This window comes from Astatotilapia calliptera, chromosome 1, assembly GCF_964374335.1.
Source record: "Astatotilapia calliptera chromosome 1, fAstCal68.1, whole genome shotgun sequence".
Classification (NCBI taxonomy): domain Eukaryota; kingdom Metazoa; phylum Chordata; class Actinopteri; order Cichliformes; family Cichlidae; genus Astatotilapia; species Astatotilapia calliptera.
In genome coordinates, this window is record NC_137422.1 from 29,632,279 (window position 1) to 29,704,367 (window position 72,089).

The 72,089-nt window shown below is 40.4% G+C and overlaps 1 protein-coding gene and 1 non-coding gene across 3 annotated transcripts; one reads left to right on the plus strand and one right to left on the minus strand.

The window, feature by feature from the left end:
• The first annotated feature begins 428 nt into the window (after positions 1 to 428).
• Positions 429 to 57,690, plus strand: sema4bb (sema domain, immunoglobulin domain (Ig), transmembrane domain (TM) and short cytoplasmic domain, (semaphorin) 4Bb). 2 transcript variants are annotated; one of them, XM_026172307.2, is made up of 15 exons: positions 429 to 679; positions 14,023 to 14,462; positions 33,801 to 33,961; positions 34,837 to 34,899; positions 35,378 to 35,476; positions 38,650 to 38,761; positions 39,158 to 39,274; positions 39,776 to 39,933; positions 44,484 to 44,665; positions 45,182 to 45,332; positions 45,882 to 46,092; positions 46,209 to 46,324; positions 48,742 to 48,899; positions 49,241 to 49,332; positions 51,031 to 57,690. In XM_026172307.2, the coding sequence occupies exons 2-15, from the start codon at positions 14,342 to 14,344 to the stop codon at positions 51,801 to 51,803; spliced, it is 2,514 nt and encodes an 837-aa protein (XP_026028092.2). In that variant the 5' UTR covers positions 429 to 679; positions 14,023 to 14,341; the 3' UTR covers positions 51,804 to 57,690. The 2 variants fall into 2 exon arrangements, with proteins under 2 accessions (XP_026028092.2, XP_026028101.2); XM_026172316.2 differs by lacking the exon at positions 429 to 679 and having other exon boundaries at positions 12,640 to 14,462.
• Positions 57,691 to 70,892: 13,202 nt separating this feature from the next.
• serf2b (small EDRK-rich factor 2b) lies at positions 70,893 to 71,751 on the minus strand. The gene is made up of 2 exons (XR_013909923.1): positions 71,722 to 71,751; positions 70,893 to 70,959 (listed from the first exon to the last, which is right to left on the minus strand). It is a non-coding gene; the product is annotated as a small EDRK-rich factor 2b (transcript).
• Between the last annotated feature and the right edge of the window lie 338 nt (positions 71,752 to 72,089).

Consider the following 72,089-nt stretch of genomic DNA (forward strand, 5'->3'; position numbering starts at 1 on the left):
AAGTGGTCCACCCCCCATTCAGTTCATACACTACCTTGGTTTTTGTTTTGTTTTTGCTGGGAATTTTGTAATTATTCCTTTTTTAACTCCACGGATGTTTTGATGGTTTGGACTTGCCTTTAAGTCCTTATGTCATGTCTCACTCCAAAAATATCGTAATACCGGTACTTACAATATGTGTATATACAATATACATTAAACTGTCGATAGAACATTTTCCGCGTTTGGCAACGAATAATCCAGCTCTTTATAGTAAGATTTTGTTGCATTACACGTAAATATTAATTTTTTCCCGTAGTAATTGTAAACTACATGATCGCGGGGGCGGCTGTAACGCCTCTGACATCTTTCTCCCTTTGTTTCACCGGAGGTGATCGCACATGTGTGCTGCAGACTCCTGCTGAGCACTCAATGGTTGCAGGCAGTGTGCGTGTGCTGTGGGAGGAGCTAAAGTTTGGATGCATGAAAGCGACCAGCCTTTAGTTTGTAGTAGAGGAGGCTCGTCTTCACACGCACTGAGGATGGACTTCGCCTCACGGACGAGTTAATGGACTCAATAACCTACGCGTTAAAGCGCACTTTACTGCGGATTTAGAAGATACATCGATTTCGACAGTTGTTCCGGTGACCGTGAAGATTTCAGCTGTAACCGAGGTCTTTACACTGCAGCTCGTGGATGGTAAGGTCTTTTTGTGCCTTCCTCGTACTTTTTGTTGCCTGTCTCCACTTTAAACACCTTTAAGGAAAAGAAATGAGAGGCAGGGGGTAACAGTTTTTTAATGTTTTATTAGAGGAAAAAAATCTTTGCGGACATTTGTGGTCCGGGACACAAGTGTGAATTTTAATTGTTTAGTTTAAGTAGTTTATTGTAAGATGGGGTCCTTAAAGGCAACTGGGATTTTTAATGTAATGGTGTAGGTTACTGTTGCATTTTAATTATTATTGTTATTATTATTTCTGTCGCTTTAAAAATTAGTTTGCATGTTTTTCTACTTGGAGTTTACATTTTTTGTTGCTCATCACGGTGCTGATTCATGCCCTGCACATTTTCCCTGTTCATTCCTAAAGAGAATGCTCCAAATATTAATTACTTTTGATTTAAAAAAAAAAAAGAATTCTTTGCATTGCAGCTTTAGAAAGGGGTTTTTCGGATTGTTGTAAAAGAAGTATGTTGTATGTAGGTGTGGAGAGAGCCGCTGGACTTGGCCTCTTGTGTTTTCTGTCGCACATGTGGGTAAACAGCTGCTATTTCCATTTAACCCAATAAAACAACGAACCAGAAACCGTTCTGATGACCTGATTCTGCTTTGTTTTCACCAAACATCGGGCGAAAAGTGTTGCTTCTAAGTCTCGATCAGTCACTCATTTCTGTAAATACCACGTGGAGTCGTTTTGGAGTAGATTCTGTCCGGTTTTACACTTGCTTAATGACACCTTTCCTGTTATTCTCTTCCAAATAGCCACCTCCTCTTATCTCCTTTGGCATGTTGGAGACTGTGTTGACATACCTCCTGTATCACTTTGCATTTCTATGAACCAGACACCGTTTGACCGCAGATAAAGCATCCCATTTCCTCTGTTTTTGGTAGGGATTTCTTAGAAAAGGCGTTTTTTTTTTTTTTTTTAATTTATCCTGAACTGCTGGATCAGATCTGGTGGTTATGATGCATGTGAGAGCAAACGACTTTCAGAGTTTAGATATTACTGATATGATTTACCAGAGTAAGACTGTAAATGACCAGTGGAGCAGTTTTCCCTTCAGGGCTGTGCTGTTCTTCGTCTCTGTGTGATATTGTATCAAGAGCTAACACTGATGGGCTCTAGCGTTTATACTGTAAACAAACTGAAGAAACGTTCCCTCTAGGAGCACATGCAGCAGCATCATAATGTGTGCTTCCCATCTTATCCTCTGTGTCTTACTCTGAAACGCATAGACACTCATGCATAAGCAGACCCCCACCCACACGTTTAAACAATCAAAACACACACACACACTCTCCACCCAGCACTCCACCCACTATAACAACTTCAGAGGAATGGTCAGCATGTGGAGAGGTTGTGGTAAACGAGTGGGAGGGCAAGTGGAGACCCAGGAGAGGAGACACTCTGTTGCTTTTAACCCTCAGAAGGTTAGTGATGTTCCATATCATGACTAGAGGGATTCGATTTGTTCAGGGCAAACTGATGGGAACTTGCGTGTTGAGAGGCCCCAGATGTGGGAACACAGTCATTTTGCTGGGCCGAAGCCAGATCGCACCCAGCGACAGGGCAGACGTTAAGCCAGCCATTGCTGCCTTTTCATCAGCCCAGTTAAGTTTGTGCAGAAGACAGAAAAGAGTTTCTCTGTCCTAAACATAAATTTGTTTAATGTGCATGGTTTGCTTTGCTGATGTTTTGCCACGTAAACATTTGGCAGTAACAGCACCTCCCTTTGAGGAATTTGTGAGAATTCTTTCAGTGTTAATGCTACACAAACTGTGAAAAGTCACACTGTGCTTTTGCACATTGGTGATAAGTTCACATTTCTTTTTAATGGTTCACATTTGCATTCACTAAAACTTGGCTCTAGACCTTTTTGCTGACTTTATCGCTGTGTCCTTGCATAGCTTCGCCTGCCATTTGCAAGGCCATTCATATTCAGTGTGACCTGCAGGTCGTGTAGAAAGGCTGGCCAGGCCCTGCAGGGGTATTCAATGTTGGGTCAAAAGAAGACTATGAATGCAGGTGACACTTCTGAGGCTTTTTCTGATGAGCCAGAAATTCTTCAGCAAATTGGATTTTCTTCATTTATTGCTGCTTTATACTCTGGCATTGCTTTCATAAACAAATCTGGTTTTGATGGTAAAAACATGTGTTCTATCTGCATTTCACTAATTCAAGTCAGACTGCTGTCATGCCTGTTCATCTATCACATGGAGCTGGAGAATTAAAGAGATTTGTACCACTACTGACAAATGCTTCAGGTACTTGCTTAAGTCTCATGGCATTTATTATATTTGGTGTTTTTCCACTGTTTATCTTGAAGATCAAACATAGCAGACAGTGCGAATGAAGCCTCTTGAGGTCGATATAGTCCTGTAACATTTCCGTAGCAAGTCTTTGATAATTCTGTAGATGTAATCCAAGTTTGTGCTCACGCTTCTGTTATAAAACTGAGCAGTTGCAGACCCCTGTTGAACTCTGTTTGGGGGCAGAATTGCAAAAACATGTTGGATAATACATGTCGAGCTACTCAGGTTTATTTTGAAGGACGGTTTATACCACTTGGCTGCATCTGTCTGACAAGTTCATCAGAAGTGCTCTCTGACTTCCACGAGGGTTTAACTAAGGTAGCTGTCTTTGAATGGAAACATGTTATGTAACGTGGAGCTCTCCTCCAGAGACAAATGAACGTCTTCTGCATTTTTCTTCTCTTATTTTGAAAGAAGTGTGGAGAAAAATATAAACAGTGACTTTGTAATGGAAAACAGACTTACGATGTGCCTGGAATGCTGAGATCCAGTATTTATTTATATAGTAAATTACCAGAGACCCATATTATTAGGTTATTTAAACCTCGCCTTTTCCTAAATAATGAAAAAGTGCTGTGCACTCAATAAGGAAGAAAACTCCTTTATGTGAGGACCTTTATGACCGGTATTGGTAGGTGTAAAGTGGCACAATAGGAGGAGGGGAATTGTACCATTTTGTTTTGTTTTTCTTTGTATAAGCTGTTTTTGTTTTATTTCCCGTGTTTGGATTCTTGCTTCTTTTTTTTCCCCCTCACAGGAAACTGGCACGGTTTGCCATGGTTTTCAGGGTTTTCCATGAGGTCATAGCACCTGATACCAAATACTTTTTTTCAGTACCTGCTCCCCCGGTGTTCCAAGTGATCCAAACAGGTACTAAAATGTGGCGTCTTCGGTCTGCATGCCACCGATTGACTGGTCAGTAGCATCATTCCATGAGTCATGAGAGCGTCTTGTTCACAAAAGTTAAAACTGCCATTTTTGAAACCCAGCAACGACACATGCTTACTGCTTGCTATATCGATATACTCCAGTAGGAAATGGACCCCCTTCGTGGAACAGAAAGCCAAGGTTAACCATGAAGTTATCAGGATAACAGAAGATCCTTCTGTTGTGTACAGGCCTCTTGTTTCAACAGGTGGTGGTTACACACAAACACATACAGCAGTGCAGCAAAGGCAGTAAACATGGAGGAGCATAAAGAAACATCAACTAATGTAAACAGTGCTGGATTTAAAATATGTGCAGTATTTCTCAGATTAATGTTTCCAAACAGAAAGAAAATCTGACATGCTTTTTGTACCATAATGGGCAGAATTTGGCAGATGGTGCTCAATAAATTCACTTTAAGTGAAAAGTTAAACAAATTGGCCTACTAGTTCTTTTATGATTATAAACGTTATCTTAATGTGCTGTACAGGGCTTTGCTGTTGTTAAATTAAGATATTCAGGAGTTTTAATTTTGTTTTGAGTGGTATTAAATGGCGTTATAATGATCATTATTATTCTAGTAGTAGCCTTGTGAAAGGCAGAGGGAGGTTGTTGCAGTAAGTCCAATGACTAAATTGAGGCTAAAGAAAATATTAATGATGTCAGGATTTTATTTATTTTTTTCCCAGGCCTTCACTCCCCAGCCAAGCAATTTTTGTACACTCTTTAATTAAGAATTGATTTTGCCATTTTGTTAGCAGTCTTTTAGATCGTTTCCAATTATTTCCCTATAAATGATTATTGAACTCCAAATGCATTATGATATCATTCCCTTATTTGTTCCAAGTCTCCACTATTATCAGTAGGACCGTTGCCCAGAGGGACAGAACTGTTGACCTTTTACTTCCTTTATTGGCTACAACTGCTGGCAAAGACAAAGACAGAGCTCACGCCTGACGGTAAACAAAGCAGTACTGCTTCGGTTGTTCTTTTTGAAGTCCAGATGTTTGCTGAGAGTCAACAGCCAACTGCCTTGAAGCGGCCAACCTGACAAATGACTCGGACAAACTGTGTCATGTTTCCACTTGGAATGAGTAATGAGAACAGTTTTGTGGTCAAGCCTTTTGGTCACGGTCATCGAAGTTCTTACCTGAGCACGCTGAAGTGAGTTTGGGTCTGACGAGGTGAAGTGGAGCCTGAAACAGAATATAGTCATCTGATATGCTTTTAAATCCTATTGCTCTGCTTGTCAAATCATGTAAGGAAATGAGTCCTCACATCGGTTTAACTACGGGGATTAATCGTGCACCGCACTCCCCCACCACCACTTTGACGTGTAAGTCATGAGATGAATAGCCCAGTATGGATAGCCAATCCTTTGGATTTGATGGTGTAATTAGCAGATGAACTGTGATGCTAATACAGCATGGTCCAGACCTCAGAAAGGCCTCTGTTGTGCAATTGCATGACTCTAAACTTTCAACTCTCCTTTGTGACACCACAGAGTTTGTTCACAGTCTTGCCTGACATCGTCATCGACCCAGCAGATGAATAAGATGCTGTGGTCCGTCGTGGCCATGGGCAACTTTCACAGCACCAGTGTGCCTCACATATCTGGGCTGCAAAATCAGAGGGAGGCCACAGGCACTGGAAAACAATTGAAAGGATTTTTCCCCTCACTGCTAATGTTTTCGGACAATCATTAAACTTGGTTCTGTCAACTAAGCAGTCAAGAGCCCCAAGCAAGTAGGAACGTAAAATTCTTTCTCTGTTTTTGTGGTTCAGTCTTCCAGGCCACACTGTTAGTCTGTAATCGTGAGGATTTCCTGATTAATCAGCACACCATATTAGTCTAAATGGGTCATTAGGGTAAAGTGTGGTGAGCTTTTCAACACAGAAGCACACAATAAACACTTTGTAGTTTAGTGGACTGAAGGGGGAAAATTGCTATTCAATTTTTATCATCATAAGAGCTCCATGTCTCCAAATTTTTCTGTAGTTTCTGTATTGGGACTGTGTCAAGAGAGAGAAATTATGCCTCCTATCACACTGCGCTCTGACTGACGCACGGCTCATTATTGACGCTTTGCAAGTTTTTCAAGAACTGATCTCCCACCGTTCCCCGTCAAGCTTGAATAATTTCAGGGAAGGGCAAGTCTGTATCAGAGGGAATAAGGTGACCCTTACTCTCCTTTAAGCACTTATCTCCTCTGCCAGTTCTGCTTCACTCACTCGTTTGAAATGATAATTGCCACTTCCTGCATGGCAAAGCTGAGCAGTATGTACACTAATGTAAAAAGGGTGTTTGAATATTCCTCAGAGCCAATTCTAGCTTTGGATCAGACTTGAAGCGTTGTCACATCATGGTGTAATTTCAACACTTTGTGGCTGTAGCATGTTGGAATAAATGTCACAGAAAGACAATTCCAGTAAGTAGCCTCATAGATGCCACTCAGGGATGTAAAATCACTGGGTTCCTGCATTTCAATGAATGCCTTTGACTTTGACGCACAGACGTGATGGGATCATGGAAACGGAGCACGTACTGTAGTTAAACAATTAGCACACATCTCGCTGGTAGCTTAAGGTCATGCAAAGCCAATTAAGGCACATTCAGTACTCAGCCTGGTACCTGATTAACATATGAGAAGGAGGTGTGGCACATAGAACTGGATGAACTGCTGAGTGCATGTATAAGATTCAAACGAACACCAACCAATCATGTTACACTGGAACACTGCTTCAGTTCTCTGGTAGCTGTTACTACTTTAAAACAACCTGTTTAGGGACATTTTACTGTGGGGAATACATCAGGCATGGTTGCGTCGCTTGACTTCTGGAGTTCTTTACATACACTAAAGACAAAGCTTGCAGTTTCACCAGATGCATCCAAAAAAGCAGGTTTCTGCTCTGCATCGCTTTAAAAAAAAGTTTTGTTTTGTGTTTGCTATTGGTAGACCAGGTGCTTCACATCTGAAATGCTCTTAGGTAGGTTGAAGCTGTGCAGAGCGTGGAGCAAAACTAAAGATGAAAAACACACCAAAAGATCTTTTAAGTGCCTGGATGCTGACCTGGAGCCTCTTGCAGGTTTTCTGTGGTTTCTTATGCCATGAGATTGGTAGTCGGGGGAGACCTTCATGGACAACACTTATGTTGAGCCATCCTGCTGAAACTAGATCAGATTGGTATCTAGCAAGGAAGCCAGGTAAATGCCTCCAAGCATTTCCTTTGTATGCGGGGTGGAGCACAGTGGGGGAGGCGGATACGATCGGGGACTGTTGCAACAATGTTTAAATGGTTAACATGACATGAATATCAAGACTCGATGGTTTTAAAGTTGTTCCTGGTTAGATTCTTTTACAAATAACCGGCGATCTATACATGCCTTCTTGGTCATAAACTGTCAGATACATTGGTACTACTCTTTACCTCGAACAAGAGATGTCTGTCATAAATGCTTACTAGTCTTATTAATGCTGTCATTTATAATTTATTATGGGTAGGATTTTGCTGAACTCATTGCCTCTGTGTGTTAATTGTCAAAGCAGATTAAAAAATTGTGGACATTTGGATTTATCGGAGAAGTAGTATATTGCGCTTTCAGTAAGTCCGCTTTGTGTCTGCTACGCTGAAAAGGAGCTTTGATCTAAATTCATTTCTATGCAGTGGCAGTTTGAACCATGAGTGAGTGAGTATTTGGGGGTTTATTGAAAGTGACTGGGTTATGAACTGAAGACCAGGACTTGCTGTTTGGTCACAGGCAAATTTTCTTCACAGCGAATGCCTAATTTGCTTAGTTTTTCCAGTAATTTTATCATTTGAAAGTCATTAAAAATCCTTTTGTATCTGAATCCAGAAGGGAGATACCACAGCAGGATGCATTACAGCCAGTCATCAACACAAAGATGATTCTGTGAATAATTAATAACTCATGCAGGGAAAAGTCATCTTCCTTGTATCAGTCTGGGATCACACATATGAATAAGTAATTGAGTACTTAATTGAGTTTCAGTTCTCAGAGAGTTCCACATTAGTGTCTGATGATTCCCAGTACAGGGCACAGGTAGTGGATTACAGCTCACAAGTCAGTATTGCTTCTTAGATTTCCCTCTTCTTTGCTTTTTCAAACTTTGTGTTTGTATCAAACTGCTTGGTCTGAAATCTGTGAAGCAATTTTTCGAGATGGATGTCGACCATTTGTGGATATTTGCATAAAGAAAATGGAAAAAGTTATAGTAAATGAACAGGTCCTGATAAGCAGTCATATCTGATTTTTGAACCGTTTGTACAAATTTGGCTCTTTCAGAGGAAGTTTGCCTTTAGGCACCAGGATTCCCAGTTCACAGCTGCTCCATATTAAAGACCAAAACGTTGGAGCATGCATAAAGGTTTTCATTTCATTCCAGGTTAAAATCTCTTCTGTGTGCAGACACCGAGGTCTCCATTTGGTTTCAGAGCCAAGAAAAAAATTCACATTACCTGCAGGGTAGAAATGATATTGGAGAGGCAGTAGAACATTTTGTGTTCATGTTTTTCTTTTTCTCTTTTATCTTCTGTTGAATAAATAAGTGAAAGCAGAGAGGAAGCCTGCTTATTGATGGCCTTCATTGATGCACTTTTGTATTTATATTTTATTACTTTATGCTTTTGAGAATATTTACTTTCAGTCCACTTTCAATTCCCTGATCTAGAGGAAGTTCCTTTCAAGAAGCAAAGACAAAAATATTTTGATGGAAAAATGTTTTTTTTCTTTTTTTTTTTTTGTTTTGTTTTTTTCAAAGCCTGCATTGTTGAGTTATGAGGAGGTTGTCCATATATAAACCACTCAAAGGCTTCTGAGAGAGGATATCCTGAAGATTTCTCTGATAGAAGTAGCTAGGAAAGAAAGAAGCCAATTTAGCACTACTGTAGAGGCACTCAAGATTTTAGCCAAATTTGAGTGTGGACTTCCTGTTTTTAAAAGTCCACCTCGTTTGAGTATGTTATCAGCATGGTGATGATCAGAACCCTTTTTGAGATGGGTTGAATTTGCGTAGGATAATACGCTTGTCTCTCTTTTTTCTTTTTGTTTTTAATAAAAAGTAATTGTAGCTTAAGAGTGATATCTACATGCGAGTTTGCAATTAATGACATCATCGCAGTTGTCTACACATCTCTGTTGTCTGACATCTTTATCCCTGAGCTCCCTCATCCAGACATGCTGACTCATGCTTAACCGTCATGTAAACTCACAGAGTCACTGTGATGATGAATTCACTAGTGCTCTGCCAGCTTAGCAAACAATTGGTGCTGTCTCAACTGCTGCACGGGGTGCTTATGGTTTATTTTTAACCCAGTCGTGATTTATTTAGCGCACTCCCTTCTTGGTGTGGGAGAAGTCTGCTCACCTGAAAGTTTTCCTTCTACTACCCACAGTCCCATTCCCTGGTGGACAGAGTAAGCGTTAACGTTTCACCTAATGTTCCTGCAAAGTACAGCATGCAATGTTTTACCTCACGGATATTTGAAAAGTAGTTCACCTTTTACCCCTGATTCATTAAGATTCAGAAAGGTTAAAGTTAGTTTAACCTATTAACTATTTATCTGATGACGTGTTCTTTAAAAACAAAGTAAATATTGCCGGTATGTCTAGCAAGGTGGGTTGAAAAAAATGATTTGGAGTCCATGCCATTGATTTGGGTGGGGAAAAAAATGTACCTCCCTCAGCGATCTTGATTTTTGCAATAATTATGCATTGCGCACCCAAGAAAGCAGGCTGCTAGTCTGAGTTATGATGACAGACATAGTAAGGAGTCTCTGCCTTGTCAGTCGCCTACTGAGGCCTTCTTTGCCGAAGATGATAGCTCCACAAATCTTTTGTAAATAGTAATTTAAACCCAAGAGGCCACATTAAACATTAACGTTAACATTTATTTGATTTAAACATTGCTGTCCTTTTTTGTTACTGGAAGAAGTCATTACATCATTTTGGATACAGTTCCCCAAAGTCACCCTTAAATCTGGCCTGACGGACACAGATAAGATTTGATGGCAACTTGTGCAATTAAAAATGCTTTTCTAGTTCCCTTTCACTTAGATGTGCTCATGATACTGTTAATGGATTGGACCGCAGCCTAATCTACCCTCATGTCAAACTCAGTCATACTGCTCTCATCACAAGGTCCTGCCTGGCTGCTGATTATCTCCATAAGTGCCTCATTTTGTGCCAAAGACCAAATGTGAGACAAGTCACTTTGCAGAGAAGAGTTATTGAGAATTCGTAGCCTAGCACAAAGCCCAGTCTTTTAATCAAAAGCTAGCCAAATGGTTAGCATTCATGCTGCTACCTTTCCAATGAACTCGACATGACCTGACGGAGTGTATCGCCCAATGTGTCTTTCACATCCTTTTGCCATATGAACAGATGCAGGAATTAATAGGGAGCCTCGAGGGAGGTTCAGAAGGTTAATGAATCTGTAGCTTTAAGCAATATGGCACCAGATTCACCCTTCACAGATACAAGGAGCAGCAGACCCTCGCCTGCATGAGCAGATGGGTCCAGTGGCATTGAGTATAGTTGCTCACTTTTACTGTAGCAGCTCTGGTTGAATAGAATTCTAATTCTATAAATCCTATAATTGTTACCTCTAATTAGATCACTTTCTTTGGTCGAGCACTTGCTGTCAAATATGATTTAATGCTTATTAATATTTAGTACTTTTTTCCTTCAGACCCTTGTTGCATTGCTTTTGAGATTGGATTAGGACACTGCATGAGTACTTTGACTAAAATGCATTTACGTATGATGGGGTCTTTTTAAAATCTGAAAGAAAAGAGGATGAATGCAGTATTACATCAGTTTACTTGGCCTTCGTGCCCTTGTTAAGGCTGAACAGATCTGCCTGAGGCCTGCAAAGTGTCCATCTAGTGCTCCTCAGGCACCGGGCCCAGTTATATGAACATTTATGAGTCATCATGTGTCTTGGATTCCCCAGATACCTTGTTTCCTATTCAGGTGCATGGGCCTCTTGCTATTGGCATAGTTTTGTCAAAAAAGACAAAACAAACTTTTTTCTCTTTTTTTTTTGAGGCCAATATTTCTGTAAGGAGGCAGATGAGTAAACTGTAAGTAAATGTGTTTTTGTTTTAGTTTTTTGGCTTAATTCTTTGGTAGAAGTCACGACTAGGTGTGCATGTGATAGGTCTGAATGTTTTTGCTGTAATTAAGCAAACACGATTGTGTAAAATGTTTTCTGAACCAATTAAATTGGAACCAAATTACTCATGACTGAAATTTTGGTGAAATTTTTGGTGGGCATCAGCTACATTTTTGAGGTGGTAAAAGGTCAATTTAAGTGTGTTGAGATATTTCTTCATGCATTACTGCCCTAAAGAGTTTGATGAATTAGGAAGCTTTTAAGCCGAGTGGCAGGAAACACTTCTAACAGCACGCCTCTCTTTTCATTAAAATTTAAAACACTTGCAGTTACATAAGGATGTGCCCTGGGAACATGGAGGCTTGAGGTGTGCAAGAGATGCTGGGCAGCCAAGCTTGTTGTCCCAGCAGGCATGAGAGGGACCACCGGAGGCAAAAGGAAATGTTAGAGTACCGTGGGTGGATGTTTCAGCCCACAGTGACTCAGCTAGCTTCAGTGGAGCAGCAAGAACCACAGCAGGCCTGGCAGTGAAGTGAAGAGTGACACAGACCTATTAGTTGGATGCTGCAGACCCCGGGGAGGGGAGACCAGGGTGTGACACTGAGATACAGATGTATTCAAGTCAGCTCCCCACTCTTCAGACTGGGCAGGTAGCAGAGTATGTTAAAAAGTATTATTCAGGCTGCTCAAAAGTTTAAAATGGTACTTTCCAGCTGGGCCCTACCTCCGCAGATGCCCAGGAGCTACTTATTGTCCCACGCTCATCTTGGTCTGCTGTATTTATTGGCTGTCATAAATATTTGCATGAGGTCTTCAGGGAGTTCCTTCAATGATGCGAGAGACGCCATGTGCTCTGCAGTGTTTACTTTCTAAACCTAACCACCTCTGTGGGTTCTTCAGGGAGGCATCTAGCACTGCCGGGCAATAAGGAGTAGGGAGTTATATCAAACACGAGGGCTTTACTGAGCTCACTGAACGGAGGCATCTGTACTCCGGTCAGGATATTGGTGAATTCATAAGAATCAAGTAATAGTTTGCACTCTGGTTTAGGTCTGAAAACTCTGGCAAATATATGATCTACAGCTGTTTTGGGTGCACAACAGGCATGTGGTATTGCTGTAAGGAGTCAGTAAGGCCATCACTTGGACCAAGATTGAAATATATTGCAAGCGTGCATACCCCACCTCAGACAGGGTTGTAATAACTTTGGTGATCCCCTGGACTTTCAACTCGCATCATCACTGGGTCAAAATTTTTAGAAAAGATCATTTGTTTCGGCCATAGCGCTTCTATTTTTGTGTTAATTTGAAATTGCAGTATACTGCGTACAAAACTGGTTATTTTGATTTAACAAGTTAAACCAAACAGGAGTCACTGAATGTGCTTTATAATTTAATACCTCTTTAATACTTCTCCAGGCTTACAAAAACAGTCTAGGCTCTTAGTTTTGTTTTTTGTTTTTTTCACAGCTCTTTTTGATTCAGTATCTGTTCTCTCATGACATTGCTTTTGGTGAAAGAAATGCTTTGTTATCAGTGAAAAAACTCATAAAAAGGTGCCACCTGTGTTCAGTTTCAAATGGTAAACAAGCAAAGTGTCAACTAGATAGTAAACTGAGAGAGAGCTTAAAAGCCATCTTCCTCAGGTTTTGTTGGAGACCAACATGAAGGTGCTAATCACAAATATCCTTTCTTCTACGCAGGTTGGCGTCCACATTCTGGACAGGTGGCTTCGGATGGTTAAGTGTTAGTTTTGTCTGACGCAGCTATTGTAAAGCTGCTCATTTCCTGCTTTAAAGTATTGCACTGGTCATTTACTTAATTTCTACCTTGCTCATATACTATTTTATTTCACAGGAAAAGAGGGGCTTTTTTTCTCGTGGCTACAGCTCCGGTTCATCATAACCTCTTTGAACCAGCAGGCAGTAATTAATAAAAATAGACCATGACTGTAATAGACCACTGTTTCTGTCACTGGCTAGCAAAGGCAGAAATGTGTCAACACCTAGTTGCAATAAACGTGACCTCAAAGAAAACATAATGCATCTTCATATTTGAAGGTTTGGGCTCGTGTCAACAATTTGTGTTTTCCTCAAACAAGCAAAAATAAATTATGACAGGTTTGATAGCTGTTGATGTTGTTTCAAAAAACTCAGAGGGTTGAAACAAATGGGCTGGTGCTTACTTTAAGTGCTTTTCAATAAAACTGACAGCCCACTAAACACAAAAATACCAGTATAGATTTACATAACATGCTTCTGATCTGTATACTCACACAAAGCAAATAAAAGCTGTTCATTGCACCTTCTTGTGACAAATTACCGGGTTGTCTTGGGAGTCACTGTTCTTTTATTTCCCCACATAGCCACAAAATTGGAGCCAGACTCCCGTATTATCTTCTAGGGGGATCTCTCACCGATTTGTTGACAGCATAATTAAATACAGAGATTAAAAAAAATGTAGTAGGCGTTTCGTCTTTCAAACAGCAAATTGGATATTCACTTAGGCTTAAGTTTGTGAAACCCTTCAAGCTACCAGATGATGAGTATTTTCATTTTAGCTGGTTAGAGCGCTGAATGATCTGTTTTGCTGAGTTTTCTTTGTGGTGGGAAAATAACTAAAACAAAAGGTTGTTTGTTCACTATTGAAAGCTGAGGGGCAGATGGATGTGGAAGGTCATTTTTGGGTGATGCCGTTGTTGCTGGCAAAACTAATGAACACTCCTCTCAAATAACAGCTGTTTGAATTAAAATACACAGCATCCTCTAGAATGAGCCGCTGCTTGAATGTATTAGTCCTTTTGCGTTTGTAGTTTATGGTTATAGCGTCAGAAGCTGGATAAGGATCTGTTATTCCAGCTTGTGTTTCATCTTTTTTTTTCTTTTTTTTTTTTTAAAACTGTTGTTGGAACGCACATAAAGAAAAAACTTCTCTCTCTCCTTTCCACAGATCCAAGATGACTTTAACTAAGTGGAGTCTGGTTGGAGCTTAGCACTGATCAACCGCAGAGCACTATGAGAAGATGAAATCCAGCAGCCTTTAATCCAGAAAGGATTCCCCTTCTCTAGACTAAGAGGCTACAAACTGTATGTAAAGACCACTGGGAATACAAGACTCGAATCAAGGACACAATCCACCCCCCTCTGACTTGCAGGAAGATGGGAGTGAGAAAATAACCCTCTGTGGCATCAATAGGAGTTTAATGTGTTCCAAGGAATCTTAAAACAAACCTTGTACATCCGTGTTCATCTTAGACAAGCAGGCAACCATGTGGACATTAACTGGGACTGTCCACTGTCTTCCTGCTGCTGCACTGCTATTGGCTAGCTTTCTCCAGTCAGTGATCGCCACTGAGGAAGATGTCATACCTCGAATCAGTTTCCCATACAGTAAGTGTAATTTGTTTTCACTGATGACCAGTTGTGGCTTAACATTGTGGCTGTGAGTGAGTTTTGGCATTATTTCTCCAAAATCTACAGGTCTGTGCATATCACCGTAATGGTTTCCTTTTTTTACATCCTTTCATAAAGAAAACTACAACAACCAAATGTAAAGAGAAATTTTTAATATTACATGCAAATGACCCTGTCTTAAAAGCCTTTTTCTTAGAATGCTTAAAGTGGAAAAATGAAATGCAAATGCCACAACAATAAAGTATAAATATAATATTGCTTGTCTCTGTTTGCAGATCAAGCAAATAAAACATGAACAGAATTAAATAGAGGACTCGTTTCAGCACTGTGAACTCAGAGCAGTGCTTCTTTTTTTTTTCTTTTTTACTTGCTCCTACTTCATTACTGAGGTTTTATTATCCTCATTTTCAGCTCTATATTTTTATGCTTGTACTTCAGTAGGGTAGCTATGCATGATTCAGTTCAAATTAACCCTGATTTATCTTATTCTGGGGGCTTGGTACAGCTTCTCAATTTTAGTTTACTTCAGCTTTTTTCTAATTGCACCTCTGAAAGAACAGGTGAGTGTTGCTTCTGTGTGCGTGTGCATGTGCGTGTGTGAGATATTGTTTATTATTTGTATTTGTTAATATGTTTGTCTGAAACAGTCTCTCTTGTAAATAGGATATTGAGTAATTTTATGACAGGGTGTCTTAGCTGCTTTCAACAGGATATCAGAAGATGAGACACTGTTGTTGCAAAGGGATTGATGTCAGAATCAGAATCAGAATACTTTATTGATCCCTGGGGGAAATTATTTTTTGTTACAGTGCTCCATTTTAAACCACTATGGACAGCAACAATGTTTTAAACAATCATCATTTGTTACTAAGGGGCCCAAAGTGTGCCAGGATAAAGTCCTCCACACTATTACACAACTACCAACAACCTGAACCACTGATACGAGTTGGGACAGATTCATGCTTGTTTTTGTTTTTTTTAATACCAATTTTTGACCCTACCATCCGAATGTTGCAACAGAAATCGAGACTCATCGGATGAGGTGATGTTTTTCTGATGTTGGTGAGCGCATGTGAATTATAGCCTTAGTTTCCTGTTCTTAGCTGACAGAAGTGGCACCCTGTGTTGGCTTCTGCTGCTTCAAGGTTCAATGTATTCAACGATGCTCTACTGCATGTTTTGGTTGTAAAAAGCCATTGCTTGAGTTACTGTGGCCTTCCTGTCAGCTGGAATCAGGCCTTTCTTCTTTGACCTATGGCATCAACAAGCCATTTTCACACAGAGCTGGCACTCATTGGGAACCAGCCAGTGAGTGCCAGAAATCTGCCCCATTAGTTGTAATTTCAGCAAATGATAAGCCACCACCTAGAAATGAGAAACCTCCTTTCATCTTTCTTCTGAACTTAAGGAGACAAAAATAGTGAATATTAAGTTGAGAATGCACAGCTGTTTCTACTGAAAACATTATGTGTTGAATATGTAACCAACATAGCGGTAGTAAATAAAGGGGGCAGGGCCAGTTTTTCACAGTGTAACATAATAAATATCAGTGATGAGCAAAAACAACATACACAGCTGCAACAAGTCTGCAGGGAAAGAGGCTGTGGAGCAGTGTGTGCATAGATACATGTACGAAACCACAAGTGACTACAGGCCCAGCCCAGAAACACATATGCCAACTTAAGGACAACCGCACTACAAACATCTCTGCATAGATACATGAAATTACAAGTTTTGTTCCCTGAGGGGGGTTTTTCATATTAGATGTCACTTCACACAAAATTTACTGTCTCTCTTGTGTTTTGTTTTCTTTTTTTTCCCCTCTTGGGCCTTGACAGAAAGACTGGGGGAAAATATGCATAACACGTGACTCTGCAGAGTGCAGAGCAAATGAAGTGCAACAATTTGGGGCCCAGTAGCTGCTCTGTAGCACATACAGTCTGGCATCATACCTTCAAAGGCACTTGGTTGCTCTGTGCTTTTTGCTTCTAATTGACCTTTTGCTAATGTGCGACTGAGTGAAACAATTTATGATACAAATATAAACTTAATGTGTCTCCTGGCAAAATCCACTGATTGAATGGGAGACCTTTTTGCACCCGACTTCATCATCGTATGTAATTACTCTGCACACACTGCCACACGTCCTATTATAACAACTGTGGATTAAGCTTCCATAATTTAAACACATGCCGCTGTTTTCCTGTATTTGCTCTGCCGACAGCTTTTTGGGAATTGATTGATGCATTATGGAAGCTTGTGACAAATGAGGTAGCTGTTTGGATGTGGCTCACAGGGGAAATTGACAGATTTTTTTTTTTTCTTCTCCCCCCTCCTCTCAGGAAAGTCCCACTAAACACATTTCAACATCCTGAATTAGAGCTGTTGAAATGTGCGGGTTTACATGACCAACAAGATGCTCCTTAAAATAAGCTTCTCGCTTCATTCGTTCATCGGTCTGTTCTCATCCAGGCAAATAGTTTAGTCAAACATTAACCACAGCATAAGTTCATAAAGGTTTAGAGGTATATTGGCTCCTTTAAGCACACCTGCCTGTATTTGAAGCCCCTCCCCCCAGAAGGTTTGTTTCCCTCCTCTTTAGCCACTTTAGTGAGCTGTCATCCTGTGATTCACATGCACCACCTCAAATTAGCATCTCTCATACCCAAGAACAACCTTTCACATCCTTGAGCCATTTAGCTTATTTCTCTAAGAGCTGAATAGACTAAATTGGCCCAAGGCTGGTTCCCAGCAAGTGAGTGTTTTGCAAACCACTGATGTTTCTTTCTACCCCCCTACTTTGCCTCACTCCACGCGGCATTCATCATCTTAAATTCATGTATTTTGACATGAACGATGAGTGATTGAGGTTGTCAGCTGGAGAGCATAAGTAGTAGTGTGAGAAAACTGTTTTTCAACTGACAATTTCGTGTAGAAAGTCTTATTTAAAAGTCACTGGCACTGATTATAAGCTCTTTAATGAGACAACAGCTTTGCACAAACACTAGCATGCTTCATATATAAACTAACCTTTGTTTGACCTCCACCACTGCTGCAAAACATGTAAAGCAGGTCACCTCTTTAAATAGCCGTTTCTGATTGGCATTGTCTGTAAGAAAAGGGGACCCGGCCTGTTTTCTGGAGAGAGCACCCTTGCCCTCTTCCTTGAAAAGCATCCCTCTTCCTTTTTGTCCTCCTTCCCTCTCTCCTCATCCTTCCTTCTCTCCTAATGAGCAAGCTAATCTCTCATGTGTAGTGAGTAGGGGTTTTTGTGGTTGCTGCAAAGGGAGAGCTTGTCTGTTTTTCATTATGGTTCTTGAGCAGAGGCAGAGCAGCACAAAAGATCATGGGACTTGGAGCTGTAAGCAATGGTTAGGCATACAGCATGTATCCCTGTTAGTTATCAGAAGCTTCTCAGACAGTACTTTCTGAAGAGGTGCACTGAAGAGATGGATTCTTTTTGTTCTTTAATTTTCTTTTCTTTTCACTTTAATCAAGGAGACATTCGAGTTCAGACTTGAGTACGTTAACTACAGTGTTTGTCACACACTTACTTGGGCGAGCCACCCAACTAAATTCTATTTTGCAATCTTTGTCTTTTTTTTTTTTCTTTTGTTCCCCCACAATCCACTGACACAGTCTCTTCAGTACTGGACAAACTCCTCACTTTTATTTTTGGAAAGTTATCACTAACCAGCTAGGCCCACTGTCCAACATACTCTCAAGTTGACCATTATAGATTGCAGATGAGAAGGGTAGCATATCCAAAACCTTCAGCAGATGGAGAACTGCTTCAACTGACAGTAGGGCTGCCACGATTTGTCGACTAGTCACGATTACGTCGACTATCAAAATCGTCGACGACTGATTTAATAGTCGACGCGTCGTTTGAAGCTTTGTAAGATCACAAAAGACGCAGGAATAAGTGGCAGGATTTAAGAGTGTAATAACGGACTGAAACAGAAGATGGCAGCATTGCATGTACAAGGATGTCAGCTACCGTTAAACCCCGAAGAAGAAGAAGAAGAAGCAGCTGTGTCCCAGAATTCATAGCGCGGCCCAGCGCAGTTTCCAACAATGGCGGTAGCTAGTTAGTTTTAATATTACTCTTATTATTCTTTCTGGGTCACAAAATAAACGTTTAACATATTTTCAGGCGAGAATGTAGCTGTGTAAACCTCAAATATCTGCTCAGTTTATCAGGACACCACATATTTTCAAAAGCGCTCCGACGTTTTCGGAGACATCTGTTACCCACTAGCTCGTTAGCGAGCTGGGGGCTAGGCTCACTAGCGCCGTGAGAACACCGGACTCCCCGCAAATCGTTTTCAAACCCACCGCCGTCTTTCGCTACTCAGGTTAAATATATATGAGTCACTTAGATAACTTAAAATGTTATTGTTTGGCTTTTTTTTTTTTTTAGTATTTTATTTGTTCCTGAGTAAATCAGTTTGTCTGAGATTAAAGTTATAGTTTTTACACAGCTGAATAAACGTCAAGCAGACAACTGATTATCAGAAGTGTGAGATGCTCCAGAATATACTCCAGTGTCCTGTTATATTTTAGATAGCAAGGAGTTTATTAAACTTCACCGAAACAATCTGCAAATTTCATTAAAATTTAATAAACTATCATCTTGTCTTTATTTTTAGTTAGCACAGACCTTAAACACTTAAAGCTGTAAGCTAATGATAGTTATATAAGAGCAGATGCTGCTGGTGCAATAAGCTGTAGTTTTACGTCCAATGGATGATGATCTGATTAGTCGACTAATCGCAAAAATAATCGGTGACTAGTCGACTATCAAAATAATCGTTTGTGGCAGCCCTAACTGACAGTAGCCCCTTTTCCATTAGTACCCATTCGGATCGACTCGACTCGCCAAGGTTTTCAAGGTTTTCCAATAGGTGATAGTAGCCGGTACAAGGTGCTACAATAGTACCTACTCAACTGGACAGGTATTAAAATGTGATGTCGTAAGACTGCATGCCACCATTTGACTGGTCAGTGGAGTCACTCAATGAGTCATGAGAGCATCTTGTTCACAAAAATCAAATCTGCCATTTTTAAGACCCGGCAACGAGGGAAATGGTTAGGGAAAAAAAACAGTGCTGTGGTTCCCGAGTCTGACGAAAAGCGACAGACCAAGCAGCAGGTATATCATTGCCTCGACGTCCACCTTTGTTGTAGCATTTGTGTTGCATACTAATTGCGTCACGGGACGCTCAGCTGTGTTGCTGTGACAACAACGGCAAACATTAGGTGGGACACGATTGTAATGGAAAACTAGTCAATCCGAGTAGAGTTGTGACAAGTAGGACAGAGTAGGTACTAATGGAAAAGGGGCTTAAGTTGAGCTCACTAAGACTGCAGCAGAAGGGCTTTTGCCGCTGTGGAGACCGTAAAGTTTCCGTCCACAGGATGAGGAACTTGCTGGAGAGTAGTATCCACCTCTACATCCATTTTCTGCCACTTCTCTGCTTAGACCGCCACCCCTGAAAGCAGAGTTGCCTGGACCTCCCTCTCCCTGGCCACCTCTAGCTCTTCCAAGGGACATAGAGGCTTTCCTAGACCACAAAGTAATCCCCCCAGGGTGTTCTGGGCTTGTCGCCAGTAGGACACGCCCAAACCACATCAGCTGGCTTCTTTCAATGTAGAGGGGTAGCAGATCTACTCTGAGCCCCTCCCGAATGACCAAACGCTTCACCCTTTCTCTAATAGACCTTTTCCACTAGTACCTACTCAACTTAAAAGTACGGGGTTTCAGTTGTTTCTCATTACAATTGAGTACTAATGTGTGTAGACTTGTTATAGCAAATGACATCATTTGTATGCGACACAAACTGCACAACAGTGGAAGTTGAGATATGGTATTCTGCTGCTCGGTGCGTGGCTTTTTGTTAGACAAGGACCACGTTGGTTTTTTTTGTTTTTTATTTAGTCATTTACCTCATTGCCATGTTTCAAAATTGGTGGATTTTTGTGAGGAGCCACCCTCATGAGTCATCAAAATTTGTCACTGTCTGGCCACCGGTGGCATACAGTCCAACGCTTCATTTTTGGATCATTTCAGATTAAGTGGAAACCGTCTAAGTAGATACAACAAAAAGCACCCGGTACCAGGTCCTACAACCTAATTGAAAAAGCTTAAAATCCAAGTTGAGTTAAACTGAGCTGTGAAGGTACTAGGAGAGCTCCCATAAAGCTCCTTTTCCACAACACCCTACAAAGGAAGGTCGTTTCAGCCGCTTGCAACCACTGCTCATGGTTATAGATTAAAGTTGTAACGTAGATTGACTGGTAAATCAGCAGCGTTGCTGTCACACTCAGCTCTCTTTACCATAACAGACTGATATAGAATCCACATCACTACCAATCCATGCCAATGTTTGCATTTACTGCTTTACTCTACTCTGTTGTAAAGAAGTCCCCAGGATACTTGAACTGCTACCATTGGAGTAGCAATCTGCCTTGACCCGGAGTGGGCACATCACCTTCTTCTGGCACCAGACTTGGAGATGCTAATTCACATTCCTGTTATTTCACACTCGGATGCAGTTTGCTCCAATGCATGCTGAGGTCAGCTACTGATGAATCCAGAAGAAATCATCCGCAAAAGGCAGAGGTAATCCTGAGGTCACCAAACTGGTAACCATCTGCTGCTTGGCTGTGCCTAGAAAGTCTGTCCATAAAGGTTATGAACCAAGTCGGTAACAAAAGTATATGGTATCTTAAGATTGTGTGGTTGTGCTTGCTTTTGTGTCCATGTGTGCCCAAACACACCCTGTACCCCTACCGCCACCACAGTTTAATTATTTGGGGAACTAAATTGAATATCATCGTTTTAGTGCTGTTAATCATCTTCCTCTTGAATCAATAATTTAACCTTAAAGAAATATGCTTAGAGATGCTTGAAATGATTGCCTCATAGCAGTGTCTGTCTGTTAGGGATAATGCGACTGCAGAGAAAACATTGTAGCCTTACTCACACTGAAGGAAAAACGTGCTTTTACATTTGAGTGGATTTTTGTACAGATTGAACAAGCTCTCTAAATGCCAGATAATTGTGTTCTACATTAAGCACAGTACTTCAGTGGTGCGTTTTAATGTGATTAGGTGGTGATCGCCTCCCTCCACCCATTTCTTTGTTCCCTTTTTATTGCTGCTTTTTAGTTTCTAGTTGGTTTAAGGCACAAGACACAACACAGATGAGTTCAAATCAATTCTTGCTGCTATATTTAAATCTAATGTGTAAGTTTCCTACGATTCCTGAATGTTTTTTTACCTACAACGGGAAGATCTGCTTTTACTGTGATAATGTTAAGAGGGAATCTGGAAGAAAGGTTCTAAAACAAAAGATACATAATCAAGCTCTGAACACAAGTAGCATCTAGAGAGTCTGTCAGTTACTGCTTTCTGTCATTAGTGTTTTCATGTGCAGCAGTATAGACTGTGTAAAACGAAGGGCACAGATCAGATCAGCTTTAACACTTTTAGAGGAGCAAATGAAAATGCCCATTTAAGCCAAGCTACAGAGCATGCTGTGTATGCTCTGTGTACACAGTGTCCTTTCTTGTGTACGTTTGGTTTATGTTAGGCGAATATTGTCCGCTTTCTCTCATGCATGCTAATCCACTGACCTTGGCAGTGTGTGGATCGTGGTTCAAAAACAGAGGAGGGGCAGCAAGAAGGGGTGGGGCTGGGGGGCTGGGGGTGGTTGTTCAGAGCAAAGGCTGGTGAGGTTTTAGACATGCTCCAATGGCCACCTAAAACCCAGCAAGGACACGCCCACTGATCCTGAAAGAAAAGCGGTCTGTGGCTTCCAGCAGAGGTGGCACTCACAAGTGCCTGCATACAAAAACCATAACGGCCACAACAATGGAAGGTAATTGCAGCACATCAACCCTGTCTCTTTCAGATGTTTTAATGGACTCATCACTCGCACGGTCCAGAGAATGTACAGAAAAGTTTAAACTTTCAAATTTCGATTAGGAACATTTGATTTAAGGGAAATAGCAAGCAGCGCGAAATGATGGTCGTAGCGAATAATTTAGATGGACAGCAAGGAATGTGAGGTTAAAGAGTGTCATTAGGCAATTTTGGATTGCTGTGCTGGAGTGTACATTTGGTTAGCCTAATCACTATTAAAAAGTTAACAGCAGAGGTTCTGAGTTTTTCCATTGCTGTAACACAAAAAGGCTTTTTCTTGTTCGACTGTAACATGAAAAAGCTTTAATTTGGTTTCTGTGGCGCTGAATCTGCATTGTAGTGGACTTGTCTGAGAACAAATGGCTTTTGCACACACTTCTGTCAAAAAGGCATTCTTTCAAGAATTTATTTATTTATTTAAAACGAGAATGACAAAACAAACAAAAAGGAAAACCACTGGGGGAAATAAGACGCCCAACAACAATTTACTGCTCATTGTCCATGCATGACAATTTGCAGTAAAAACAACTCATTCCATAGGAAAAAATGGACAGACACAGCAAACGGTCCTGAAAATAAAACACAAAGACTAAATAGCTTGAAACAAACGGGATGTCATTTGTCTTTATACACGTTCTGCTTATTAATGAAAGGTTTTACATCTTTTGTAAACACTTGAGTTTTTCATGAGTTTTTCTTCCTAAACAACCGTTCCAGCTATTTGGCATTTGAGAAATGAAATGAAATAATGCCGTTCATTGTTTTCAAAATGTTTCTTTCAGGATTGCTACCTAGTAGAATGTAGACCCACCTTAAGGTAGGGCTGCACAATTAATTACATTTTAATCTTCATCACAATTTTATCACATGATATTGCATGTGATATTGGACCTCACAAATCACCATCTAATGCCAATCATGCACCGCATGGCTTGCAGTGTCTTACGAGTAACACTACGTTAAGACAAGTATTCACCAAAAATCAAAGGTCTTGCACAGCATAATGCAGAGAGCTCGTCCTCTGAAGCAGATCATCTGTTCGGAAATGCTTTGGATTTAGGGCAAGTGATGTTAACCAAGAACAAATCCTACGCAACAAGTAGAGTTGTGTCTGCACGGAAAGCAACACAACTGACTTATTAAAACGCACCACAAACTGCAGTGTGACGAATGCCTGAAGGCCATGAAATGTTTGGTTTACAAGAAATGACTTCAAATCGCAACTCCTTTAAACCTGCTGCATCACGAGGAGATTTACTTCTCTGCTGGCTCTATTGTTTACACTTGTGTCTGTAATGGTCTAACTGTACATAATGGCTAGCTCAGAGCAGGTTTGCCCTTCTCTAGCAGAGACCATGACTGTTTGACTTCCTATGGATTCTGCTGACGATGACTTGAAATTTGTGGAACTTCTGACATCTTTTCTTTTTTCTTTTTTTTTTCTTTTTTTTGTGCTTAAAGCCACTTGAATAGCAACACTTTTTTCCTCACTATTGAATTGCACATGTGTTCTGGTTGTTGGGTTTTTTTCCCTCTGGAAAAAAGTACTTTGAATAAATTGCATTAAAACCTGGTGTCCATATGGTGATATGATTATATGCCAGAACTGATTCATATAACAGCACCAACATTTCAGAATGCAGTGCACTTTATTAAAAAAAAAAAAAAAAAAGGTGTCTACTCTTGCACTTTTCAGGAAACTCTTTGGATTTTACCTTTCAGTTTAGGCTGTACTGAAATGGTTAAAAGCAGCCGTCTCATGTATCTTTCATTAGAAGTCTGAACTTTCCTGACTTGCTTCCAGTATTTAATGCACTCCATATGCATTTTACTCCTGCTATAGTGGATGTGTGTGGAAAAGAGACTCACGTGTGTCCTCCAGTGCAGTGTCTCACTGCATATCTTCTGTGTTTTCTGTGATAAAGTCACTTTTTTCTTTTTCTTTTTTTTCTCCTTTCTTTTAATAGTTTGCTTTTTTTAAAAAAAAAAAAAAAATCAGCCACTTTATCAGTCTTTAGGTTGTGATGCTTTTGAACCATGGCAGGTCAATGTAACCCTTATGCTCAAGTGTGGAGACTAGTGCAGCTGATCCTGAACTCACCAGGCTTCTGATATCAGCAGGGCTATTAGAAACAAACATGACGGTAGAAGAGCAAGAGGAAAAGCATGCAGCCCTTCATCCAAGGTGTGTCTGAGTGTGTGGGTGAAAAGCCATTAGTGTAAACCAGTGTGCTTGACCACTTCTCATCCTTGGTCACTATGTGGTGGATGAGTGGAGAGCATGAGACTCTGTGCGACTCCAGCCTGCTCTTCTCATCAAGAGCCTCTCCAGAGACATGCATGCACACATGTACACACTCACCAGGTTGTGTTTATGCTGTCGTAGCACTCTAAAAGACTTTCAGCACATGCCAGTCCTAAGTGTGTGTACTTTGTAAACTGAGAGCAGTTCCACTGGTGCCCATCAACATGTACTTTGATGGGATTCTAACTCCAGCAGAAACTAAGCTGTAAGTGTTGCAAGCCAGCTAGATTTGGACATTTGTGCTATGGACTTGCATGACTCTTTGTTCCCCCCCTATTCAAATCCAATTGGGTGGGTCATAGTTATCAAGCAATTCAGTTAGCACTCCCGTCTATAGAAGGGAGTGTAAGTGAACCTCTTTAGCACAAGCAAAAATGACAGTGGTTGGATTGATTACCATTACCTGTTTTTTGTTTTGTTTTTGTTTTTTTGTTTTCTTATTTCATTAAATATTTTAACAGCAATTACTTCGCCACAAATTTTTGTGTAGCTAATTAGCTCCTCCAAATATTAATGCAGTTCCCTAATTTTTCTCAGGACTTTTCATCAAGCATCAGTTCAGGATGTTAACTCTTCAGTGCCCTCCTGAAACACCTGGCAAATTGGCCTTCCCATTAGCCTCTTTTGTGCTTTAATGCTGGGCAATATGAAACATTTATACCTGCTTCACATCATATGAATCACATCAGCCTGTTACAGCTTTAAAATCTGTAGAATAGAGGTGGGCTTAATTCCCTCAATCACTGATACTACTGCGAGAAAGTCTCAGTATTGAATTCAGTGAATTCTTAAACAGATTCATCACACATTTTAGTTCTTGGCACATAAATACAGGGGTATGTGCATTTGTGCTACTGTTACATCTTGGCGTCACTTGTCTGCAATAGCAACTCTTAGCACTTGCGGAGATTTCACACCTATTGGAGTCTAAAACTAGTTTTCCCATCTGTTTCTTCAAATTATAGGAGCACTTGTTTTTGTTGAAACATTACATCGCTATGATAAGTATTACTTTTTCCTGTTGACACAGAGTAGCTAATGGCCCACCACCCACTTGTGCCATACAGAACTTGAACCAAATGTGCCCTTGGAGCTAAAGCAAGCAGGCAAACTGTAAACACTGCAGGAGTTTATTGTTAATATCTTAAATGTGGTGGTATTGCCCACCCCCACTAAAGAGGATGGAGGAGGAGTGTTTGAAAAGGCACCACACACGACAAGCACAGGCACGTCTGCTTTGAATTGAGTGAGGAAAATGATGCCAAATGTTTGTCTCCTCCTCTCTCCCTCTCTGAGTTTCAAGGTCTGTGTTTGAATAACTCACTCAGATACCTCATCATCAGGATTTTGTAAGCTTTCAGCTGTGATGGAACACTGCGCCACATCGCCTTGCTGGTCTGAGTGTTGGGCGGGCGCATGCCAGTTCTGAGTGCATCAGGATGACACCTAAGAGCCTTTAATTACAGGGCATGCTGTCTCTGTCAGCTCCTCTGCTTTTAGAGCCATGCTGTGCTTCATGCACTGACCTCATCCTTGTTACATATGTGTTGGACAGATGTTTTCTTCTTCAGCTGGTGAAGGAAGCTTTTTCAAGAATTGCATGGCTTGTAGGCTACACACATTTCAAACAAACATTCTGCCGTTGCACGGTTTTCTGTTGCTGCTCCGATGTATTTATGCACCTGTAACCATATGGCATTATTAACACTTTTTTTTTCTCCATTAAAAAAAAAAAAAAAAAAGCATAATCCTCACATGCAAACAAACACTGGACTTGCACACTGTCAGGCTCTGGTTATTATCTGCAAGGCCCAGCTGTCTCTCAGTATGACATGCACACACTCACACACACATTAAGACATGAGCAGACCAGACAGCATATTCACTCACACATCTACAAGTGCAGCAAAGCCGTTATTACAAACACCACAGTACAAGTAAGCCTCATGGCCTGGCTTTGTGGATACTGTAGAGTTCAGTACTGTCAGCTTTATTTCCCATCCAGTAAAGTCAATTTTTCTTTTTTCTTGACTTTTCATTTTAAAAGGAATATCTTTTAGACACTACTTGGATAAAGATGCTGTTTGCAAACCTGCCACATACACGTGACATTGAAGAAGTGCAGAACTGCAATATCTCCCAGAATTGGCGTCATGTTTCTTTAACGGAAACAGAATCTACTCGGATAGCCCTAGTCATTTTTATTTTCCTGTGGTGTTTCCCAGTTAGTACCCCCTGCTCCTCTAACACACTTTGTCTCCTCATCAGAGGTCCGACTGTGCAGACAAACTGTTTCTGTGCTGACTTGGCAGGTAAACTACAGCAGTAGAGATCAGATCGGAGCCGCTCTGCTTTTGGTTGCCAGTAGTCACCGGCGATGAAATAACATCACTTCGCCTAAGCATCGGGAGCAGCAGAGCTGAGATGACCTTGAAGCGACTTCTGTCGGCTTCTGTCAGCTCCAGCACTGCTATCAAACCCTTTGTCAAATCATGTCAAACAGAGAGCCTTGAAGCTGTGCACTCTTGTGTAGCTTTATTTAGCTGAGGGCAGAGATAGTGTTTGTTTTGCTTTGCTTTTTTTCTTTAAATATATAAATTGGTGCCTTGCATGCAAGATAAGCCAAGCTCTGTCTGAGATTGATATCAGCTTTGTTACCCTCTCCTCCTTTTGGTTTTCTCATCCTAGCTGCAAGCGAGCCCCTTTGTCCCCATTGCCCCCTTGTGCCTTGTGACTTGGCTCATGCTGCTATAGTAAATCTGGGGCATGTTTACACTCAGTGTTCTGGCAGGCGTATACCTACCAAGCAGCCAATCAGTCACCCCACCCTAAAATCTCCCATTAAACCTTTTGAAAAAAATTTATCCTGTGCCATTTTTCTCCCCCCCCCCCCCCCCCCCCCCCCTTAAATGTGATTCCTGCCAAAGTGCTACCATGAATAGTATTTCTCAGTAACACTACATCTGCAAGCTGGCGCCCTGAGGATATCTTAGTTACCTCGATGGTGAGTAAGCACCCACTGAACTTGCGCAGCTGTGATGTGAATAAAGGGATTCAGAGGAAAGTAAATCCTACTGTATTCCTTTTGTTTTTCTCAAGGTCTGGGTTCCTGTTAAAAGAACAGATGAACCTTTTTTAGAACTGTACTTCTGAAAGTTTATTTCTGAAAGTTGCATGAGCAGATTGATTTTTCTCATGTGTGCATTATAAATATGACCTTCAGCCAGCTGCAGCACCACTTGGCTTACCACATAAAGGCTGTAAACAAGGAAATAAAAGGTAATGGGCTGTATACAAAAAACGGACATATGTTGTGACCTCCACCAACTGGTGTGTGCTCTGCTGAAGCTTTGAGTTTATGTTACCATGCTTTTTTTTTTTCCTTTAAGCCAGAAGTCACGTTTAAGTTAGAGGTAATCATGAAGTTATGAGCGAACACTGGCTAGCTTAGTTAGAAAAGTGCATCCACAGACGTATGCATTAGTGCTAAGTAACTTAATTACATTTAACTACACAGTAAACGATGATTTTTGTCTGATGCTTACACTGAAAAAGCGCAAAGTCACACACATCAAAAAAGGTCACCTCCTAGTTTCTCCTAGCGCTAGAAACCCATCAAAGTAACAGACAGCTAACAACTAGCACCAGCCGTGGTGGTGGGTCAAAGCAGGCCAGCATATTTAAATCCTGGCAGACCAATGGGCTTTTGAAGCCAACTCAGAAGTACCTGAAATCCATTAGCCAATGAGGAACACGGTCAAACGCACCCCTCCTTGTGACATCCACTTCCTTGCAACCACAATGATGACATTAGAAACAGCATCTCAAGGGTTTAAAATTGGACTATAGAAATCAGAGGTGATGTCTCAATAGCTATGTATATAATATAGGTATTTTTTTGGGGGGGGGGCTATGCTCCAGTACTACTTGCCTTTTCAGCTTTTCCTCCAAGCAGACAAGCACTTATTGGAACCAGTAAACACTGCTCACATTGCAACATTCACATACACACATCGCATTTTAGGCTCTGTTGTGCACACTGGAATTCATATCTATAGGCTTATATACATATTAGAATATTTTAAATCCCCTCCATAAACATATTTAATATATGAAAAATAGGAGGATATGCATTTGCATTGGCTGGCTTACAAATCTCTTCTTAAATTCATGACGTATGTAGCCACTCATTGTGTGCGCACAGAATTAGTTTGATTCCCTGACTCTCAAGCAAACAGTTCCGTAATCACAAAGCATCTGTTTGCTGAAATCCTCTGTGATCTGATTTCTTCCTGCCATCTCTAACTCCAGCGAAATGAAGAAAATCACAGTGAATAAATACATTTAATACGCTTGCAAAATTGAATTCCACACAATTAATAACTGGGAGGTGATTAAGTCTCAGTGGAGACGAGATATCGGGCTCTTGGATGCTGTGTTAGTGCTGCATGCAGACCTTGTTCTGCACTCTCCATAACCATGGAGAATTCAGGCAAATCACCTTATTTGACTTCCATGTTGGAATTCAGAGAACCTGCTAACTAATTCAGCATGTTAACACCAGGAATAAAACAGTTATATTGCTGGTAGGTGTGATGTGATGACCATTGGCAGAGGTTGATGGCCTCACTTGGTGACAGCCAGCTGATTAAACAAGCGGGTGATGAATGGAACTGGAGCCTGGCTGTGAAATGACCTGCAGTTGCTGCTGCTGTCTGTGGATGCCCGGTGTTCTGCTGCAATCATGTCAAAACACACAAGCGATCTACTGCATCATAAACTTCAGAAATCTCCCTCAAAAACCAGCCTCTGGTTTTTCTTTCTGAAATCCCTGCAGCTTGACACAACTCTGACATTTGTTACTATTTGACCTTCTGCTCTTATCAGAAATCCATCTCAAAGTGCTTTGAAAATAAGCTCTCTTTCCTCCGTCTGCATGTTTCTTCATAGTTCAACATCTCAATCCAGTCTTCCTGGTTACAACTCCCACTCAGTACCCCAACCTCAAACCCAACCTCCTGCTAAGTTGCCTCATTCTGCTTCCAGAGTAAAAGTTTCATGACTTTGCCCTCCCCCTTGCTCATTATTCCATTGTCTGTCTAAGAGATTGTCACTGTGATTTATGTCAGGGAGTTTTAATATGCGGTGGAAAGGCTGTTTTTTGGTTCTAGTGAATGTCCAAAACCCAGGGGAATCCTGACAATCGCAATCTATGATATGTCCCCCTGTTGAGAGGAGACATTGCACTCCTTTGTCTGCAGGGTCTGCTGGGACTGAGTGTACCTCACTTTCAACCTATTAACAGCAAAGACCTGGAGGACATCTTAGGTAAACTGAACTCCTCCTCCTGCTGTTTAGATGTCCTGCCAACAAGTTTTTTCAAAAAGGTCTCAAAGACTTTGGAGTCAGACCTGTTACAGATCGTCAACTTTTCTTTATTATCAGGTGTGTTTCCAGAATCACTAAAAACTGCTGTAATCAAACCTATACTGAAAAAGGACAATCTTGACAAGACACAAATGAACAACTACAGGCCGATCTCAAATCTCCCGTTTTTAAGTAAGATCATTGAAAAAGCAGTTTCTCAACAGCTCAGTTACTTCTTAAAACAGAATAATTGCTACGATGCCTTCCAGTCAGGTTTTAGACAGAACCACAGCACTGAAACCGCTCTGACCAAAGTGTTTAATGACATATGTCTGAATACAGACAGTGGAAAAATGTCAGTCCTAGTTTTACTGGATCTCAGTGCAGCATTTGATACAGTTGACCACAACATATTACTCAAACGACTGGAGAACTGGACAGGTCTTTCAGGAACTGTACTAAACTGGTTCAAAACATACGTAGAAAACAGGAAATACTTTGTATCAATAGGTAACTTCACATCTGAGCAGACAAGTATCACATGTGGAGTTCCCCAAGGTTCCATCTTGGGACCCCTTCTGTTTAACATCTACATGCTCCCACTGGCACAGATTATAAACAACAACAAAATAAACTATCACAGCTATGCAGATGACACACAAATATATATCACAATGTCACCAGGAGACCGAGGCCCTGTACAGGCTCTTGGTAAATGCATTGAGGAAATCAATGACTGGTTGTGCCACAATTTTCTCCAGCTAAACAAAAACAAAACTGAGGTAATAGTCTTTGGCGCCAAAGAAAAACGGTTACAGGTCACCAGAGAACTTCAATCTATACATCTAAAAACCACAAACCAGGCGAGAAATTTGGGTGTAGTGATGGATGCAGACCTAAACTTGGAAAAACACATTAAGACAATAACAAAGTCAGCTTACTATCACCTCAAGAATATATCAAGGATAAAAGATCTGATGTCTCAACAGGACCTGGAAAAACTAGTCCATGCATTCATCTTTAATAGGCTTGATTACTGTAACAGCATCTTTACAGGTCTACCTAAAAAATCAGTCAGACAACTACAGCTCATTCAGAACTCTGCTGCTCGAGTCCTCACTAAGACCAAAAAAGTGGACCACATCAGTCCAACTCTGAGGTCCTTACACTGGCTGCCTGTCCGTCAGAGGATAGACTTTAAAGTTCTGATGCTGGCCTATAAAGCTCTGAATGGTTTAGGACCAAAATACATCAATGACCTCCTGACCCAGTATGAACCATCCAGATCCCTCAGGTCATCTGGATCCGGTCTTTTATCAGTTCCCAGAGTCAGAACCAGACACGGAGAAGCTGCATTCAGCTTTTATGCTCCTTATATCTGGAACAAACTCCCAGAAAGCCTCAGATCAGCTGAAACACTCAGTTTATTTAAATCCAGGTTGAAGACTCACCTGTTCTCAGCTGCATTTGAATAAAGCACCAAATCCACACTTTAAGCTTAAATTTCAAAACTTACATTTAACTGATTTTATCTACTGTTCTGATTTTATCTGTTTTGATTTTATATACTGTTTTGTTTGTTTGTTTGTTTGTTTGTTTGTTAATTAGTTAGTTAGTTTATTTGCTTGTTTTAATCAATTTTAAATCATGCTTTTTATTTGTTCTTGTTTCTAATGTCTCTGTAAAGCACTTTGAATCACCTTGTTGTTGAATTGTGCTATACAAATAAACTTGCCTTGCCTTGCCTTGCCTTTATGAGCATTTAAGGATATTTTAGCACATTTAATTTACCCTGAAATAAAACCAGTTTTTCGTTCTCTTTACAGGAAAAATTCAATTTCTTCCTGTCCAGAAGGACACCTGCATGACTATAGGAAATATGCTTTATTATTATAATTATTTTGTATCCCCTCCCCATAATTTTAATGATGGGACCCTGGTCTCCATTGACTCCAGATGTCACAATGTTTTCAACAGAACGAGCACTGTAACAGCAGAAAGAGCCTAAACATTGATTGTGGACAAGATGTGGCTTGTGCAGCTGGCTTTCACTCCCACAAGGGGAAGACCATCATCTGCCAAAGTGCCTTGAGTGTTAGATGAACCATTTGTTTGTGAGCATATTGAAAAGTTTAAGTCATGGGTTGTAGGGTTGTAAACATTTATTGCAGCTTTATCAGCTCCATTTGCATTATGGGCCAATGCACCACCTGGTAGTGTTGAGGGAAAACTTCTTGCTGGTGTCTTTTTTTTTTTTTTTTTTTTTCTCTTTCTGTCAGAAGTGTCTAAATTTGAATCCAGCTTACTGGTTATACATGTGGAAAAGGCTGTAAATGGTTTAACAGCAGCAAATATTAGTGTTTACGACCTCAGATTCGAGCCAGTAATCTTATTTGGACAAGCAAATGGAGTCCGTGACCTCCAGTGTTTTGGCTCGCAAAGGACACAGAGTGTGTTTTAATATGTTTGGAACGGGAGGCAAGAGATAAACATTTACAAAGATGGTCAAAAGCTGCAAAGAGTGGGATGCGTGTAGGCAGAGAATGCACTGATCTTATATTACACGCACTTGGTCAGCTTTTCTGAGCTGAGAAAACGAATGTCAAATATGACGCAATAACATTCATCTACAAAAAGATGGGCCCCACTTGATTGTGATTTGTCCAAACCCTGAAAGTCTTGAATAAAACGCTTTATTGGGTTTTGTTTTGCTTTTATATTTGGTCTGTTTGAAGTGTATTATACGGTTAGTCCAAGCGAAAAGTGACCAATTGTCAGACCTCCCGCTGCCTATAAAAGCTGTCTCCAAAAATGAATCCAATCCTCTTCACAGTAGAAAGCAGTAAAAAGCTTCTGATGCCACTATTGAGAACACTGAGTCCTCTGTGATGCTAAGGGAAATGCTATAAAAGGAGCAATGTGTACATAAAGTCTGTATTTAATCAGAAGAATCATTTGAAGCTGCAGGAAATCGAGCAATGTGGGGAAAAAGTAGCTCATTTGACTTCTGGCCCACTGCTTAAGAGATCTTTTTGAAGAAGCTGCAGAATCAGGGAGATTTAGATTAGTGTTGAGCAAAGGAAGCTTTTACCCTGCTGCCAGTAATGATTCGAACGAAAAGGGGGTCGGCCAGCACAGAGAAGCGTAGACGTGGCTCAGTGGTGTGTGTCTTCTCATGGAGAAGCTGGTGGCTGCGACTAAAGAAGCGAAGAAGACTGCCGCCTCCAAGAGTGAGGCTCAAGGAAGACGGGTTTGATAAGAGTTCACGTTGTGTGTCATAAAATTTATTTGACTGAATCTCGCAAGCAAGTGTTGGCTGTAGTTTTGGTTTGTGGTTCTTTATGTAACCTTGAGATTCTCAGTTTTTTGGAGTGCTAAAACAGAAGTTCCTGTCAGCTTAAGGAACAGTTGTCTTCTGCTCATCTCAGGTTGGAATTTGAATGTCAGAGGCCTGCAGAAAAGCGGGAGACATGTCATGGTGTTCTGCAGGGGTTGACTGACAGTTCTGGGTTAAACAGGTGTCCATGATTAAGTGCTACTGAGTGCATGGACTTAAAAGCCCCCCTCCTTAAAATAAAATCAGATCAGTCATCTTTTTTTCTGTGCTTTGAGCATCAGGACATGTTCTGTACTAATCTGTTCCTTTCTGTTCTGCTGTGTGTGTGTGTGTGTGTGTGTGTGTGTGTGTGTGTGTGTGTGTCGTCTTTTTCCAGATGCAAAGGAAAGATCAGCTAAGAGGTTCTCGGCAAACGGCGTCTTTAATTACACCTCTCTGCTGCTCAGCCAGGAAGACGACATGCTGTATGTGGGAGCTAGGGAGGCACTGTTCGCCCTCAGCCTCTCAGACATCAGCAAAATCAAGCTGCAGAAGAACGTGAGTGTAACAAAATGCCAAATGCCTCATCCGAGTCCAAATTGCATGTTTAAAACACGAATTACTGGTTCACCAGGCTCGCACATGTGACAAACTTTGCTGGTAGATAGTTCAGGGAGAATATCTAAAGCTCTGAATTACCACTTTATGGACTTGTCATTAATTTGAGCTGTAGGCCGATGGTGTTAAATAAATAAATCCTGGCAATTTTCACCATATTTTTTTAATATAGTCAAGAGAGTAGATAAAGTTAAATTAAAGTTTTAAAAAAAAGTGTGGAAACACCTGCTCAGTCTCTTTACTATTTGGACTTCTGTTGCCATGAATCGGTGACTTTTCTCAGAGCAGCGACGCTCACAGTTTAGACGACTGCAGCGAGTCATAAAAACTTTGAGCACAAACATAAACAGTTATGGTGATGTGCAGACGTCACAGTTTGTGCGAGCAGTGGCCGATGCGTCAGACACAAGCACAGCTTTATGTACACATTTGAGTTTCTGTTTTGTTTGATCTGCCACAGTTATTGTTTGACAGGGGGTGCCATTAAGGGAGTACGTCTTGTCGTTAGTCCTTAACCAGTCAGCGTACAATAACAGAACTCTTTTATAGACAAAGTCGACCTCTCTCTAAGAGTAGATGAAATGATGTCACTAGTGTTTTCATTTGGATTTCAGCATAAAATCAAACTCTTCTCTAAAATCAGGTAAAAATAATATTTTAGCAACCAATCGAGGACGATCTTAAAAGCACTCCATGCATATCGAAGCCCATTTTAGTACAGTGGAAGTGGATATGCTCTCTATAGATTGGCTCTGAATCTGTGGGTTTCCACTATCTATCACATGACTTATTCAGGGTTTCTTTCTCTGCTTCAGCTGACATGGGGCACTCCTGCTGGAAAAAGAGACGAGTGTAGCTTCAAAGGGAAGAACCTGGAGGTGAGAGACGTTTTCTTCTGTTTGTTTGAGCAGTGTTGTAAGGGGGGGAGAAATTACGGTGGAGCTGTGTGTTGACAAACCTTTCCATCAGTTACAAATGGATTCATCAAGTGTGCAGGCTCACTGGGGAATTGCTCTTTCTTCTTCTTCTGTCTGTCTCTTACCTTGTTGTCATGCCAGCTGTTGTATCTCTGGGCGACAAGCCTCAGTAATCTGTGTAAATCTCTGGTTTGTGTAATACAAAAAACTCACCAGGCAAAGTGCTGTGTGTGAGGTTTTCCCAGCAGTATTTGAGGAGAGGAGGAATATTTTTCTGTTTCTGTCGAATAATATTTACATTTCCTGCTCTGAAAGATTTGCTTATGATTAGGAGTATTATAGGCAGATTTTTAAGGGGCTCTCGAGAAGATCACATTCAATTCTCAGAATTTCTTGTGATTTTTATGGACCTGACACACTCTCCATTTGTTCTCTCCAGACTGATTGCTTCAATTACGTCAAAATTCTTCTGCGGCTGAATAGCACTCATCTCTATGTGTGTGGCACCTATGCCTTCAGTCCTGTCTGCGCCTACATAGTAAGTAATGACCTCTCAATCTACCCATTGTTCACCTGCAAGACTTGATTTTCTCCCATCATTAAAGCGAGTCTTAATTTATTCCATTCCTCTCCTCTCACAAGAACAGGATTGAATTTTATAAATATTTTTTTGGGGTACTCTTTAGGAATCAAGCCCCCTTTATCCACCATGTCAGTATTGGATCTGTTGTTATCCAAGCGTTACCAAATCCTGTTGAGGCACTTGAGCCAGACAAGTCAACAGGGGGTACACGAGCTGTGTGGTTTCCAGATAGAGGGGAAGCAGTAGGTCTGTTTATCTAGCAGAGGAGTACATTTTGGAGTGATGGCAACCGGCAGTAGAGTTTGGCAACAGCGCAGCTTCTCAAAACAGGGCATTAAACTCTGCCCTTTGACGTCAGAGTCTCAGACTGAGGATCGCTTGGCAGGACGTTAGGCCCTGATCTGGGATTCCAAGCAAGTCTGAGTTGGTCTGGGTGAACACTCGTCTTGTTGACGGAGTCCACAACTCTGTGTGTCACCCAGGGCATTCCTCGCGGCCAGACGATCTGAGATGTATAGTATTACCAGTGAGGGATGTTTTATTTATTTCTTTTTTTACCACTTCTCACAGAACGTTTTATGGTCAGCCAAAAAGATACAGTAACAATCAAATGAAAGACACAAGTTTAAACAAGCTTAAGATTAAAACAACATCTAATAATAAAGAAGCATGGGAATATTTCTCAGCAACAGAGGAACTCCGTGCTGTCCTTTTTGATTAAAGTTAATATCATCACTGCAAATTGTCTTTATATATTATTTATGTGTCCTGTGACAATGCTCCTATTCCCATGTGTGCATTAAATGCTTTAACGATAGATGTAATTGTTCTTGCTGTGTGGCAGCAGAGGAATCTCTTTTTTAAAACTATATAAATGAAGTGATGGGAATGGAAAATCTTCCATCCTCTTCCTGTGTAAAAATGTATTACAAAGTTAAGCTCAAGCTTTTGCAGCCTTAAGACCTCAGAGTGCTCGAGGCTCTAAAACTGTTCACAATGAAGACCTCATGAGAAGCTCACTTTGATTAGCCAGACCAGTGTGTAGCAGTGGAAACGGCAATTGCTCTCCATATATGTATTCTGTGATTCAGTGTCCTCATACCCTCTGTCAGCTTTATCAAACAGGACTAGAAGCTCAGACAAACAAGGCCGAATGCTGTCTGACGGACCAGCTACATTTAGATTTAGTGCATAAACTTATGCCACGCGCTCTTGATACAAGTCTGAGGCTATTCAGTGTTTTATCGACATGTCTTCCAAATGCATGTGCAAGTGTTGGACGTGATTCTAACGCTTCAAATGAAAGCGTCACGATGCACGCTTTCTGATTAGCCAACATGCTGTCACTTTTTCCCTTACACAGAGCAGACCACAGTGTGTAGCAGTGGAAATGTCAATTGTCCTCCATATATTTTCTTGTAATTCACTGCTCTCGCTCCCTTTGTCAGGCTTTTGAAAAGGCACCGGCTAAAGCCTGATAGACTGACTGCATTTTGATTCAGTGCAGTGTCTATCACCCACAGCAAAAGTTGTCCATTTTGATTGGACCTCATGGGCTATTGGAATTTGACATGTCCAATCACTGAAAGTCACTTCCTAACAGGACAACATGATGACATCTTATTTAACTTGTAAAAGCATCCACGGTCTCGCTGGCTGCAGAAGTTTTTAATATACATGCACTGGGAACAGAGTCTGACCAGTATGTTTTTCATACCAAACCATTCTTTGATAAGGCCTCAGTCAAATAAGCCTGAAGGCCAGTGTGAGTGCCCAACTGCCAAGGGGAAGGGGAACATTCTCCATTCATGGTTTGCATTGAATTTTTTTCGAGTTTCACTATACTCGAGAAATGTTTGCAGGCAAGTCCATTCAAATTAAGGACGACTGCAACAACCTGCTAGCAGCCAAAGCAATCTTAAGCAGTTTTTTGGTAAACAATTTTAGCTTGCAATTGGCAGCTTCCAGAAAACCACTCACCAACCAGTCAGGAATACAGATTTTTCTCCAGTGACCTGTGACTGGAAGAAGATCTTTGATGAGTTTCTAGACTTATTTGACTGAGGGTTTTAAAGAAATGTCTGTGGAAACTCAAAATGGGACTAAAAATACTGAAACATATAAAAGATACAGGCTTGTTTTGTTGAAGTCAGACTTCAGTGGAAGTTCAGTAACTGTTTCACGTGTGTATTATTTATGTTTCTCTAAGAGGTTGGAAAGAAAAGCAACTGGACTTGTTGGAGTTTCTTGAGGGTTTCACCTCTCCTCCGAGAAGCTTCTTCATATTATTTATGGTTTTGTTTTTGTATTAAGTATTCAAGTATTTTTGGGAGAGACTGTGAAATTAAAATCAGAAATGATGAGAAATACTGGAAGATGGATAAATAAAGTATATTTCTACAATAAATGAATCGTTTGTGTTTGAGTCAAAATGATTTTCTGCCTTTGCTATCTCTGGCACACGGCTCTAAATTCACGTGTACCTGCTTATGATGTAAATCAAAATTTTATGTTGTGTTTTTTTTGTTTTTGTTTTTAAAGCAAAATTTGCCAGAATAGCTGGTCACTGCAGAATTTGGAAAAGCATGCCTCTCGACCCATGTCGGAAATGTTTCAGGGAATATTTGGAGCAAGGGATTAGCGAATATTTATGGAAGTAGAGCTGAGGATAAAGTATGGTAGCCGTGTTCACAGTAATGAAGGCAAAGTGCAGCTCAGTGATGTTTTTTTTAGACAACAGCTCAACGGCAATAAAATGTCAGCACTCTGCTACGAAGGTTAATCTTTTGGTAAGATGCCTTTATTGTCCAGTTTTGTGAGATTTTTGATTTACTGTCTCTTTCTTTAAAGTTGGTTGGTACATTAGATATAGTTTTCCTTTTCATACTAATGAAATAGCCTGTTTGCTTGTGACAGAGGGTACACAGAAGAAACCTTCTATTAATCAGACAGCCCGTCAATGGTCCGACGGCGATTTCAAGCGACCAAACATCCAAAATGTCAGCGTGTATTGTGATGGAGAAAATGATCTTGAGACCACTGAGCTCACTTTAACTCACCATTTTACTATAAGTAGAATTTAATTGGCCTGAGCCTCAGGGACATTTGCTGTTTGTGTCTGCCTCCAGAATACGTCAACATTCACACTGGAGAGAGATGAAGAGGGCGAGGTCATGATGGAAGATGGGCGCAGTCGCTGCCCCTTTAATCCAGAGTATAAATCAACTGCCATCATTGTTGGTATGTATTAATGCGCACTTATATGAATGGCTTCCTTTTAGACGGGGAAAGCGGGCGCAGCTGTTTCTGAAACTATTTTGATGGCAACTCCATCTTTGATTCAGTAATGAGTCATGATGTGCCTGCTAATGTTGTTTGTCTGCGTCAGACTCTCTGATAAATAGCCAGACAGCAGCAGACATTGTTTTTGTTCAACTTCTTTAACAAGCAATTAGTAAATAATTGAACTGGATATGAAGAGGAGAAATGATTTGTCTATTCTCACTCAGACTGTTATGTGCTAACATTTCACTTTATTACCGACTTCAACTCCAGCCTGTTATTATTTCTTTGTCATGTGTTATTTTATTGATTCCAAATTCAGTTCAATCTTTCTCTTCCTTTGTTCTCCTCCAGATGGTGAATTATATACTGGTACTGTTAGTAACTTTCAAGGGAATGAACCAGTCATTTACAAGAGTTTGGGTCAGGGAACTGCTCTGAAGACAGAGAACTCCTTAAAATGGCTGCAAGGTAAACTCCCATGTGTTTTTTCCTTCCACAAATCTTCCATTATGTACCGACCACTGCAGATAAGCTCCAAAAAGCAGCGATCATTAGCGAGGCACATTCACTAATGCATGCAGACGGAGAGCAAAGACAAGCGCTTGTAGATTGCGGGAGCCCAGCCTATCAGCCGTTGCACATGCACATCAAAACAACCTCATCCGGCTGCCACTGCTTTCGCCAGAGTAAGCTGCACTTTGCGCACAATTAAGACTCCTCTTGTCTTCTGATCTTTAGGTAATTCATGCAGACTGCTCCTGATGAGGCATCTGAGTACAATTATAAAGAGGATTCTGTTTCCTCTTCCCTTGCAGGATTGTATCACAGCTTGTTGGTGCAGACACTGACTTTTTCCAAATTTATCATGGCAGAAAAAAGTGGGGGGGGGAGTTTCCCTGTGTCGATTATAAAGGTGCAACGCAGCTGTCTAACCACACGTTTGCTTTTGTGTTTTTCTATCTCTAACAGATCCCGTCTTTGTTGGGTCAGCTTACATCGAGGAGAGTCAGCCTATAGGCAACTCTGTGGGCGACGACAACAAGATTTACTTCTTCTTTAGTGAGGCGGGAAAAGAATTTGACTTCTTTGACAACACCATAGTGTCGAGGATTGCTCGCGTGTGTAAGGTAATGTACACGGGGTAAGGGTGAGGCGATTACACAAAATGATCATGCAAAAGTATGAGGCACAGCAGGGCTCAAGCTTCCTGTCCTTAATCCTGGCACAATTGCCTCAAAACAAGATGGGACACTCCCATGTCAAAGCACATTAGGTAACATTAACTGTATATTATGCCTGAGTAATTGCAATGGAAACATGTCACTGGTGCATTTAAACTTTTCTCTATTTAACTGTACAGGCATGTTTTCAGCAGATATAGTTTCCCCTTGCCTGAATCATTGCCTCGTCTCAGGCTCCCTCCCTCCCCTTTCTCTGCAATGTCATATCCCACTCTCCTTCCATCTCCCTCACAATGTCAGCTGCACTTGTCCATCCCTCCAGCTCCTTGCCGTTCCTCCGCCAGCCCTTTGAGCTTTGCAGGCATTATTAGTATTCAAGAGTGCTTCACAGCAATATGAAATGCTTCTTCCACCCTACTATATGGCCTGTTTTCTTGCATGCAAACTGTAGCAACTGCAGAATTCACTGGGATCATTTAAACCATTGACGTCATTCCTCCTCCGTCCGCTTCTCTCCTCAAGAGTTCAGTTTGGTTGATCAGCCTGGGTAATCAGCCACAAACTCCATTCCCTTTCACCTGTCGTCAGATCAGTTAAAAGGCTATGAAGCTGCATGATATACATGCACTCAGCGTCCCTACCTGACTGATGTCTCTTGTTCATGGAGGCAGTAATGTGAGTAATCGTGGGGACAGCATGTAATCTTAAGTGACAGCTTAATGACTTAGTCCTACTAGGCTCTGGAACTCGGTGCGGCGACACCTCGTGCTGCCGGCAGAGCACCTCCTGGGTTCTATATATGGAAATCATTGACAGAAGTGCCCCCAGACTGTGGCAACTTGCTGCAGATGAACTGTGCAATAGAGACAGAAGAATAGCTTTCTCTGCTCTGTAAAGCACCATTATTTCACAGGAATGCAGCAGCTCCCTTTTTACTTTCTGACGTCTTTTCAGTAGAAGCTCTTCTATAGCAATATGGTAGTGCTGCTTGTGGTTTATTACCCATTTTACAGGGTGAATAATGCATCAATACGTGATTTGCATTTTCTTTTTTCTTTCTTTTTTTTGTATCTTAGGTGGCCCGATTATTTACAGCGCCACATTTTTACTTTAGTTCCTCTCCCTTTTTTTTTTTTTAAAGGCCATCTTTCCTTAAAGTCAACTTACTGCTGATTGGCTGCCCTTCCCAAACAGATGTTTGAATAGCAGATGGGTGGAGCTTCTGCGGCTGAGATGACCACATTAGGGGCATCCACTCGCGTCAAGATTGAGGAGTCTAAAGTCTGAGCCAGTGATTCACAGGGATTACTTGTATAGCCGCTGACCTGAAAATGGCGGCTATGTTTATGCTGTCCAACAGTATAAATAAAGAAATATAGGACCACTTAAAGCATGTTATAAAAAGAGAAAAATCCTTGTTTCTTGGCGTCTTGGCTTCACTAAAGGCCTTGCCAGCTATTTGCAGTCATGTTTCCAATGCAAAATATTTATGCATGTACAAACAACTATTGCTAGATTCCTAACCTAAGATGACAGATTTACACTTGTTTTTTTGCAGGAGACCTCTGAGATAATGAAGTTCTCTGAAATGGTCATTCACTCTGAATATAAAAATATTTTGTACATGTTCAGATTTGAGGTATAAGACTCAATATTTGATTGGAAATTGTGTCACTGTGGCATATGAGGGTTTAATTACCTCTGTGAGCTGTGTGTGAACTGCATAGGTGAGCAGTGATCTCGGCGGCCACAGTGTAGAACACGCTCCCTGTTGTTTTGAGAATGATAGTAAGCAGCTGTTCCTTGCACCATGTGTAGTATCCCTGCCTCTCCCATGACCCCTTAGGAAGGTGCACCTCACAGTTGGAAGTGTCTTTAGTAGAGAAAATCTAAGACTAAATCAAGACCGGCACAAAAATTCCCACTTTTTTTTTTTTCTTTTCTTTTTTTATGTCAGTGTATCAAATATAAATGTGTGTCTTGTGTGCTCCTCTGCTGAGGAGTGAGTGCTAAACTCAGATTAAGTAAAGCTGAGGTATGAAGACCCCTCCCTTTTGGCAGGCTCCAAATCTAATGCACTTTTGCAAACTGTCAGAAAACACGCACTCCCTTTTCTTTCTGTGTCAGGCCAAGTCCTGATATGTTGGTATGCGGTTTTATTTAATATATCAAAACCATGTTGCGTGTCATAGTTTATCTTGACGGACACTTAGAAAAAGAGAGTATGTTTCTTGTTAGATAAGATTAATTTAATGGTATTCTAACTACTGTTTTACTTACATTTTCTAAATAATTCTACTTATTCTACTACTTTTTTCCTTCTCCCAGTCTTTCCGATCTGCCCCCGCTCCCTTCTTGCCCTCCTCCTTTCTTTTGTTTATTCAGGTGTGCGCTCTGAAGGGCTGTGAAAAGTGGGCATGTTATAAATACTGCATGGCGCAATTTTCTTTACCTCGTGATCTATTACATCTCAGGTTGATGAGAATCTTGGATGTAATAAATACTATGAGAGTCGGCTAATGCCGCACAAGGAAGCGGGTTTATTTTCAGAGGGCAGCTATCAGAGGGGAGTGGTCGATGCGATTGTACAAGCTGTGCATCGGAGCACGGCAACAATAGCAGTGGACAGCTGAGAGAGCAGGAATGTGGTCTCCTCATTATGTGGACGGGCTACTACCTCAGCTTAGTAATTGGCTCCCAGGCCCTACATCATTCCCACGAGGGTGGCTTCACCTCACTCTTGAGCAATGTGATTGTTTGTGCGTGTGACAGCACATGGAGGAGGAAACGGAGGTAGTTATAGTTTTGCACTTTATTACCTCCTCACTCCTTGTGTGGTTATTTAGGAATTGTTTTGGGTTTGGGAGACCATGCTGACGGGAACATTTGGATTTGAGGGAGGAAAGCTGTCTTGAGCATGGGCGAGGTCTCTTGTTTTCGGTCCTGCTCTTCCTCCCCTTCCTCCTAGTCGTGCTCCTCTAGTGTTTTCAAGCTTGCTCGCTGTATTTGGGAGGAGTTCCTTTTGGTGTGTGTTTACAAGCACTTTGATAATTGCTAGTCCTAGAAAACTCTGATAAGTATTTATGGGAATATTTTGCGACAGCTTGAAAGAAGAGCGAACGCCTTGTCTGTGAGCTGCAGGTGAAGTCAGGCATGAAGGACTGATCTTTATTTCAAAGCTGTAATTAATAACTAACCATTGTTTGTTTTTCTATTTCGCTATGCTCTCTCCTTCAAAGGGGAGCTGATATTTTATGCTGTGGCATCTTTTATGCAGAGCAGTTTTTTTTTGTTTTCTCTGTGTTGCATATTTTATTGTTAAAATGCTTTAAAAAATAAATAAAAAGGAGGGTCATGAGCATCTTCCGTTTCTCAACAGCACCCTCTGAAGCAAAGGGGATGGATTGCAACTGCGATGCAAAACATGGGCTCCAAAGTAATGTGTGCCTTTTCAAGGAGCTCGTACATTGCAACATATTTTAAGTCCCTTCAGTAATTTCACTGGAATGTTTGGCCTTCATGATCTGACAGTTTGGGGCTGTTTTCACTCATCTAGGGAACTTAATGCAGTTTGCTCTTAGCTTTTAAATGATTTATAAAAGTTTTTCTAGGGAAAGTTTTTGTGGTTCATATAGAACATTGTTTGCTATCTGGTTTATTTGCTTTTTCATGCTTCTGACAGCAAATTTAAAATCCACTTGAGCTCTTAGGTGTACTCGGGCCGGGTTCTGTAAGGCTCCTGGTCCAGAGCTGACTCAAAGCCCATGGTGTCCTCCCTTCCTGCCACAGCCACAGCCTTTCCAGCTAAAAGCAGATTTTAGTCATAGCAAAGTTGAACTCCCAGATTTTGCCACAGCTCTGACCTTCTGAACTCAACTACTCTGCACTCCTCCTGCTTTTATCGCAAGATATCAGCGTGTTCCATGATTATCTCATGGAGAAAACACATTTGTAAGCCAAATATCCACATGCTCCACCAAACCTGCCTCCACCTTCGTACATTCTTCACACATCAATGATAGAAGCATCAGTATGAAACCAGGAGGATTATGTCACAGTCATGTGACACATGAAGGGATCACTTTGAGTTTGTGGCTTTTTTTTTTTCTTTTTTTTTACGGGGCGTTTTTTGTCTTTATGTAGTCATCTTGTGTTTTATTTATTTTGTGATGTGTAATTGTAGTTGTGAAATAGATACTTGCGTTATGTAATGATATCCTATCTAACCATGTGCTCATGTTGTCTTTGCTGGTAGCTTTGTGCAGCTGTCTGTTGTTAAAGCCTGGTTAAAGGATTCTAGTGAAATGTTTAAGGTTTCTTCAGATGAACTGGAGATATCAGAATAATGCAGTCATAATTAAGTAACACTTTTTATCAACTCAAGTCCAAAAATAAGTACAGACTTGTACAACCATTGCAACCCCTGCCAGAATCTAATGAAAATTATTACAAGGACATAAAGTCCTCTAATAAACTTGCTGAATCTTTTTTTTCAGGGTGATAAAGGGGGTGAGCGAGTCCTGCAAAAAAAGTGGACTACCTTCCTGAAGGCTCAGCTCCTGTGTTCCCTCCCCGATGACGGCTTCCCCTTCAACATTATCCAAGACATGTTTGTCCTGAAGCCCACGGGAGACAGCTGGGAGAGCACAGTGTTCTACGGCGTCTTCACTTCTCAGTGGTACGACTCAAATGCAGGCGATGGTTGAGACTGTGACAGTGCTGTATGTCAGCTGTGACAGTGACATAAATCACGCACACACACTGTGATTTGTCACACTGTTACAGTCAAAGTTTACACACAAGCGCGGCTCGCACACACCCCATCTAGAGCCAGTTTTTATTTAATATCTGCGCTCACACTTGGCAAGTTGTTGTTTTTCACTTGGCTCCTCTGAATTTAGAGCAGCTGTAATGTGCTTAACTGCTGATACGAGCCAATGTGATCCCAATGGTTAGTTAATGTATCAACAAAATAAAGGTTTTAATAAGGAAATCGCTCATGCGCCCACTCTGCAACTGTTCTCCATTGAGAAACTGCCATTCCAGTTTCTTGAATAAAATCATGGCAGTTGCAAAAAAAATCTCAGAACATGTGGAAAATTGTGTGATGTCGAGTTCTGATAGGTTAACATTTTGGTTCATTGACCAGTTGTTCACAGCTGAAACCCTTACATCCTCATTAATACGTTTACAGGTATAAAGGCGCCTCGGGAAGCTCCGCGGTCTGTGCCTTCACTATGGAGCAGGTGAAAAAAGCCTTCAGCGGGCGCTACAGAGAGGTTAACAGGGAGACACAGCAGTGGTACACCTACAACCACCCTGTACCAGAACCACGGCCTGGGGCGGTGAGTTGTGAAGGACATATCTTATGACAAACAGTGCAATTCACTGCAACAAGACACAACTTCTTTCTGTGGCTCTTCATTCAGTAACAGATAAATGAGGATAAAGAGCTGTCTTTGTTGTCATGTGTACAAAAGCTATATTAAACACACCAACAAAACATCCCGTCCTACCTGTAGTGTTATTTTAGGCTGTTGAACAAGTCTGACGTGAAGCAGATGTTTCCCATTTATTTTCTTTGTCTGCTGGAAAACAGAAAGTACTGTCCTGCTGTGGGTTGTACGAGAGCCAAAGAAATGCCTCAGAGCATAAAAATAGAACATACAGCTTAAGAACATGATTAAACCCATCAGCCAATGTGGTAGTTTTAAGCTCCTTATCTCACTGATTCCATTTTCATTTCTGTGTTCTTAAGTAATTAAAGCCAAGGTCAGATGTAATTCGAACACCCCATCGTATTGTATCCATTTTTCAGTACTGCTCAAATAATAAGCAGAGATTCTTTTTTTTCTTCTTCTTCTTCTTCTTTTTGTTATTTACTCTCCCCACAGTGCGTGACCAACCACGCCAGGCAAATGGGAATCCAGTCATCCTTGCACATGCCTGATAAAGTGCTCAACTTTGTCAAGGACCATTTCCTGATGGACAGCGCGATCCGCAGCACGCCGCTGCTGCTCAAACGCAGCGTACGCTACACGCAGATCGCTGTGCACAAGATCCAGGGCATGGAGAGAGCTTATGATGTGCTCTTTATTGGCACAGGTGGAGCCTAATATATTCTACAAGCATTTCATTTAATAGGAACAAAAACAGAGCAGAAGAAAACTGTCCTCTGAAAACTATATATCTCACTTCCGCTTGTTCTGTGTGTCTTCCAGATGATGGAAAACTCCATAAGGCCATCAATGCCAATGACAAGATGCACATTATAGAGGAGATGATTCTGTTCGCTGAGCCGCAGCCAGTGCAGCACATTGAGCTTGATCCTCAAAGGGTAAATCACCACCTTTACCATATACACTGTATATAAAAGATGAACATAGCCACAAGGGTATAACTACTCCCAATTTGTTAAATTTAGTGTCTTTGCTGCCTCCATGTTTTTGTTTTGTTTTTTGTTTTTTTGTGACCATATTAGGACAAGAGAGAGTGAGAGCTTATCAGCTAACACTGCCAAGCTTTTTTTAGCAGAACTCATCAGTACACAGGTGCTGGTCATTATTGTTGAGTAACATATAAAACAAAAACCTAAAATTTCACTCACCTGAGGTAGACCACAGACTTCATTTGGTTTAGTACCGTATTTTTCATACCATAAGGCGCACTGTCTATGAACGGGTCTGTTTTTATACATAAGGCGCACTAAGTGAAACAAAGTCATAAGTCAAATTTTACTCAACTCATTCTTCTTGCTGTCTCCACTCCTGTACCATTGATTCATTAATGTTGAATTCTCTCGCAGCTGCTCTATTCCCATTTTGTTGCACTATATTAATGACTAACCTCGTATTATGGATGGATTGTCTCAGTTGTTCTCCTGACTGAATTGCCATGTGATTGCATTTGTCACTAACCATCGTGAACCCTCACCTTAACTTTAATCGAGTGGAAAAAAAAGTTAGCGTTCATCCTCCAGCTTCACTGTTTATGTTATGCTAACTTAGCTGTGTTGCTAGCGATCACGTACCACATCATTATATAACAGCTAGTCCAACTTCAGTAACCCTAAAAAAGTCACTGCTGTTTAGTTTTCTGTCTTCCTTTATGTTGGAAGTGATAGCAGAGCTGTACGTTTTAATTTTTTCAGAAATCTCTCAGTCAGAACATGCTATATCATGTTTAGGTGGAAACTAGTGAACTAACTTCACGCTAACTTCTAACTCCGCTAAATGTAATAAATTCTGTTTTCATGGATGCCTGGATGTTAAACTTAACTGTTACACCTGGTAAAGCAGCCACACTGATCTTTTTATTAAAGAGTTTTTAACTCTCAGTGATGCCGCAATATTCGTTTGACTTTGGGGCCTGAACTGGATGGTGTTTTGGACCCAGATTACTCCGCGAGGCTCCTGACTACGGTAGCCATAATGCTCTGACAATCCATCAAGTGGTGCGGCTTCGTAGCTTACCAAAGTCGTACTAAAACAGTTTTTGACTGATTTTTGAGTGTCGTGTACTACATAAAATCGATTCAAGGTCAGTAAGGCACACTGGATTATAAGCCGCACTGTCGATTTTTGACAAAATTAAAGGATTTTAAGTGTGCTTTATAGTGTGTAAAATACGGTACACTTGATCACAAAGTATGATTCTATTAAAAATGCTCCTGAAACACCAAACAGCAGTCGAAAGGTCAAGTTCACTGGCTTCAGTTAACAGAGTTTAACCCTAAGAAACGACCACGAGATACAGACATCTGTGTCCGCATCCACCTGTCAGTCAAAACCACCAGTCAAAGCTAACTTTAAATGGTAAGAATGTTTTAAAGGTTGAGTTTTTAAAAGTTCACCGGCTATCATGTGGACATTAAAACAGCTAGCCCTTCTTTTGGCACTCTTCTCTTGCCTTTATTTTTAGACTCTGAAGGTGTCTTCTTGATCATTAGCAGTGTTTAAAGCAGAAAATAAGGTAAAATTGATTTACTACAACTTAATAACAGTGTAATACAACCATAGTGGCCGTGTTGCTTTGTATCCATTTATAATAAATACTTCATCCCATTTTCGAATGTTTGGTGTTTAATTTACAACTAATGAAAATGTGGAAGAGCGCTCTTTATCAGAGCACAAACTGGCTTCAGACATCTTCTTTCCACAGGGGCCATTCCATTGAGTTTTCCTGTAAGTTATAGCACCGTCTGGAACGGAGTTTATGATCCTCTCTGGCATTTTACCCAGAGCTAAATTTCATTACCTTTTCTCTCTTTATTACATAATGGCCTCTCTCGGGGCGAGCAGCCAAACCGAAATCTTATCTTAGATTATGTAATTCTAATAAAGTCTGAGATACTGTTTGTGAGTGTATTCTTAGCTCCAAATAGGGAAATGAAAGGCTAAGACAGAATGCTTATGGTGTCTGTCTAATACAAGGGCCAGAAAAGCTGGTCTAAATATAGATTGTATATTTGGGAACAAGGGGGAGCCGTGCGTCAGTATGACAGGAACATTAATGTTGCAAATGCATATCTGATGCACAGATGTAGGTAGTAAAAGTGCTAAAGATGCTCCTCAGATGGTATCAAGAGAACAGCTGGTCAGAACTACTCCATTGTGTAGGTTATGCTTTTCTGTTGTAATTAATTGTTTAGCATTTTTCGTCTTACTCTGCAACCAAAAGCAGAATGTTTTTTACCTTTTATATTGTAGTTAGATCTGAAATGCACTCCCCCCTCCCCTCCCCCCTCCTCTACAGGGTCTCTTGTTTGTGTCATCTTACTCTGGCCTGGTGGAGGTTCCTGTAGCTAACTGCTCCAACTACCTGAGCTGTGGTGAGTGTGTGCTGTCCAGAGACCCTTATTGCGCCTGGACCGGACAACTGTGCCAGGATGTCAGGATGGCTCCACCTGACAGGTGAGAACTACAGCACGCAGGAGGAAGACATAATTACACTGTGCCTTTTACTGTTAAAAGCAGGAAAATATGCAAGGATAAAAATTCCTCGTTGCTCAACCTTATGTCTTTTCTACGAATGCGCTTTTTTCTTTGAACGTCTACCCAAACAAACACACAAAATAAGCATTCAAGGATCTGCTTTATGTCCCTTAGTGTTAATTTTAGAACAACATTAGTCACTGTATTAGTAAGTTTTAAATGAAAGACTTGGCGATTGCGATAGGAGACATTAGTAATGTAATGTAAGGTGCCTGTCATTACATCTGCCTGTTGTTTTTGTTTGGTATGTTTTGCCTCAGCCACTGGCAGCAGGACGTGGAGGAGGCTGACACATCAGCTATTTGCAACAGGACTCTTCCTAACCCCAGATCTGCCAGACCAGTAGCTTCTCGTGAGTGTGTTCTTTCTGCACAGTGGCCTTTAATTTAAGTGTGTCTGTCACCTCACGCACAAACAGCATGCACTTAGAGTTCACAAAAACATGTTGCCACTACTGTCAAGTCATGCACATACAGTTGTAAGAAAAAACAAGTTGCATATTCATGCAAGTTGTTTTCCAAATTCCAGTTTTGAATTTAAAGTGCTGTAGTAGGAGCTTCAGGCTTATATTTAATGGATATAAAGACAATTGGCTCAGCATTCAGAAAAAAAAAGATTAAAGATTAAAAATTTGTCTACTAAACCTTGTACCTCAGATACAGGAGAAGCAATAGTTTTCATCCTAGATCTGTCTACTTGACGGTATTCTTGAGTCTGTAGGAGTTTGTATAACTGCATGGGTTTCCTGGACTTGGGGAAAAGTCATTTGACCAAACCCCTAAGCTTGTCTAGTGGGGAGTAGTTCAGGAGTATGGGATATTGGGTCAGCTGTTGCAGGCTTTCCAGTTCCTGTACAACCACAGTGTGAACTTCGTTCTTAATGCCAGCAATACGTCATATTTCTCTTCCCTGTGGGTCGTGGGCTCAAACGGTGTGTATGAAAATCAGCACCTCCATGACTGAGACTTTGGTTCACAGCTGTAAAAAGGTGGATTCCCCACTTTGATTGAGAAATTACTTGTAGCCTCAAATAGAGGAGTTGAGGAATTTTAGGGTCTTATTCACAAGTAAGGGGAGAGAGGAGCAGGAAACAGATTGGTGCAACAGTGATACGGGTGCTGTACTAGTCTAAAATGGGGAAGAGAGTCCTGTACATGAAAACAAGGCTGTTGATTTACTAGCCCATCTACATTCCTACCCTCAGGTGATTTTGGGTATCCAACTAGGGTGCCTCCTGGACACCTGCTAGGTGAGGTTTTCTCCGTATGTCCTACTGAGACTAGAGATTAAATCTCTAAGTTGGATTGGGAACACCTCGGTGTCATCCTGTGAAAGCTGGAGGGAGATGGCTAGGGGGAGGTAGGTCTGACCCAAACCCAGATAAGTGGCAGAAAATAGTTGAATGGTGTTGAAACTAAAATGTTTTTGCTGATGTGTTTTATGCACATAAGATTTTAAATGGATTTAAGTAATAGAAATAGAAATAGAAATATGGTGTTAATTTGTTAGCTTCATGGGTGGCTCTTTATTATTTAAGAAAAGAGCCATGCTTTCTGTTTATATTCTTTGTGTCTTCAAGTCGGTCTAAGCTAAGCTAATGAGCTAAGCTAACTCGTCCTGGCTGTAGCTTAAAATTAATTGATCTCCTCATTCTTGCAATGTGAAACTACACCTTTAAATGAGACTTTCTTAATCATGACTGCCAGGTTTATAAAACCAAGATGAGTTGTGATAGAAACACACAAAATCTCATGTTAGATGTTCTGTCTTCTGTCTGTCTTATTAAGGATGTTTTGTGTTGGTTTACACAGCATGTGTGTAAATATAGGCTTAGTGGTCTTAACATATGCTATTGCTAATTGCCAGTAATTAATCAAGTGATCATGCAAGTGTTTTTCTTCTTCTTTCCCTATTCAATCCCTACTCAGCTGAGGTCTGAACCAAACTGTGGATTAAAAGATTCATTACATCCCGAGTCGGTATGCAGTTGGTCAAATTACTGGCATGTTTCAGTGTTTTGAAACAACATTCCTTTTATTTTTGTTTGTAGGTGGCTCCCCTTGTCAGCTCATTACCATCCCAGCCAACACATTTAGAGTCCTGCCATGTAAGCTGCGGTCCAACCTGGCACAGAGGAGGTGGCGTTACAGTGATAGCGCCAGCCAGTTCCTCTATGCTACCCCCGAGGGAAACCTGGTAGTTGTGGCTCAGTCTGAAAGGATTGAGACCTATCAGTGCTGGTCAGAAGAGGAGGGCTTCCACCAGCTGTTGGCCAACTACTGTGTGAGGGCAGAACCACGCCAGGAGAGTACCACTCTGATTGGTCACTCCCGCACGCCTCACATCACGCGCGAGGAGACCATCATCCTGCCTGGCGAGTCTCGCTCTGAGCAGGTCCATACGAAGACGTACTGGAACGAGCTGATTGTGGTGTGCGCTCTGTTGGCCTTCTCCCTCGTGGTGTTCTCCTTGTTCGTCATCTACAGGAACCGTGACCACATGAAGTCCATGCTGAAGCAGGGCGAGTGCCCTAACATGCAGCAGAAGAAGCCACGGATAGTTGGAAAGCCCACAGAGAGTTTACCGCTTAACGGTAACACAATCCCCGTTTCTACTTCAGATCACAAGGGCTACCAGACGTTAAACGACAACTACATCTGCAGCACGCCGACACACGAGTCCTCGCCAGATAACAGCAAGAGCTTCTCCGAGGCCTCCGACAGGCGGCCGCTTAACCTGAAAGAGAGCCACGTGGAATACTCCCCAACCTGCCCTCGGCCCAGAGTGAGGTTAGGCTCTGAGATCAAAGACTCCATCGTCTGAGAGCACAGCATTCATTAAGCGACGACACCCTGTATCTTCACAAGGGATACAGGCCACCGAGCAAAGGAGAGGAGACCCAGACATCCTCCTATATCACAGCACATCTTTTATTTTTGTCATCTTAGTTCTGTGATCAGAGTGGAGGTCATTTTGTTTAGTCATTTCCACTCCGAAGCCAGAGGTCGGTCCGGTTTGCTGTGTAAGGCAGAAAAAAATGAAGCAGCACAATACTCCAGTTTGAGCCAGGATCAGGAACCATGGCAGCTGCTAAGAATAATTCTCACACATTACTTTTTTCTTTCTTGGAGTCATTCTCATGGCCACTAACACCATATGTGGGTGAGCATAAGGCTGGGCAATATGGGGGATAAAAAACAATAAAATAAAAAGATAAACAGAAGACCTTTTAGTTCCAATGTTTATCACACTGTCTTTTTAGGTATGCAACAATAAAAAGTTGTCTAGTCTAGATATACATCATATACTATTACAACCACAGACAGCGAATTTAAAAATATTTATATTTTACCCAGCCCTGTTTGAGTAATCTTGCACATTCTCTGCAGAGTGTGGCAGCCACACGTCTGTTATTATGCACACTAGAGCCAAGCTACAGCTACATGGTGACCAAGAGTTCAGGTTTAGAAGTATTATAGTACATGAAATGCATATTCATTAAGATCCACGGATTATGGACACAAGTCATAAACACATTTGTCCCCATTCGCTGAATAAACGTCATGACTGTATGAGGATAAATAAGATGAAAGCTGAAGCGGAGGAGGAGAATACGCCACACCACTGTCTCAATGAAAAAGGACTGCAACGTTAAGATGATAGAATATGTGTAATTATATATGATGCTACGCCTATATGCTGACGTTTACCTCCTGAATGTATGTTGTCGTCGAGAGAAAGTCTTTCACTCAAACAAAACTGCACCACAGATGATTTAGAGAGACGGTTGCATTTTCGCTCATCTGAGTCAGCCCTGCTCTTGAGTGTTGACCTGCAGATTCCATGATGGGTTTCTAAATGGACTTAAAAACAGCTGCCCCCTTTTTTTATGTGCGTGTGCGTATTTGTTTGTTTTGTTTTAATGGAACTGAAATTCCAAGTGCAGAGAGGCAAAGGAACAAAAAGAAATGGGGACAGCTACACCTCCACCACATTTGGGGCAGCACCAAAATCATCGTTGTGCACTGTGCCAAAAAAAGCTAAACAAAAATAACTTGATTGTCTTATCTAAATGCAATAGTGCCATTCTCACATGCCCATCTCATGCTTTGTGTTAGCATTGATCACTGTCAAAGAGCACATGATGACGGACCCAGGGAATGGGTTTCGCTAAAAGTATTGTGGCACTAATAATAAATAAATGTAAAGTGCAAGGTTGGGGATTTCTAAGACTGTTAGCTCATAGCAGACTTTACGGACTGTGTTGGGCAAAATAATTGTTGTAAATTTTGAACCGGGGCCAAATGTTTTACATGGCGATTACGTGCCATGTGGTTGTCAGGTGTGAAAATATTCCAGTTTTCCTTCTGCCATCTCACCGAGACACATCTGAGACGGTTGAGCTCAGCTTGTCTACTTTAAGTGCTAATCAAGCCACTCGAAATGTAAAACTTACAGAATAAGTAATAACTAATGCTGCTGTAGGGGAAAGGAAATGTTGCGAGTTCTCTTGTCCAGACTACAGCTGTATGATATCATGGCATAGATACACAGACCTTTTGTATTAGCTCAGTTTGACCCCGCCCCCACCAGGTTACAGGTCCCAGACTCGCCACACTCAGTCAGAAGTCGAGGTGACATAAATGTGAAAGCACAAGTAATCAGGGTGTTGAATACTTACAGGTTTGCACATTTCACTAAAATCAGAGCTTGTTCCAAGAAATGCAACTACTGAGGTGGACGGTATGGCTGCTAAGGAAAATTTTTAGTAATCAGTTATTACAGGGACCAGTGCAGCCATCGCAAACACTCTCGCACCCACATTGCTTAGACTTTTGAGACTTAACGAGCAGAATTTTCCAAAGATGCAGAACTCCGATCATGTTGTGTAAATCTGAATGAGAAACATTTACACAGCCGTAAGGACAACATGGCACCACATGTCTTAGACTACAACACCAGGTCACTGTATTGATTATGTAAGCCTACAATATATATTCCAGTGTCATGCAGGATCAAAACTTTGCTTTTTCAAACACTGAGCAGATGAAATGTTATGTAACTGCTACAAGTTGACAAAGTAACTGCACAGCATACTGCGCAACAGTGGTCAGTGTTTCCTTTGTTTCTTAGGTTTTTGTTGTGTGTGTATATACAGTACCTGTGCTTAATATTGTGTGTTTTTAAGGGACCTTGTGCAAGATGTGTTGTAGAGATAGTCGTGAAACTAGAGAGTGAACACTGGTGATTTTTTTGATTTTTTTAAATTTTATTTTATTTTTCTTCTTCTTTAATAGTGCTTTACTGCCTAATTTAGAAAACATTTGACCACGCTGTTAGTTTAGCATCTGGACTAGTTTTCACTCAAGCACATCAAAGCAGGACAGAGATGGGGGTTTTTCATGCTACTGATGAAAGTTTGATGAAGAGATCAACATCTTTTTTTTTTTTTCCCTGTAGTTAGTGTGATGCCACAGCTTCCAGTTAGTTACTTTAGCTTAGCATTAAAAGGGAGAAACTCTGTCTGACTTTGTCCAAAGGTAATCTTAGTCTGCCATTATGAAACGTATATAATAAAAAAAGATGGACCAAGTCTACCCGTTGGTTTTAAAGCCCTCTTCTGAAGCCTTGATTTTAACATTTTATAATTTTTGTCTTATTGGTGCATTTAAAACCTTCAAATTGCACCACAGACATAATTAAAAGGTCCACGGCTGTGAACTATGAAACAACTTCAGCGTAGCCAGTCTTTGCATTAGTGGGCTTCACAAAACCTAAAACCTGCGGCAGAGGTGACGAGTATCACAATGATGGTTATCAACTTTCAGTGTTACCGCGAGCTCTCTGCTTCAGGTTCTGCTCATGCAAAAAGGAGCTTTTCACGTGTCATTTGACTTTTCTTCCACTCAAAATGGATCAACTGAGTCACATCTACTCCAGTCACATTATGAGAGGAGTGGGCACATCTCTAAAGATTATTATTTTAAAAAATGACAGTAAATTGCTAAACCAGAGCTGCGAAGAAAATGACAGTAATAATCCAAAAGTTGTTAATCTTGTGAATTCATGATCATCACAAGGGTACCAAGTGGCAAAATGAATAAACTCAACTTGTATTTTTTTTTTTATTGCAGTTTCAGTGCTGCTGTTTATTTCTCATATGACAGCTGCACATTCAAACTCTGAAACTTGATAGTTTAAAAATGACTTACAATGATTGAGCAGGTTGTTTATATAAAGCATGACTCCCAACAGAAAATCTAGATCAAACATTGAAGCATGTCATAAATAAAATAACAATTTTACCTTGAAACTTTAAACGTATAATTAAGGTTAGGGTTCTATTTTCACCTGAAGTTACCACAGTGATCTAGCCAGGTGAAAGGAGAGCCTCCTTTATGATTCTGAAAACTGATTTTTTTTTTTTTTTTTTTTTTTTTGCTTAAAATGGCTGCGAAACTATAACCTTCATAGCACACCCCTCATTTGAGCAACGAGCATACAGCTAGCAGCTACAAGCGCCCGTGTCAGCATTGATCTGTCATTCAAGCTGCCACTTTCATAAATATCATTTTAATGGAATTTAAACAGGAAAATTACTGAAGTAATTTCTGTACCAGGCTGTGAACATGATTATTTCTGCCTTGAAGTTGGGAGTTTTGACATGGGGATCAACTTATCTTTGGGTCCAGCCTCAAGTAGCCATTAGACAAATTGTTCTTTAGGTGTCAGCCTAAAAAGTTCCCTTAAAGTATCAATTTTTAACACTTTGGCTTTAGACTATTTATCAAAAGCAGATGCAGTCTTTTCTGCCGTTGGCTTTGCATATGCTGGTATGAGCAGACAAGCTGGTTCCTCCTTTTTTTCAGACTTTGTGCTAAGCTGGGGTATCAGGCTTCTAGCTGTAGTGCATAAATACGAACGCGATATCAATCTTATCTAACTCTCAGCAAGAAAACAAATATTCTTTTCCAAAACTATTGCAAGCTGAGACCAAGCAAACAAACCAGAGTATTGCATTTGCCAACAGATGGATAACCAAAATGAAACTGATTCCAGAAGGCTTGTGTTTTTCCATTTCTGCTAACACAGATTTTTCTAAACTATATGATATCTTGGTAGCCTGCTTTGATTTGTTTGGTGGATAACTTCACAGCATAAAATGCCTTTGGATATCACATTGCTCTGCCTTTAGCCACGTGCCACATTGTACACTACCCAGCAGTGACCTCACCAATAGAAACATGGTGAATGGCGTGATTGTAGCCCTCAGTGGGCATCTTTAACTCCACAACGCAACACGGGTCAACAGTAGATTTACAAATTCACCTAAGCCACCATTAACTTAACCTGCTAACTAGACTGGGAGCTGCTCAAAATCTTGTACCATTCTGCAGCCTTTGCTCATCTAAGAAAAAAAATGGTGCTGTACACATTGGAAGCATCACTTCCTCTGGTGAGGTCACCTATTTAACAATACACCACCTGATCTCGTTTAGAAATGCTGAAGTTAAAATGCAGTTGGACCTTGCCAATTAATAAGCTTAGATGAAATATATACTGTGTGATAGCTTTGCATATTTATCAATGATGGGCCTTTTCCATAAAAGGCAAACAGTAGTACAACAGTTTTGAGTAGCTCCTTATTAATGCAACATACTGTACTGGATATGAATGTAGCCAACTATATATTTGTAGAACACCTACTGCAGTATATTTTCCTAAAATGGCTTAAGTAGGCAATCCATTGCAACATCTTTTTTAGGATTTTATTTCTTCAGTCATAAATGCAAAGAAACGACATCATACAGTTAATAAACCATTTGTGCTGCATGGTATAGTACGTGAACAAGATGCAAGCACAGCTCCAGATCCTCCATATCAGCTCAGCCATGAGACGGCGACAGCCTCGCCTCAGCGTATCGAACATCATAAGCTTAGTTGACTGAATAACGATTAGACAAATGTGGTCTTGCCTGCATGATTTCTTTTTTTTTTATTATTATTATTTGTTGTGTACAAATAACATTGTGAACTGTATTTTTTTGTATCATTGAGATTGTGACTGTTGTTTTTATTATATTGTACATAAAAGGCACTTTATTTTAATTTTTTTTAAATAAATGAATAAATACATGTTTTGACACATGCATGTGGAAGTCCATTTTTGCGCTACAGATTACGGTTTATGTTTGGGGCTCTTGTGTCATTTTAGATGTGGAAACAAAGCAGTAACTCATAACCTTATACTTTAAATATGCTCAGGGTTGCACATTTTCTATATAAATGCAACACATAAGATGTTTACACAAATCCTAAAACTAGAGAACTAATCCAGTTTTATGTCTGTGAGAGGCAAAATAATGTGAGCCTTGAGGACTGGCATTAAATTTCAAGATGATGTTGGAATCAGATGTTTTCATCGGCAGGACGACGAGCAGGTGCCCATCTTTGTTTAAAGTCTACATGTTAGTGCTACTTGTCAAACCACTTGTTGCACTTGTTCAACTGCTTGGTAACACAAATATCTAGTTAGCCAATCACACTTTTTTTTCCAAGTCAAGTGGCTTTATTGTCATTTCATTTCATTTAGAGTACACAGTGAAGTGAGACTGTTCCTCCAAGATCATGGCGCAACATGTAACCTATAACAGCCAATCAACACAGGACTACATAAAATCCAAGTGTGCAAAAATTGCAAAAAAACAAATCAAAACAAAAACAGTGCAACACCAGACAGAACAAAACGATGCAGACACAACAGTGCAATAGAAAAGTACAACAAAGACAGCTGGTTGTGCAAAAAGTAACTTGATGTATGAAGGTGTGCGTGTGTATGAGAATGTGCAGATAAGCGAGTGTGGCTGCAAGTCAGTGCATTTAGACACATCAAGGTGGTTAAGATGAGCAACAAAGAATGGGGAAGAAGAGTGATTTAAGTGACTTTGAACATGGTATGGTTTTTGATATCAGCGGGGCTGGCTGTGTATTTTTAAAGCTGCTCATCTACTCAAACTTTTCCCACAAAATCATCTCAAGGATTTACAGAGACTGGTCTGAAAGAGAGAAAGGAAGAGGAGAGGTGAAGAAGAGAATCAAGCAGCACCAGTTTAACAAAATGAGAGATCCCAACCTCTGAGCCTTACTTTAAAGTGATGTCAGTTAAATATGGTGTTTGACACAACAGTATGATGCATTTTTTAATCATGACCAAGCTAGAATTGCATGTAATGATGTCAGCTGTAACCATTTTGGGACACTTTTCATATTAAGGGCCACTTTTAATGAATACATAACAAGGTGTAATGTGTCACGCTATTAAATATGCTATGCTATACAGTTCCTCAAAGATACCCCTGTGAACCCTCAATTATAGGTCTTCCTGCTGTCTCCTCTATCCTCCAGATGCCTTTAGAAACTGAGGCATCCTTTAGCGTAGTGTACCGAGGCTGATTTTCAGGTCACAGACAGGAAGACGGTGGACAGAGAAGGCAGAAATTAGAGAAATATGAGAAGCCTAAAGTATTCAGATCCTGCAACGTGTGCTCTGTATCGCCGACCATCATTTTCACAAAACATCTGCAAACATCCAGGCTGTTTGGATGATTCACAATTTACTGCTTTATAAAAGGGCCAGATTGCAGATGTCTCTTCAGAGAAAGGAAAAAATGTATCATCTGTCATTGTTGTGTAATGACAGCTTTTATCTGACCCGCCGCTGGTCTCCAGGCGGTGGTTAAGTGCTTAAAATTAGTGACTGAGTGCAGTTTTTGAATGTAAATTTTGGCCATCTGGCCTCAAATACCAGATTCTCACTGAAGCATATTTTATTCAGAGAATATCGAAACCAGGTTTATTACTCATCGCTCATGTTTACAAATGCACTGAAACACAGCACACTGGGCTTGTATTCTCTTCCTATGACAACTTGTGAGCACTTCTAGAGCTGTATTAATGCCACTTTTAAGATTTTACAGCAACATAGAGATTGAGAACAACTGCAATAGAAAATGCTTAGGGTTCTGATTTGGCAGGGGTAATATGGTATGTGGTACCAACATTACTGAAAACTTTATCAAGACAATGGTACCTATAGATCATATGACAAGATTCACCCCTGAACCAGTTCATCTTAATTTCACTGGCAAAAATTAAATGGAAATTTCAACCTTTATCAATAACAAAGCAATGAGATTGACTGAAAGCTACATTCTGTGGAAGGTCTTCATGAGGATTGGTGGTTGCTCCTACACTCATAGGGGGGTACTTGGGGATGTGGTCCCTCTCCTGACATGCTTACATGTCCATCATCTGTAGAGACTGCAATAAGGACACCATCAACAGCCAGTGTACCAGCAGAGGACTCCAACCAGATTATTGGCACTATGACAGCTTCAGATGAAAGCTCATCCAGGACCCATAACCACTATCCGGCCAGTGCCATGAAATGTGTGAACCATGTTTGAAACATCAAAGCTTAAATTATCAGTGAGATAAATCTGCCTTGAAATGGACCCCTGTTGGAAAATGAAAGGGGGCAGGCCTGAGACCCCCTGGAAGAGTATAGTGAAGGCAGAGTGCTTAAAGCCAAGACTGCATTAAGTGGAGAAAACATGCAGCTGTATGTCCCACTGGGGACAGGGTAAATAGTACAGTCCTGCTTCTGAACTTTAGATAAATTATCTTCAACACACAAATAATTTCTCAGCTTATATTCTTTCTCTTTCTTTTCCTTACATGATAATGTTAATCACATTTTTCCAAAGTTTCAGGGTGGAAGTTGTTTTGTTTTGTCTATATTTAACCCCATTAGTGCATATTCCAGTAATAAACTTTAGCGGGTTCTTTATCTCCCAAATCAGATATTAATGAATTTCTAATTTTAACATTTTTATAAAAAAGTAGTTTTATTTTCTTAAAACTACAAAGAAGAATTTCTCTTTGTTTTGTGGTATTTTGGGGTTTTGGTGTATATTATTTATTAATGTTTAAATTTGGGTTTCTGTTTTGCTGTTTTTTTACTGTTTGATGTTTTAATATTTGCTTGCTTGTTTGTGGCGTCTTCAGATCCCTGTTTTGAGTCTTCTATGATTCTGGTGTATTGTAATTCCTGAAGTTACCTTATGGTCGCTTTATTCAGGATTTTCAGTTTTGTAATCCAGGGTTTTGAGCTTTACTGTAATTAGTTGGCGGTCTGTTTCTCCCTCTGACATATCCACTCTTATTTTTCTTGTTGTCTTTTACTTGTTTCCTGTTTTACTTTGAAGGTATTCAGGTATTCACACATTATGTCAGCTTTGGTTCCTCCTTTGTAATTGTCATGGTTGTCTTGACCCTCACCTGTGTTTTGTTCTCCTTCTGTTTCTCATTCCCTAATCAGCCCAGTCTGTCTAAATAGTCCTGTCTCCCCAGTTGTCCTTGTCAGATTGTTTGTCTCTGGGCTCCACTGTACTGTCTGTTTGCTTGTAATAGGTTTCTGGTCTGGATTCTTGTTTTGCGTTTTAGATTTTGTTCTTTAAACAGCTTAGTTTTGTTTTACATAGCCTGTCTTCCTGTAAAACAAGGAAGACAGGGTATGTCTCAAATGCAGTCCTCTAAATGTAGAGGACTGCATTTGAGTCCTCTACACTCCACTCAGTGATAAAGTTGTCTGTGAAGTGATCTGGTGATTTTATTCATTTGAAACTAATACAATGTGCAGATTTCTATAATGTTAATGAGGAATGACTAAATTTCAGTGTTGCATTGCATGAGGTGCCAACTGAAAAGCAAAGAAAGAGGAGTCCAGAAAATGAACTGGGAGTAAATGTGGCTCCTCTGTTGTGCTGCTGTGCTGTGCAGAGTGCACAGCCTCTGCAGTTTTGATATTGTGCATTTCTCTGTGACAAACCTTCCATCAAACCAAGGCAGATAAGGGCTTTGCTCTGCATATCTCTTAATTTATTTACCTTGATAATTCACTGTTTTGTTGTAAGAATAAGTGTTGGCGAGGGCTGTTATTTTCTGATTTTCTTCAAATGTGACTGGAACAATCTGCTGTTACCTTAATAGGAGAAGCCTTGTTTCCAACTCACATTTACAGTTAACTGGGTAAATTTGCATGGAGCAAAGAGCTGTGCAGAAAGTCTGTGTGTTTAACTAAGCAAATGTTTTATCATTAACAAATATTTCTTCTCTAAGTTGTGTACCAAAGAAAACCAGAGCTGAACTATTCCTGCTTTCCATCAGATGCTGTATATACAACTTTGACATTTGTTTTTATAGCAATTTCAAATTAATCTCTCAACAAATAAATAAATGTGTTGTTTGCACTAGATGGGCTCTAAAAAGGAAAGAAAGCAACTCAAGTCACCCAGTAAGTAACTACACTAATGTGAAAGTGGATGCTTATGGTCATCCCAGTGTAGGTAATCTGTTTAGACAAAACCAGCATTATTGAGCACAAAATCGTCTGCAGGAAAGTCTCAGACACGGTGGTGCACTGTGAGTAAATCTCACCTTGCTGATAGCTCAACACCCCTGCTGTGATAGAGATCAGCTGCTAGCGGGAATAATAGGCCTCTTCCCTTCACAGACTTCACATGTGCAAAAGCTCTGATGGTCACATTGCTAAAGATCTGACTGTGACTGGGCAGAGGACTCTCATCTCAAATCCATCCCTAGAATGACTCACAGATAATTAAATAAAAAGCTTTTTGCGCTGTCCTGGCATTTTCTTTCTCGCTGTTGTTCCCCACGCCTGTGTCAGCCTTTCTTTTCAGTTTCTCACACTGCTTCTCTGCATGTTGTCTCTCTTTTGATGCCCTGTGACAGATCCCATTTACTTTCAACACCAGCACCTCATCTGTTGTCACCAAGCATTTGATGAAGAGCAAAGATGGTAATTTGCTATTCATTATTAGCAAATCACCGCACTGTGAAAAGTGCCTTTTGTTTGCAGCAGCCTTGAAAACAATTACAGTCAGCGTGCATTTCAGCTGCGATTGCGTTGCACATTTCATGGCAACGCTTCGCTGATAGTGAAATTGAAAAGCAGATTTACTTTTCACAGTCCATGAAGGAAACTGGAAAATCTTTTAAATCAATCCTGACCCAACTTTCCAGGTCATACATCAACTCAACTCTCTTCAAAAAACACATTATAATATTAATATTGTTGACTTTTAACCCACCTTGTACAAAGTTAGTGTAGCTGACATGAAAACTGGAACTTGAAACTTAACGCAATATGTCCAGATTATGAATGTGCTTCAAACGAAAAGGATAAAAACATGAATTTGCAGTTTTATTTGTTGGTTAGATAATAAACTAAGAGCAGTCATTCTCTTGAGTCTCCATGCACTGGGATTTAACATAATGTTGAACCATTAATATTCATACCTTTCATGCTAATACTTTTTCATTTTCAATACTGTCTGATTTAATGATAACCACAGGTTCATATTAACAGTTTGTTAGTCGATTTATGAAGTCACAGTTAGGTCCAGAAGTTGTTTTTGGTTTTGGGGTTTTTTTTTAAATGTTGCCTTTGTACACCAAAGACATGTCAGTTAAAATAAACTGAAAAACACAAACCCATCAGGCGGCATTCTTACAAAGAAAGAATGCCCTCACCAGCTCAGCACCAGCCACCAGGCCACTGATGTTTATTGAGTGTGTGACTGCTGAGGATGGATTCTGTGTCCAGGTCTATACTCTCTGCTCAGATTCAGCCAAATACTGAAAACCAACTGGACAGTGCTTCACTGTGCAAATGGATAAACACCCAACGTATACTGCAAAGGCAACAGTACAGAGGTCTTTACATGGGACACAGAGGCAAAATTACACAAATACTCTTGTGCAAAAAACTATGAACCTATCTCTAACTACACATAATAGATTTGTATGAAAAAGGTTTGGGATCCATCAGATATTATGTTGTTTTCAGATATGAATTATGATGTTTTTAATGTCGACACTACGTTTACCTTCTTAGCATTCACCAAATGACCAGTGACCCATTTGAGGCTAGGATTGCGTTTTTGTTTCAGACGGTAGGAGATGTTCGATTTGAAAGGAAGTCTAATACACTGACTCTGATCTTAAAGTTATTCTCTCAAAAGAATTTTCACATGGCTTGTCAAAACAGGAAAAATAGTTACAATATAAAGAGTGGACGTTATTCAAGCATAAGAATAGATGGGTCACTAATGATCTGGTGGATCTTAAGAGGCCACAGATTTCCCCTCATGCAGATACAAAGTCCTTATTGCCAACCTGCAGACATTTTTGTGCTTACTTTTCAGCTTCTTGGCAAACTTTATAATTCAGAGATACTCTTTTAGCCTCAGGTTTCAATTCTCTATCATGAGACGCAGTCGTGTGTAAAAGTTAAGATACGCATCAAGAAAACTGTTAAAAGAACAAAGCATTGTTGGAAAAGTTTCTCTCTACAATATATCAGTGCAGTGTTATGCATTGACATGTCTTTGGATCGATATAAAATGATTAAATATTTACAGACATGTCTGATTTCATTTACTCTAGCTGAAGCAGCAGCTTAACAATGTAGGAGGATGAGGTGCGCCTGAGAGCTTACAGATAACATATTCCTCCTGCCCTGTCATTATTTGTAGTATTATAACTCTGAAGAGACAGCTTCTGTGATAACATAAGGCGCTGTGTACACGTTGTTGCTATCAACTAGATACATAATTTATAACATCCATCATTCCTCGTGCAGTCATGATCCAAATAAATGGGCACACCAGAATCTTGTTTAAAGGGCTGTTGAAACACGGTGCTGCTTTCACCCTTGAAAAAATGAAGCAGGAGGAGTACCTGCCTGTGGCTACATTTATCAGCTATATGATGATGATGATGATGATGTGATGATCACATTTCTTCTTAATGGAGAACCTTGTATACACATGTTGTCAGAGTAACATAAGGTTGTGTGGAACTGCTGTAAGCAGACAAGCGTGACATTGCTCGTATAGTCACTTCAGGAAGAGTGCACCAGTGTTTACTTTATATTGCTGTGGATTTCGATTTCAATTGATAAAATAAATACAATTAGAAGACGCCCCACTATCTATTGGTCGACTGATAAAAGTGGCATTTCCCTCCCATTAATCTGTATGTAATTATCCACAACAATGAACTAAAAACATGTCGCATTTTTTTTTCTAAATTACAAATCATAAAACTTAAACTGACACAATGATTAAAAACCTTGGGGTCTGTGAAGGTTCTCAGTTATCCAGGTCATGGTAGTTTAAAGAGCTTGGAAAGAAAAGCGCTTGGACTTCTTTAAGTTGCTTGAAGACATTTCACCTCCGTCCTGCTGAAGGACAAAGAAAAAACATCAAGTTATGAAGTCCCAGAAATTCTCTGTAATCAAGACTTGGATCAGGGCAAAGGTATAAAACGGTTTCTGGGTGTCCCTGGAAGCACAGAGGCCTCCAGTTTGAGCTGGAAGAGAGCTCAGCATTCACCCAAGATGAGTAACTGAGAAAAAGGGTCTTCTTCATTAATCAGGAGCTTGATGTAAATCAAAAGATATGACAGTCAACTTGATTTTAAAAGACTCTGTATGAATAAGCAAAAACTGTTTTATTTTAGATTTTTATCAGAAGAGAAAAATAAATATTTTGGGCAAATCTTAAAGCACTATTAATGGCCATTATTCCTCCCCACCTGACTAATGCAGCGACGCATGTATGGTGGGAGAATCATGCAATGAAAGAGCTTCACAGTGAATGAGGTGAAACACAGGAAAATGTGAGTGCAGTGAGCTGGGGAAACATCGGGCATCCACCTTTCATTTCTTTCAGTGACACGAAGCAACCAAAACAGCCCTGCATGTACTTCAGGACTGAGTGTCCAAGAGTGTGTCAGTGGGCCAAAGCCCAGAATTACACCCAACAGAATTTTGTACACAGACAAAAAATATGTTGTAGCCTGTCCCAGCTGTCACAGGACAAAAAGCAGGGTATACCCTGGGGAGGTTGCCAGTGTGCTGGAGGGCCAACACAGAAAGCCAGACGACTGTTCATGTTCACATTCACACCTACAGCCAATTTAGAAGCATCGGTTAACCTAATATGGGTGTGTTTGGAGTATGGGTACGTGTAGGGATTCCAGCAGGCGTCGGGAGGATGACCCCAGTTGGCAGGTGGATTCAAACCCAGGATCTCCTTGTCGTGAGGCAACAGTTTTAACTACCAGTTGTATGACATTGTGGTAATACAGCGCAGTGATGCTGATTTTATTTTTCTTTATCTGTATTAAATGTACCCTCCGGGTACTCCGGCTTCCTCCCACTGTCCAAAGACATGCAGCTTGTGGGGATAGGTTAATTGGATAATCCAAATTGTCACTAGGTGTGAATGTGCGAATGAATCTGAGTGCGAATGGTTGTCTGTCCCTGTGTGTTGGCCCTGCGACAGACTGGCGACCTGTCCAGGGTGTACCCTGCCTCTCGCCCTATGACAGCTGGGATAGGCTCCAGCGCCCCCCGCGACTCTGAAAAGGATAAGCGGAAGCGAATGGATGGATGTATTAAATGAGCACAATTTTAATATACTTGAAATCATTGTTTTGCTTTGTCACTATCTATTATCCATGAATATACACCGATAGGGGGAAAATAGCTTTAGTTATGTTAAATTAAATGTAGTACAAAAAGTAAAAGGCTCCAAATACTTTCTGAAGTGACCAATATTGCTTTTGCCAATGTATCCATTAGGCTCTCTAAAAATGAGTCCATTTGCAGTCTGGAATGAGATCAAAACTGGTAGAATTTTCTGTTTTCCTTTCCAAGAAATATTTTTTCAGCCTAGGTGATAAAAAAAAAAGCTTTGTGCTCTAATATTCACACAGCTAAGCTCCTGCATACAACCACAGCCTTACACTGTTGACTCCTGAGAGTGAAAAATATCAGGACTGGATCTTATGAGCTGTACATGGTTCTTGAAGAAAGGGAGATATCTTAAATCCTCCAAGTCCATCCAAGTCTAAACTCAGTTTTCCTGCCCTTCTGAGATATAAGCTCTGTGTTTCAATGGGAATGTTAACCTGTTGATGTACATTTATTGAATCTTCATAACAATTTAACATTGTTGAATCATTTAAACACATTGTAGAGATGGGATTCAGCTAAATAAGTTACCACAAGCATTCTGCACAGTGACCAGCTTCAGACCATTTCTGATATACCATTTTTTTTTTTATCTGGGGCTTCTTTTCTTTCTTTAAATTTCACCTGCACTGCACCTGAGGGTCATTTTTAAAATTGTGAAATGTATAATTAAAGTTAAAATTTGGTTGAAACGACACTTGTTTTTTCTTTGGATAATTTGAGCCCATATTTAACATATGTAAATCTAAGCAGCTGCAGTACATCTTCCCCATTTTTTCCCTCCTATCAGCAAGAGCCCTGCAACAACAATGCATTTTCCCCAAAGCTTCCATATCTCAATAAATTCAGCAGAGAGAGCCTAAAGAGATGAATTTAATTAGAGGAGCTGACTTCTGCTTCTCTTTGCATTCTGCTTCTCTCACTACTTCTGAGCTCCTCTCATGGTCTGTTTTAAGAAAACCTGCCAGAACCCACAGTCAGTCTGTTGGGCCTTATGCTTGAATTTTTCTGAGATCTGTTTCGAGTTGTAAGCAGAGCGCCGTGGATGAGAGCGGATAAGGTTTGAAATCTCTTGAATTTAAGCAACCTGCTGATTTAGCATTTGCTCCTCATCAGTATTCAGCTCTTCAGCTGCTCTCCTGCTTTCGGAGACGGAAAAAAGCTAAAGTGGTGACTTAATTATACACCCTGTAATCTGAGAACCGAGGAGAGAAACTCAGTGGATTTCAGTAAGTAGGCACACCGATTATTGACTATAAATAGGCAGAGCTGAATGCAATCAAATATCAGCAATATGGACTTTCTGGTGCTTAGATTTGGCCAGTATACAGCAGCAGTGCTCCAGCGGGTTATCTGCATTCAAGAGAGGCAGATGTTTCAGTAAAGCAATTAAAATATCTTAATTTTTTTTAACTGATTGTTGGCCCTGCACCGAGCAATAAGAACGCAACATAAAATATATCCCAAAAGAGTCTGGATTTCCTTTACTGGATAATTGTTTTCAAAAATACAATGGAGTTTGCTTCCACCTAGTGGTGGAACTATGCCACTGCGGCGCTTCGCTGTCTGGCGATACACTTTGTTTGTACAAGCAAAGTATACACTTTGTATACAAGCAGAGCACAAAGTCTCTTCTCCCTGACGTCAAGTTATGTATCTTATATAAGGTGGAAACCAATTATATACTACTATAATTTATTTCCCTAACTGATAAAACACAAACTCTTCTTAACTAAATGCTCACTGTCATAAGCTAAATAGCTTTCGTCACATTAGACGTGGCTTACAGATCACTTTACTCCTATAAAGCTCTAAGCACACTCTGATTTACTAAAATCAAAACATGTTGTACAGTGACACGCACAACAACTCATCTGTCTTTATTGCCTAATTGTGTAACTAATTTGACTAATACACACCAGGTCAGAGAGCCCAGCCAGCAAGACTTTAACAATCTATATAAAGAATCTGAGAGGCAGAGGAGAAAGAGTGCATGAGTAGTGGAGGAAGAAAAGGAAAACAGTCATTTCTCATTAACTTTAAGCAGCTATGAAAGACCATTTTCTTGTTCATGGCATGTGAACACGCATGTGGCAGTGTGATTTTCCCCACACAGCCATCTCTACTCAAAGAATGGTCTGACAAAGAGAACATATCCAGTGAGCAGCAATCCTCTGGATGAAAATGACATGTTCATGCTGGATGTCAGAGGAAAATAGCCAGCTTAAATAACCACTCGTTACAAACAAGATATGCAGAAGAGCATCTCTGATCACACAACACATGGAACCTGGAAAACAATGGCCCAAAGCAGCAGAAGACCATATCGAGTGCTGTCAGTGATCCTCCATGAGTAGCAGTTGCAAGGAAGAAGAACTGCCTTTTTACCGGAAGACACCTCCAGCAGAACCATCGGCCTCAAAAAGAGAGAAAACCAGAATGCAGACACAAGGACAAAACAGACTATGACCGAGGGTTCTTTGTTTTGATTATGAGAGTAATTAATTCAATGAATTCTTATTGAATAATTGTCTTTTTATTTATAAAGTTATATGCATCAGGGCATAAAAATCATCTGAAGCTCAGCAGGTTCTTAAATTATTTAAATGATGACAATATATGACATATATATATACAGGGCAACTATAGCCAGGTGCTGCTATTCAGATGCATTTGATGAACTGATCATCAGCAAGACCAACTCTAGAAAAGCTCCATACTGTGGACACAAAACTTCAGTGACCTTGGTTATCCTGTTTAGGTCCATAGAGGGCTCCCCTGTTGACTGCAAGTACAATATAGAACATAAAAATTCATTATGCGGATCTTCAATGTAATCGAGGGGGACACACCTTCACCTAATCTCACTGCATTTATTGTCTTTATTTACTGCACACTGGAACTGATGATGGCCTCAGAAAGTTAGCTATTTCTTTCTGGAGCTCAGTTTTTCTTTTATTTATTTATGTATATGTTTATTATTTGAACAAATGCATATTGAACACTCAGTAGTGCAGTGACTTTTACAGGCTGTGTGCAGTTCTGAGCACCGTTTTGGTGGCTTCGCAAGAGTCAGAGATTTTATGAATATCATTTTGAAAATAGTGAGAAAGAAATGTCAATAAGAACGCACTAATTTTGCGTTAAGCTATGCGACATGGAGTACAATACTTCACACCTACACTGGAGTTTAGTTTCAGTTTCCTGGGTGGATTTGCCCGTTTCCATTTAGATTTTTGGCTTGAAAATGTTCTGTTTCAGTTTAGCTTTATGTGTTTTTTCTCAGGGAAAGGTTTTTAGATGTTAAGAATAGACATTACGTAACAATACTTTGGATCACATAGTATCCTAGTAACAAAAACACACCCTGTTTAACCACGAGAGAAGAGAACATTTCCTGTTTACCTTTTAGTTTTATGGGTGAACAGTATGTTTCTTTCAGGATCCAATTTATTTATTTTTCAGTGTCTTTTTCCCTAAACACCCACTTTCAGTTCACTATGATTCTGATGTTGATGCTGGTTCTGTTAAACATGGTTTACTACAAAAGTGAAATATAAAATTTCAAACAAAACATAGGTTTATGTTAAAAACCAAACATTTCCAAAGTCACAAATGACCCCACACAGCTCTCCAGTACCCTACCCCAACTATGAAAAGCTGTATTAGTAGACTGAATAACTAACGGCAGGATACACTTTAGAAATATCACAATTCAAGTAAATACGGTTGCTATGGTCATAAATGACCACACATAGTGGACTGTTTTCAGATATCTTTAATCTTTTGCTCTTGTTGCTCAATCCAGGTTTAACCTCATTTTAAGCCTTGTAGACACTGTCTTACAAGACCTGTTTTCTCCCTTCTAGTATATAAGTAAACAGCTATAAACACATCTGGAGCGAGGCCTTTTGTAGCTGTATTTATGACCCCACATTGTCCCTCAGTCTATACCTACATGTGGCACCATTACAAAGGTCCTTTGGTAAAAGACTCACTGTTAATATTGACATACTGATAATAAGTCAAACAAGTATGAAACAAACAAAAAAAAGATACACTTTATTTGAAACCAGCAGGGGACATCTTTGTACAAAAATACACAACTGTTACACAGATGCTTTGTGTTGAGAATTGTTCATCATTATTCTGCTCCTTACACCACTGATGCGCCCCTGCATGCAGCACCAAAGTGACACAACCGCTAACTTGCTCAGACATAATTTCATCGTGTAAAACAACAAATCCAACAAGCAATGTCATTTGCCATAGAGAGGAAAGTCAGATCCTGGATTCTTGAGTTTAGACAAAAATTAAAAGATCCTTTCTTATAAATATCAGGTAGAATGCTGAACAGGTTCTTGAGACACCGAGCTGAATTTGTCTCAAGACTTCATTCTTCACTTGGTCTTTCCTTTCCCTCCTTCATTTGCCTTTTTTTGCTTCTGTTGCATTATCTCTGCATCCCTGGAGGAGAAAAGGGAGACATTTCAAGAGAGGACAAGCTTTATTAGGAGACTGAAATGTGCGTGCACACACACAATCACATTATGTGTAATATATGTCTAACTGTTTGAAAGACAAATTCCTTGCCTAAAGTACTGCAACACACATTTTTGTTGTTGTTTGCTTGTTTGTTTTGGGGATTTTTGGTGGGGTTTAATTTACTCAAGCATAAGATGGTTTTGTGTGTTTATTATTATTATTATTATTATTATTATTATTATTATTGTTAATAAAGGTTCAGAAATATAGGATAAATAACTTCTGTTAGGTAAGACAACACTGATTCATTGCCTTTACTATTCAAGAACCAGTGCTTACACGTACAGAAGTTCCAATGAAAAAGCCAGAAACCCCTGAATATGGTGTACAGGGTTTTTTTCCCTTCACTTTTTTTTTAAAAATTAAGAATTATTTAAAAACTTAATAATTAGGTATGGAATTAATAAACCTTTGAATATATATATTACAATGATGTATAAAATATGTAATATATACATTTATAATTTTTGTATTTTCGTAAATATATAATAATGTACGCATTTTAATTAGACAATTATAATACAACTATAAAATAAAATAATTAAAAAACAAACTAATGAATTCTCCTAATTGTTAGTACATTTTACCTTTAACATGCGCACTATTTCCGTCACCTTGTGCTGTTTAGAAAACTATGCTTTGGTTTGTTTCGTTTGTGTGCATCCTACACTTCTTTAACCTCTTGCAGAGTGCAGGCTTACCTCTGTTTCCGGGCAGCTGCAGATAGCCCATCCTCATTTCTCTTGCCTTTAGTCTGTTCAGTATGCTTTTTAGCATTTTTCTGGCGTGCAAGCTCACGCTGGTTTCCTCCTGTCATGTCAATAAAAAGGGTAAAAACAACAACAACAACAAATCAGATGAAAAAGCTGCGCCTTGTAATGAGACACTTGACTTAAGTTGCTTCCAGCAAAAAAGAAGTAAAACACAAGCTGAATTTAAAAAAGAAAAAAAAAAGGAAATCTGTGTGTCTACAAATCGAATAGTTAAAAGAAAAACAGTATGCTATGATCTGCACGATGAAATATGAAGATGGTGCATCGCCCAAAAGCAGCCGACGTGGCAGAGAGGCGCTCCGGAGCATTTTCTTAACCAGAGCAACAACACAGAGGGCATCAAAAGAATTCGCTGCTATCATGGTTTTTTTCCAAGTTCATGTGCAGGATTTAAAAAAAATATTACTAGTAAAAACACGGAAGCTGCGTTTAGACCAGAACACCCATATTTTGTTTCTGTATTGCGTCCACACATACAGGCCAGGGCTCAGAGTAACGCCCGGACAACAAGCGACCCAAAGCCAACACACGTACAACGGGACGTTATGTAACACATGTTAGCAAAAGTCTATGTCCTTCATTAAACCAAATGAAACAGCCAAATTAATTGCGTCCTTAAGTTATTGCCCAAAACGACAATCCTCTATAGAATCTATAAAATAGGATAATGTATGTTACATGAAATAGACGGAACCCAAGTCGATCAACGACAACCATGGGTGAAAAATAACAAACACGGAAAACAAGCATCCGACCAAATACATGAATCCCTCAGAGCGTAATAAATGTCGGTACTCACTAGTCATTTTAGTGATCGAGTCTTCTTCCCCCAAAAATCCAGACGAGCTCAGCCAAAGGGCCGCTGACTCCCTTCTCGACGCTCCCGTTGCTGTTTTTCAGTTTGGTCGCGAGCCAAATATGCGCGAGACTTCCGCAAGAGAACCAGAACATTCCGCTGAGCCACACGGGACTGCACATGCGTCAAGTCTGGTCGTCAACATGCCACGACGGTGAAGTTGCAAAGGGGTGACTTTTTTAAATTATTATTTTTTTTTTTAACTTTTTAGCATTTTGCAAGGACTTTACAAATCATGTAGTCCACGTGTTAAAAAAATACAAAGACCATCAATGAACCGTATACAAAATGTTCAAATTATGACGCTTTTT

Coding starts and splice junctions, on each gene's coding strand:
- sema4bb (XM_026172307.2), top strand. CDS start 14,342: ATGTGGACATTAACTGGGACTGTCCACTGTCTTCCTGCTGCTGCACTG. Junction 45,333..45,881: donor CAGAACCACGGCCTGGGGCG/GTGAGTTGTGAA, acceptor CTCTCCCCACAG/TGCGTGACCAACCACGCCAG. Junction 49,333..51,030: donor TGCCAGACCAGTAGCTTCTC/GTGAGTGTGTTC, acceptor TTTTGTTTGTAG/GTGGCTCCCCTTGTCAGCTC.